Source organism: Indicator indicator, chromosome 9 (genome assembly GCF_027791375.1).
Source record: "Indicator indicator isolate 239-I01 chromosome 9, UM_Iind_1.1, whole genome shotgun sequence".
In the NCBI taxonomy this organism is placed as follows: Eukaryota; Metazoa; Chordata; class Aves; order Piciformes; family Indicatoridae; genus Indicator; species Indicator indicator.
Window position 1 is genome coordinate 25643154 of NC_072018.1, and position 72089 is coordinate 25715242.

Sequence of the window (72089 nt, forward strand, 5' to 3'; positions counted from 1 at the left end):
GGGTTTTTGTTGTGTTGTAGGTTTTTCTTTGTTTTTTTTGGAAGAAGTGATAGTGACTTTTCTGGTTAATTGGGGTGATGGTCTGTAGTTGAATGCTCATGTCAGTGTTGGTGTAGATGTGTCATTTTTTCATCTTTATGAAAGACAGAAATTGTACCTGTACTTCAGGGCATTACAATTAAGGTATTCCCAGGTAAATCAAAGTGTGAGAGTTCATCTTGTGGGAGCACGTGGTTATTAGGTGAACTATTAGGTAGACTCACTGGACCAGATTGACAACCAGTATTTCAACAGCTATAAATGGTTCAGCAAGGTTTTACATAATAATATGCAGTTTTGTCAATACTGTGGTAGGTTGACCTTGGCTGGACACCAGATGCTCACCAAAGCCACTTTATCATTTCCCACCCCCCCACCCAAAGTGCACAACGGAGAGAAAATAAAAGGCTTATGGGTTGAGATGTGGACAGAGACATTATTCAGCAATTACCATCAGGGGCAAAACATACTAACTGCTCCAGTGTGGGTCCCTTCTGTGGTGTTTAGACCTTCAGGAATAGACTGCTGCAGCATGGGCCACACATGGGGTCACAAGTTCTGCCAGGAAACCGGCTCTAGCATGGGCTCCTCTCTCCATGAGTCTACAGGTTCTTTTGGGATGCAGCTCTAGATGGGCTTCCCACAGGGTCACAGCCTTCTTTGAGGTCCTCCACAGGCTGCAGGTGGATAAGTGCTCCACTGTTAACTTCTGTGGGCTGCAGGGGTACAGCCTGCCTCATCTCATGGGCTACAGAGAAACCTCTGCTCTGGCTCCCCTCCCTCTGCTCCTCCCTCTCCTTCACTGACTTCCATGTCTGCAGAGTTGTTTCTCTCACATATTTTCACTCCTTTCTCTGATTCCAATTGCATGTGGTTTTTTTCCCCCTCTTAAATATGTTATCCTAGAGGCACTACCACCATTGCTGATGGGCTCAGCCTTGTCCAGCAGTAGGTCCATCTTGTGGCCGACTGGCATTGGCTGTATTGGACATGGGGGGAAGCTTCTAGCAGCTTCTCACAGAAGCTGACCCTGCTACCAAAACCTTGACTTGCAAACCCAATACACAATAGCATTACACTTTTAACAGTACTTCAGTGTAAGCAGAGTAGGGAAAGGAGAAGGTTTAATTTTGTGAATTATTGGAGGGGGGGAGGGGAAGATTTGTTGCTGAAATGTTGGTCTTGTAAAGTTAATTTCTTCCTTGATCACTACCCCAATGCGGGTAAAGTTTGGAGAAGCAGAGTCTCAGCTGCTGTGCATTGGGATGCTGTTGGTAGAGCTATGCCTGCTTTATACCAGCTGACAGTCAGGACCAGTGTTCTACTGGTGGAAGTCCAGTCTTGCTGAAATTAAGAAGTCAGCTACTCATCTTCAGTCTGTCTGAACACACTGAAAAAGTCCAAAACTGGGAGAGTGCAGATTTTCATGTGTGCTGTACATAATGCATGTGGAAACACAAATGCTCAACTGTCACATTTATCTGGTTCTGTTCTCTTGATTTGAAAACACCACCACCGAGGTGAGGATGTGTCATTGAAGCTAGAAGCTATAATGCCTGGAGAAAGTGAGCTGTTAATTCTGACTGCTTATGGAATTAACTTCTAAAAATTATGTTCTTCAGAAGCAACTGGTTACTATAATCATGATGCATGTCCGTAGTAGGAACTTTATGTGGCATGCGAATATACTGTTACATCTTTAGTATTGTTCGTGACACAGTTTTGTCCTGTGCCAACTAACAGTCTTCCAGGTAATGCCCAAGAATACTTCTGGGGTTAGGAGAGATGATGGATCATTTCCAAACAGCTGTTTGGATTTGGCCAGGCTGCTTTGAAAGGATAGAATTTTAGTTGTACAGTCATGAGTTGTACCATTCTTGCTGGTTTCAAGCCCAATGCATGGCTCTGTGCCCTGATGTGCTTTATTTACTGACATATATGTGGCCACACATCCTGCTTTCCGGGAAGCTGGGATTCAGCAGCTTCTTTGGGAAGGAAACAGCAGAATTGGTTTTGTCTGCTTAGAAAGGTAGGAGAAAATTTATGAAGAATTACAGTTTTGCATTTTAAATAAAAATGAATAAATTAAATGTAAGCAGATGGCATCCACAGTGTCCTCAACCAGAGAATGTATATCCTGGCAGTGGTGTAAAATTGATCCCTGCCCTAAGCTTTGCCTTCTGTTACCTAAAGGAACGGTAGCAACCTGCTAGCACAAACCTGTAGGTTTTCCCCAGGGAAATCCCTGTCTCAGGAAGATGTTTTAACTCTTTTTAATTGTTGAATGCTTCCTATCAAGGTGGTGCAAGTCTAATTTTCTATTTAGCAAAAAATATAGGGCATGAGTGAGAGTTTTGGGTGCTGGTTTGGTGTGTTTCTTTTTTTTTTTCCTAAGCAATGTTAATACTATTAGCATCCTAATGACCTAGCATAGTCTGATCCAACAGACAATTTACAGGTTGACTCTACTCCTGGAGTGCTTCCCTCTGTCGTACCAGTTCTCCTCTATAGGAAATAGGGAGTTGCTGTTGGGATGGCGTAGTCTGCCTGGTGAACTGGCCATATACCACTCCACTTGCATGTGGTCAACTGATCAGAAACTGAGCTGCTGGTCCCCATGCAGACAGTGACAGGAGAAGTGTCATTCCTGGTGTGGTCTGAGGGTTGCATGAAGAGAGAATCAAAGCTTGGGTCAGGATGCTCTAAGGATGTATTGCCGTGAATTACCTGTATTACCATCAACATTTCTTGTATCTTTCTGTGTAGTTTTAAATAGTACCAGCATAGGTAGAAGACTATAATGAGCCTGAGTTTTTTTCAGTACATACAGTGATGTGTGTTATGCTGCTGCTCATTTTTTATTTTTTGTATCTTAAGTCAAAATAGAGATTTGTCATTTCATTTTGGAATGTGTGCTTTTCTTTGAGTAAAGGTCTTCTAAACAGCGAAATAATGTTATGATTGCATAATTAAGATTCAGAGTCTGTCCTCTGACTCACTTCATCTTATTTAACTCTTCTGTTTCACTTGCGAATGACATTATGTAGTCCATTTTGTAATGCAACTTCACTTAACTCTTTATTTGCAAGTAGAATTAATTTAGCATCTTTGCTATTTATGCTTTGTTGAATACTGATCATACAGTCTTAATTATTTATTACACAGTAGGAAACTTTAAAAGTAGCAGCTGTGTTTTGCCTTAAGTCAAATTGGTTGTGGACTATGAGTGCTCAAATCCCTGGGCAGATAATAAGCTTTACTCCCAGCAGGTCCTCCAGCCTACTATAGTGAAGGTACTGAACTGACTTCTGTGTTTCATTGTATAAATGCATTGTAACTAGCAATGAATTGACTTATTGGATCCTACTAAAAGAGTAAAAGAGAATTTTCTATTCTTCATGTGATGGTTTGCCTCCTTGGTGACATGCTTCCTTTAAAGCAGCATTAAGAATTTTGCTAAGGTTACCAGTGTCTATAATCATGCTGGTGTTTACTTTCTTCCTGACTTTCAAATTCTCCTGAGGAAAAGAGGACTTGCTTATAAACATGTTTCTTGACCTCATGTTTAGGTCAGTGTTGTGAGGAGTATTCTGATATTTAATTATTTTATAAATATGTTAAAGTGCTTTCCCTCTTCATTCCTCCTGTTTTTCCTGTGGAAGACTCTGATATTAATTTTGGACTGTTTATCTCCACTTTTAAAGGAATATTGCTTTTTAAGGGTCCAAAACTGTAAATTTGAAGCTCTTTCAGTCAGAGTAGTTTATCTTCTTTCTCTCCTGTGGCACTTTGCTTCCCACTCAACAGTCTCAGGACTGAGAGAAATGCTTCTTACCTCAGTGAAATTGCTGTGTGGCCCGAACCACACAGTTATTACTTGCAGAACAAGAAGTGGCTTCTGGCATCTGTTCATAATCTTTTTTTTTTTTAATACCCATTTCATACCTGTTCATATTAAAAAGATGAATTGAACTGATACTGTTTTTATATCCCATTTGAGATGGGCTTATTTTGAGTTTAGTTTAGACTAAAAAATATTTGGTTATCTGGCATAAATTTTATAAAAAGGTTAAAAAGCAAACTTCTAGAATGTAATGTGTGTTTTGTTAAAAATTTAATCCAGGCAAGCTGCTACTTAAGTTGTGCTTACAATAGCTATTCTGTGTAAGTTGCAAAGTTTTTGGAATGTCATGATTCAGTTGAACAGAAGATGCTCCTTGATAGTTGTAGGGTTTTGTTTCCAAAATGTACTTTTTCTATATAAAAATGTCGCTCAGCTGTTGAAGTAACTGTACTACAGTCTACTTGCCAGCCATCGTTTGTAAGATGTTTGTGAGTATATTTTGCATCTGCTACATGAGAGCTTATTGTTGCCAGCACTGTTAATTTTCTCCAGATAAGCCAAGTTATGTAACACAACAAACTAGTCTAACATAAAAATTTGAAAATGACTAATATAATTGAAGAAAGTTCTCATTTACCTTTCTTTTGCTCGATGTTAGAGCTCAATATTTTTAATTAACTCTCTAGATTATGTGCTCTGATGAGCATACAGTTTCTTAAAATAATCCAGGTGTCTTGTTTTGCAATTAAAAAAAAATTATAAAGCTTCCACCAACTGTATTTTATCTTCTTTTCTTGCATCTAATTCACAACTTCTGTGCTATTTCATATCTTGTAGCAATCTTTTAATTTTTATTCCATAGAGTTTTAGCCTGAAAATTTTTTTCTGCCCCACTTGCAATAAATTTAAATTAGTTTTCTGGTAATTTTTTATCACAATTAAACTTGTGAGTCTTTTTAATAATTAATTTTCTAAAAATATTTCTGCTCAAATACTTCTGTAGAACTTGATATGTCCTGTGTATTTGAAAGGAATGAAGTAGCTGTTCACTCTCAAATTATGTTCTTTGTAGTCATATTTAATTTATTATTTAATACTTACCTAAAGAAGCAGAAATTTAGTACCTTTTTTTCTCTTACTGAGCTCTTTTTATTTCTGTTTCCTTTCACATGGTAATGGGTAATGAATTCAATTAAACTGCATTTTCTGTTGCTTGAATGACTGAAAACTGATCTTTTCACCTTGAACTTCTGGAATGGATCAAATAAGTGGATCAGGTCATAGCTCAGATAAATGTGGTTCTGCAGGTGTCTGCTTTGGTGTGAGAGATTTAATTCGAGAATTGATGTGTTTAAGGTATTTAGCTAAGGAATACTTTGTTCCCCTTTCTTAAACTGCCTCAGGGTCTTTTTTCGTGTTGTGACATTCCTCCAAAGCCAGTTGATGTTATGTCAGCAGTCTGTGCTAGACTTGCCCTTTCAAAGCTAAATTTCATCTTTTTATTTCTGATGATCATCTAAATGTCATGGTCCTCTTTATATAGTGTTCCCCTTTCTGTTCTTTCCAGCCTGCTCTTTCCACCTGTAGTCCTTTCCCATAATTTTCAGTCATTCTGTTATACCACCCTCACTTTTTCTTATTCCTGGTCGTAAATTTTCTTTGATTTCTGTTTAACATGAATCTTACTGTGTTGTTGCTTAACCACTCTTTGTATTTAACCTTAATTATATGAAGCTTGGAAAATACCTAAATGGTTATTAGCTAGGGAGTTAACATGGTCTGAGATAAGGGGGATACCCTCATAGAAACTTTCTCATGGATGCTCATTTAATCAGACTTGTCAGTTTTGTTGTTGTTGGGTCAAGAGTGAAGGGGTCATGTTTTCATATATCTTTAACCAGCAAGTGCTGTAGAAATCTGTAATATCTAGAGGTGATTTTTGCAACTCAGTGGGGCTGGAGGGTCAAAAGTTGTCTCTTCCTACATCACCATTCTGTTGGAAATAGTTTTTAGGACTTTGTGATGTGCTTCTAGTACTTTCCCAGTCCTGAGGTGCTCCAGCTTTGCTTGTTTTCTGATGCTTCCTTCCCAGCTTCTGTCCCATTTAGGCTGCATCACTCTCTGGAGCTAACCAAGTGTCCTATATGTGATCATGGTAGCCCACTATCCTGATGCACTGTTCTATGAGATTAATTGACCTATTACTCTGGGTGTAATGCACAACAAAAGATATCTTGGCAGCAGCATGCATTGCTTTAAAAAAAAAAAAAAAAGGGAGGGCGTTACTATATTTTAAAGGCATTTAAGAAAGTTTTCTGATTTTTATGTAGTAACTAAAGCAGTTTAGTTAATAACATGTTTTTAAAACAAATTTTAAAATCCACAGATTGCAGCTTCAATCTAATTATTGGGAAGGCTTTGGATCATCCTTTACAAGGTAAGAGTCAATTCTGCTACTTCCTGTCTTGCACAGAACAGCTTTCTAGCAGATTTGAACATCATAAATGATAAATGAAGACTCAGCCTCCCTTGAATGGCTTCCTGTTACGTAGTTTTACTGTTGCACCTAACTGACGCTTTCGAATGCTATCTGGGCATAATATTCTCATCTCGAGGTTTTTATTTGTTTGCCTTTCTTATTATAGAACATTAACTGAGAATTGTTTTTCCCACGTACTATTTTCATTTACTCCACTGTGTTTTGAATCATTTCACTGTTATTGTTCTGGTCTGTGGAAAGGAAACCCTTGGGACAGAACTGTCTTAGCCAGAGAATGGGATTTGTTTCTCATCCCTTATGGAGATGTAATTTTGTGATTTTTTTTTTTTAAGGATTTCTACCATAATTTTTAATGTCTTTATAAATCTTGACCAGATTCTAAACTCCTTCTGTTTGTACAGAACTGGGGGGAATTTGCAGCCAGCAGCAAAATAAAGCAATGATGAAAATAGACTTCTTTTCCTCTAGAGAAAGGGAGTTCCCTGACCAGTTACTAATTGGTACAAAGGTTTGTTTACACAGAGGAGCTATTCCTAATTAGTTCCCTATGTGGGTGCTCTACTTGGGAAATTAGTGTTAGATTCTGATTTAATTTAATATGCTTTTATAATGAATTGTTATAATTTGCAGTAAGGAATGTGTTTTCAGGAAAAAAATAAAATAGTTGTACCACACCATCCCTGAGGTTCAAAAGATAATTCCTCTTTAGGGCAGCAATGAAGCACTATTACTTTTTTTAAATGAAATCAATAAAAGTCCATCATTATACCAGAACCAGTCATTTCTTTATAGATATAGATGCAGAAACACAACCACATGCTTTTCGAAGCCAAAACGTACTTCAGCTGATTTATAGATCTGATGACTCAACCTCCTTGTTTCCATAGTCATGAGGGTAGTAAACTAGCACATTTGGGAAGAGTGTAGAGTTACATTAGCGTTGTTGAGGCTATGGATAAAATAGAAGTTCACTTCCAAGGTTTTCTATAGCATGTTTTATTTTCTTAGGTTGGCTTTATTCTGGGAACTTTCTTTTCTATAAAAGTCCTAAGAATAGCTATCCCTGTAGATCCTTATGAAAGACCCGGTCCCTGCTGTCAGATGGCCCCCACCAACATCTGCCACTTACCACTGTTAAGTATTGAAATTACACTCTTTATTTCAATAGTTTGAAAGGATTGGAAATTAATTTCTGAAGTTAGAACCTCTTTTAACAAGCTTTTCATTGTAAATATTGTTTGAAATGAATCTTTTGTAATACATTGCTAAATGCTTTAGAACTGTACTTGCATTTTCATTGTTTCATTATTATTTCTTAATATAATGCATACCAGTACTGTTGAATATTACTTTTCTCTCATTGTACCAGTCTTGGCAACAGCTCATTATAAAATCCAAATTAAATTGGATCTGTTCTGCAGAATTATGTAGGATAAAATTCAGTTTAAGTACCTGAGCACTTCAACCCAGCAGCATTTTTGAGGGATATTACTTAAATTTTTAGATATTACAATCCACTTGAAAAGAATAATTGGCATTGTCCATGGGTATTTCCTTTTTAAGCTAGAAAGTTTCATCTGACAATTGGGAGAGAGAAAAGCACAGCGATCCTCAAGTGTAATCTTGAATGTTTTTTCCTGACAGGCAGACATTGGATGTTTAGCATCACATCTTTGGTTTTTTGAATGTGAATTGGAACTACTTTATTTCTAGGTAAGACATAACCAAGTTTTTGTGTTAAGTACCTTGTTTCTTTTATACATGAATTGATTGCAATATCCTGGACTTTACGTTGTACGTCTTTGCTGAACGAGTCCAATATTATTTGAGATTTTAAATAATAACAGTTCAGTTGTCCTAATTTTTTACATTGCCTGAGAGAAACGACAGCAGCAACTCTGCATGACCTATCTACAGAGAAGAATTAATTTTATGGTCAGGTGCATATTTCATTTACTAGCTTGTTTCCATTGAGAGTCATAGTTCAGTTCTATCTGCCCCATCTCTTGCATTAGCACCTGTATGCATTCAGGATGTGGTGGTTTACTGATAAAAATCTACAGGATTGAAAAGACTTCTTGGAGGATTAATTTTCTGTCAGCTTAGACCTCTGTATCAGCTCACTGTGGACAAGTACTGGTGTCAATACAAGGAAACCATTGCCAGTGCTTGCCACAACAAATTGTTTCATTGGCTTCAAGCTTCTCACTTTTTTTCTGCTCCAGAAGGTTTGATACATGAGGAAGACTACAAAGGACGTGTGAACAGCTGCAAACTTCAGTATCTGAGGGGGAAGCACAGAGTAATAGAGAAAAGCTAGAAGGTTTTGATCTGTAGATGTAATGACAAGAGAATTTGTCACTGAAGACTACCACCTTCTTCTTAAATATTAGAGGTTGGGCCTCTACTATTTGGCTGCTCATACTTACTGTGTAGATTATAGGGAACAGACGGGAGATCTCAGTATTGCACTTCACATGTGACCAAGTTGTGGTCAGCACTGTGCCAAGGCTCCAGGACTAGAAGTTACAAACAATGCTTCAGGTGGTTCTGTCCTGAACACATGCTGTTTGCCAGCCCTCTCTGGACTGCTGGGAAATACAAAGCAGACAGGAGATTTAAGCTAGGCCATTGTAGCATGTAATACTTACAATCTGCAAAGGAAGAGTGTCTTAGTTTATTGTGAGAAGTAAGGCCACCTAAGATGCTAGTGTTCATCAGCTGGTTTCTTGGAGAGATGGAAACCATAGAGGATGGAGAATACTCTTTAAGCTAGCCCTACTTTAGTAACAATGAATGCTGTCCTTAATTCAGCTGCCCTGAGAAACATCCAACAAGTATTTGTGTAAATGACCACAAATGCTTCAATTTGTTGCAGGTGAAAACAAGCCCAAGGTGGCAGCAGGCTGACTGGTTTTCTATCAAAGCAGGTCTGCAGTACTGTAGTAAACCCAGGGATTTCAGTGGCAGTCTATCAAAGTAGAGGTGTTTGCTAATTATGTGCATGTTTGTTCAAAAGAAATAAAGCTGGCTGCTGCAGAGTTTGGAAGGTACAGAGATTCATTAAAGGCTACAAAGGATTCTGGTGCATGTGGAACCAGTGTAGTTGAAAGACAGCAGTATTCCTGTTTAATTTCACTGGATGGGCAAACTGGGTGTGAAGAGTGGAAGGAAACTTACTTAGATTAAAGGCAAGAATCATAGCTTTGACAGTTTCTGCAGTGCAGGAAATAATTCTTCTCTGTGTTGCAAACTAATGATGTCATACTTGTAAGGACTGTATACTTCAACAGTAAAGCTGCTTTTGTGTTTTTTTATCTTTACGCTTTATTTTCTCCTGTAAAAGGCCTCAAAGCCTTCTGTTCTATTACAGTCATACGGAATTTGAAATAGGGAATATGTGTATGATAAACATTAGATTTTTCAAAGATAGCATTTAAACTAAAATTTAAGGGCCATATTAACTCTCAATGAAGGATGATCTGTCTGAGCTGGAGAGTCTCAAAAATGAGTGCAGTGCATGGACTTATCCACCCTAGTTGCGAGGCACTGAGATGAGCTGAAAGGGAGGTCTTAGAGACAGGACAAGTGGAGTGAAAAGGAAGAATAAAAGGAAAACTGGTAGGAATGAAGACAAACACTCTAACATGTCAGGAAAAGTAGGAAATTATGAAAAACAAGTTGTGTGAAATAGAAATCGGTTAAATTATGGATTCTTTTAAATTTATTCCACAGGAAGTTAATAATCCTACAGCGTAGTTCACTGCTTTAATTCTATTGACAGGAAAGAAATAAACTAGGAGGTAAACCAGGAGAAATTACAACTGGTAGGAAATGTTTGTAGTATTTTTTTCTACCTAATATATTTTTGAAGTCCTAACTGCTCGCTATTGGTGACCTGTTACAGATAGTAAGAAAAACTTTTTCCAAAATGAAAAATTAAATATGCCTTTAATAACCCTAAAGACTGTAGAAGCATCCAAACAATTGTTTTCTAAAATAAAATGTTCTGAAAATCAAATCGTAATATGACAGTGACATGGTTATAGTAATTTCTAAATAATGCAGCAGAAGCAATTCTTTGTGTTTAAAGCTGTGAGCTGTTTGAGCTGAAAATCTTAGGTGGTAAGGTTTTTCATTTCTCTTACTGTAAAGAGAAAGATTGAATCTTGTAGACTGTTTTTTAAAATGACCAGTATCCCCTACAACTGTTCTGAAAATTATGATGTGAAATATTATTTGTAAAACTGCAGAAATGCTTTTGTGTGTACATATGCATATGTATAGTGATATATTCATGTTTTTTAAATGACCTTAGAGAGCAGGAGAACATGGGAGGGAGTAAACTAATCTCCATTTTCAATTTCCTGTTTTCTGAGAAGCAGTTTTTTAATTAAGTAATATGATAGTAAGCATAAGTTGGAAGGTAAACTGTGATATTATTAAAGTCTTTGGATGGTAAGTTTATTCTTAAAATAGTAGGCATTTTCTACCAAAACGAGTGTGAGGTGTTAGGAAGTTAGCAATGCAGGGAGAGAGCGCAACATCAAACATTTAACTTCATTCAGACCAATTATGCTGGATGCCTAGGGTAAATTTAGAAGCTTCACTAACTGCATAGGAGTCTGGACTGACGTTTCATGCCAGAATTAATATCTAAAGCTCTGGAATGAATTTGTGCTTCACATGCAGATGTATCCTTAGGTATCACCTCAAACCTTGATAACTTCTACTAACTTCTTAGCTACCTTGATAAAATGAGGAGCAGTGTTGTCACAGAACTTCAGAATGCATTTTAGACTTTTTTTTTTGTTAGGGAATGATCCAAAGTTCAGAAACAAGATACTGTTTCACATCTGATACTGTGCAGTATTTGGGAGATTGGGATTTTTTTATGCTCATAGAATAACTTGCGTGTTCTGTACTGTTACAAGGAGTTCCATGTAATGAAGTTTTCAACACAGATTACTAGTTAATTCACTGACAGGTGTTGTACAGATATAATGCATAAATGTGCTTCTGGGAGAAATGTGAAGAAAGGTACTGTGGCAACTGTAGCTGGTTGCCTTGTGGTGTCGGCCAGATGTACTTTCCAAAGAAGCAGGCACACTGACAATCTGGAATTCAGCTGATTTTGGTCTATAGTGATAGACTGTGACGCAGTCAGAGCCTAAAATTAAAATGTTTTTCCTGAATTTTACATTCTTAAAGGAGGATGGTTTCCCAGCAGGTGTTAATGATATTTGCTAATTTACAGCAGCAAACCTTCATGAAGTTCTTGAAATTAAGGGTAGAATTTTTGAACAGTAGTGAAAGACATACTTTATTGGCTTCTCCTGAATCAAAGGCTTTAACTTTTCACATACAGCAAAAGGTAATGCTTAGTATTACTATTTTTTCACATTTAGCAAAAAATAATGCTTTGTATTATTACTTTTTTATACAAAACTCCTTCAAAAATATTTGTTTCCTGAAAAAAAACCCAGCATGCCTTTTTTTTTTCCCCTCAATGTTCACCTTCATTAACACAATTTGCTGACTGCTTCCTCAGCTGCAGTTCTTCCTACACTCAGAGGTCAGAAAAGAGCAAGATCAACAAGCCACACATCTGACTCTCTCTCTTTCCAACTGGAACAAAGAAACAATATTTTTAAATGACTTTCTGAGTTAATTGTAAACAATTTGGTTTTGGAGTCACTGACTTGCAGCAAATGTTTGTCGTAGGCGGATACAGTGAAAAAGGACTGTGTCCTAATGCAATTCCTCTGTGACCAGCAAGGAAAAAGAATCACTTAAAAAAACCCAGAAATATCCAATCCTTATAACATTGAAGCATGCTCTGAATTTTGAGTGCATGTACAGGACATTTCACAAGCTTAAAATACATGCTTTGGTGAGGCAGAGAGACAGAAGTAGTTGCTCATTTTATTTTTCTATGCTCTTGTGTACAGTAAGAGTGACTTTTTTTTTTTTTAACACCCCCCCACTTAATTTTCAGTAGTTGTTTGTGTATGAACAAACTGACAGTGATAAAAGACCAGAAATAGGGGTGGTGGTGTTATTTTTAGATGAGAGCTCTGTTCTGATACATTTTCCTGTATTTATACTGTTTTTAAATGCCTTTTTCCAGTAAATATTTATCAATAAACATATTTACAGTCATTAATCCTTAAGGAATATTTTGAAAACTAATACTTCACTAATAATTAGTGAAATGTCATATTTTTCCAATTATTGGAATTCTTTGTAATACATTCTAATATCAGCTAGCATAAGTTTATCTAATCTATTATATTTACTTTTTTGGAAGTGTTTTATCTTAAGTCAAGTAAACACCTGGTGTGACGTTTGGTAATTTCACACTGCACAACAGCATACTAGAATTGTTGGTCTGCAGCACTTCTGAAACCCCAGCTCTTTTAAAATGCCTTGTTATATATTTATGTGCCTGATCTGAGTTGATATTACTCACATATTTTGGTTGTTCATTTAATGTGTATATCATAATATTTTTATTTTTAATCTGACCATCCTGCTAATTCAAATGTCTTGATGTGAAAAATAAATTGGTAATACTGGTTTACTACTACAGTTGACTGTTTGGAATTATGCCTAAACTTACAATAAACTTGACTAATCATCCAAAGAAAATGTTCTCCATCAGTTAGTTTGTAGGAGGTAAAGTGCACTGTACTATGATTCTTTATGTCAAATTTTGATGTTTGAGTTGATAATGCCACTTAGTGGATAACAGCCTTAACTGCAGCCTCTTTTCAAAACAGAGTCAGATGGCAGACCAGCTATTTCATCATGTTCATAGCATGTTTCATCATGATCATCACATGTTTTCAAAGAATCCTTCATTATCAACCCCATTTTAGGAAGATGTTAGCCAATTCCTGTTAGAATCATTTATTACAGAATTTCAAACTTCTTATAGAAAAAAATTAGGATCTTCCTATTTGAATATTTCATTTGACTGAAAAGATTAAACAGTGGTCTTGGTATTCTTGCACTGGTTCTTTAGGTTAGTGAAATGTATGCTGATGATTTTGGTGATTTGGGCAATACTTTGTTTTGGTCCTTGTGGTTGGAAGATTGGTGGCTGGGCAAACTCTGAACTAGAACAAGCCAATTCTTTTACGAACTCAATGAGGAGGGCCTGGTTGAAAGTAGTTAGTGTCTGGGTTTGAATGACAGTGTGGAAGGAGTACACAAAAGCAGAGTGTAGGACTGGGTTGGGCTCTACTTTAGTTGAACTTTTGTATACTTCAAATAATTCTATTTTAGAAGGTCAGAAAGGTGAGATAGATTCCACCACTGTCATGTACAATTATTACTTCTTGAGTATATTCTTTTTGTAAAGACTCTTCTTTGCTAAGTAGTTTGGATGGTAGTATTCATAACTTGGTGTCATTTGATATAAAATTTAAATATCTAAAAGTGCAAATGTTTTATCTTTGACCAATATATATGCATGTGTATGGTTTAGATTGTGTATGTATATATGTTCTAGTATCAGTGTATCAAAACAGAATATCCATTCTATAATAAAGCAGTAGTACCCTTGGGAATTTAATGGCTTTTTCTTTTTCTTTTTTTTTTTAATGGAAAAGGTTTTTCTGCTCTTGAAACATACAGTTATTTAGGTCTTGCCATTCCTTTTCATTTCCACCCTCCTCCCCTTAAGAAATTTCCATTACTTCCTATCAGTGCTGATAATTTTCAATTACTGAGCATTTTTTCCATAATCTCTCAGGCTTTTCTGAAGTTATCACTTACGCTACTTTTATTAGTAAGTCAGTTCAATAAATTGCAACTAAAGCAATGATTGGCTCAGAGGGGAAGGAAGAAAACATAGTTCAATTTCCAGGTATGTTTCAGTGGTGGAAGGCTGAAAGACAATACAAATACTTCTGTTGGTTTATGTAGTAATATTTTTCAGCAAATTGTTTAAATTACATTTATAGTGAAATTGGAATAAATCAAGAGTTGTTCTGCCTCATCCCATCCTCCAAAGAACTGACATTATCTAATCCATGAATTAAGAGGAGCCCAAATTTTATGACTCCATCAGTGCTGAAATCACCCTAGTATGCTTCTTTCCTGTACCTCTGAATGCTGTGCTGTTGTACAACTGCTGGATATCTAGAGTAGGTGGCTTTGAGTCAGCAAATGGAAAGCTGTGGTTAAGGAAAATACTTTAGTCTTGGTTTTGTTGCAATTCTAATCTTTTTCCCCTAGCAAGCAACTTGAATCAGTTCTTGGTTAAAGGTGCTTGTTTCCACATCTGTGTTCACATGGGTATATGTGCAGCATATTTGTGTGCATTCATCTGCGGTTTTTACACAATTTAAGTTTTCAACCAAGATTCTAAAATACTTGTAAATTAACTGTTGTTTATTACTTGAAATTTTCCTAGAAACTAGTGAAACATAGCCTTTATGATTGTGTATTTTACATGTGAATGGAGAGTCAGTTACAATTTAAAATGAAACAAGCTTCTTAGGTCCTTTTTATGCAAAAATGAAATTTAGTAAATTTTGCTCTAAACCTGGATGTGTAGTGCCTTTCTATAGTTTCTAGCTCTAAAAGATGCGATTTGCCTTCGGAACAGGAGCATTCAACACAGGTAGTAAGAATCTCTTGGATGTGACTCTCTCCGTGTCAGCTTTTCAGATGAGTTAGCCAGTTTTTACGTAGAGCGTGGACTGGTGCCCCTGTGCTTTGTGTCACAACCTGTGCCATGTCCTGTAGGTCTGCAGCTCGGCGCCGGGCCAAGGCTCAGCAGGGGGTGCCATAGGTGGCGGGAGCGGCCCCATGGCAGCAGAGGGCGCCCGCGCACGGCCTTGCGAGGAGAGTGCTGCGCTGCGGGGCTGCGCTGCGGGCTTCGCGAGGCTGCTTCGCAGGAAATCCACCCCGCAGCACAGTGGGGTTGTCAAAACAACCGTATAATGTCCGCTTTTGTGTCTGTGTTTGACTTAGCTCACATGGTCGAACAATGCTCTTGTTTTCTTTGTATAATGGGCCTCTGTAGGCTTCTGCATCTCGTAATGGGGAAGGGAGAAAACTGGATCATAACTGCACTTGTGATTAATCTTAACCCAAATTTGTCCATTGGCTAAAAATAGATTTTATAGCAAAGTAGAAGTGGGATGTGAAGTCACTACTGTCATCAAATTTATTGTCTTCGTAAAAAGTTGCCGTGCAAATTTCACTGCTAAATTATGAATTGCTTCCAGTAGTGATTGGAGTTAATCACTGGAGCCTGTCAGGGTCAGTATGTTATTTTCATTTTAATTTACAAAAAAATCTAGCTTTTAATTAAAAGGATGGATTTAATTCAGCACCATTCACAGTGCTTCTTCCTTATTTGTCATCATAGGCGAATACCAGACATGTTAATATACCCAAAAAAATGTTGAGAGTTTTTACCAGCTCAGTGTTGGGACAAAGAAGCTCTTTTTTTTTTTTTTTTTTATTTTTGCCATTCTGTGTAAGCAAAACACATTATTTGAAAATAAATTTACTAAGAATGCAATGCAAAATAAGGAATATAGTTGCATCATTAAGAGGGTTAGTATGCTTGCCTAATAACTAAATGCAATTTTCAAGATAGGCCATCCGCCCCTGTATGTTTTAATGAATTGAGTATAACATAAAAGGAAGTAATAAAATATTATCAGAAGGAATTAAAAGATGACACAAGAAAAAAAGTAGCCTTTACTGAAATTTATAGTTTTCTTTAACTCCTGCATGATTACAGGTTAGACTAGTGTTTTGAAGATCTGTTCTAGTTCAATAGTCAGTACCCTTGACTATGAGAGCAATCCTTGAAAAATTCTCAAGTTCAGCAATTCCCTTACCTGCTTTATGTTTGATTTGTAGTCCAGTATAATGACTAATTTTTTTTTTCTCAGTCTTTCTGCATACCAATCCATCTGCATTTATGGCATTGATTTGTTTTTTAACTGAGTGTAGTATTTTACTTTTGTATTTACTGAATTTCTTCTGGGTAGTACCTCTAGTTGATCAGAGTGCTTTTAAATTCTGGTCCTGTTTTCCAGAATAGGGTAATTCCCTTCTAGTTTAGTGCATATTTTAAAAGAGTATTCTCTTTTTCTCTTTAATTAAGAAGCTGAAGCTTCTTGCCCAATTCTGTTGCTCAGGTGCCTATATAGCTCAGCAAAATCTTCATTAACACCTTCTTAGGACTAGGCAATCTCTCTAATTTCTTTCTTGGAGTGATACCTGCACTAAGGAACTTTTTATCTTTTTAAATTTCAGATTTAAAAAAAAAGTATTCCAGTCTATTTACAGTATATTTTTTTAATATTTTTTCCCCTAGTGGAACTCTCTCTCCATGAACAGCATCATCAAACAAGACTGGTCAGCAAGTCATCTTATTTTGCATAACGAGATATTAAATAAGCCCAAGCCCACTATCACACAAATTGAAGTATTTTAAACTTAATAGCAACTAATCCCTACAAAGATCCACATTTCATCTTCTAATTCCTGTAATCTTTAGCTATTGATACATATAACTATCTTAATGACCATATTTTACTTTGATCAGAATTAATTATCTGCTTAGTATTTTAAGACATTGTTTGACTTCCCTTTTCTGGAAAAGACTACTTGTATTGAAGCTACTTCAGAGTTCTGTCTTCTAAATTACTACCATTCAAACCAGAAGTACAAATTTACCTGGCAAAATGAATTATGTCTTGCATCCTGACATATTCATAGTAGATCACTAGCAAATATGCAATAAGAAATCCAGTCACTGGCAGATTTGTGTCTGGTTTGACTGAGATTAGAAGTGCTCTTTGGGCATTTATGTATTAAAAAGAGGAGTAAAGTAGATGAATAACAAAGTTAACAAGGAAAGACATTCCCATTATCAGCTGGCACAAGCAATACCTTGAAAATAAAATATCTTTGAGGAAAGTCTTTACTAGCGTTGCATGAAGAACTAGAATATGAAGATCTTCATGTTGTTTTTTCAGACACTTGCAGTGGATTTTCTGTGAGCATAGTACAGAATACTCTGTGACATAGTCAGAAGTCTGAATAATTGGCAGTCATTAAAAGGCAGTAAGGAGCAGCAGTGTGTTTCTTCTGTTTTTTCCTGCTTCTGATTCTGTGTCTAAGAATGTATATAACCAGTAATAGATTTTGCACTTATATCCAAAACCATTGAAACCAGATACCTTTTCAGATGCCCAAATCCTTAGAATATTTTTTTTTTTTGTGAGACAAGACAAGGTTAAGGAAATTTTAAGCAGAAGAGGATGATGTGGCTACACTTCTCTTACAAGGGTTTGGGAGAACTAAGTGAAACTCCACCTTGGGAAAAAAATGATGTGGTTTTTGTTTTGAAGGAAGAAACACTTGAAGTCATCAAACCTGTTCTGGTTTGTTAAAGGCAGCTCTCTCCTGTGTATCAATTTGGTAAACATTAGTATTCTGCTTTGCTTACCTAACACTGTTAATTGATAGAGGCTCCATTTATTGTGTACAGGGAAGTTATGTCCCTGTTTTGTTTGCAAGCATTTATGCCTGTGATGCCAAATTCAAGCTAGGTTACTGTAATTACTACACACTCAGGTAAAAGGATCAAAGTGCAGCAGTGTTTTCTTAATTTCAGATAGAATTTCATTCTAATAACTGGCTTCCATTCTGCATTTTTTGTTAGGGTTTGGGTTTGTTTGGGGTTTTTTATTAGAACTTACGAATTGGAATCCAGATATTCTGATTGCCTCATTATCATCCTTTTAATGATGGCTCTTCTGATGTTATACACTTGGAAAATATATAGCAGTTCTGTTCAAAGTAGCTTCAGGTGTGAGGGTTGGCGTATAGAAAAATGCCCCCCTTAAACCCCCTTAAGTTACAAGTTCATCTGAGGTAACTTTTTTTTTTAACCTTTTGATTTTAGTGGAACCGTGAGCCAAGCGCTCTAATCCTTGGGGCTACAGGCACTAATTTATTGGCCAGCTCTTTTAACATTTTATGATCAGTGAAATGCATTTGTCATTACAGACCATTTATTATTGCCTTTTACTTGCCTCGCCTTTTCTAATGGGGTTTTGTGTCCTGCAATCTGTATCAGTTAACAGCAAAAGCTTCTTGGATTGAATTGTTGCTTATCTAGGAACTATAATAAAATAATTGCTCAAAGCAGGACTAATTATTTTATCTTGGGTTACTTTAACCTTGAGCAACTTTATTCTCTTTACTCCTCATTTCTTTACATGTTTTTTGGGTTTGATTTTTTGTTAGGCTTTGTTTGTGTGGTTATGTTTGTTTTGTCTGTTTATGCTTCACCTGCTTAAGGAATGTGTGGCACTGCTTTTTTTACCAGTTGTGTGTGTAAGTTGATTCTTGTGACTATGTTACTTAAGTTATAGAAATCTTATAAATGCAGTATATAGAGACCAACGTTAGGAATAATTAGGTTTTTTTTTTGTTTGTTTCTGGAAAATGAATATCGTTTGCCCTCTGAAAAGAACTCAAGAAATGTGCTTTTCCCCTCATCTATGCCTTGCTACAGAATACTCTAGGTACTTCACTGTGAAATATGTTTGAGATTTTTTTTTTTCAATTAGTATCTCACAAACACAAATGTCTGACTATTTTTGACATTTTTTTTCTTAATATAATAGCACAGTCTTATGCTTATGCAAAAAAAAAAAGTCTGTAGAGGGATAATTCTTTTCAAAATTAACATGTATGTACATAATTGAGTCTACTAAACTACTGTGGAGTTTGGTGGGGACAAGTAGCATGTGCTGTATATAGAAGCAGGATTGTGGAATTGCCAAAATACAGAGAGGAAAATGATGGGTAATATAAAACTATGCAAATAATATTTGAAGGATGTGTAAAACAGTTCTGCAAGATGAAATTCCTTCATTGCATTTGACACCATACTTAGATGCATGTGGAGCGCTGTATGTATAACAGTTGCATAACCCACTGAAATTTGGACCACGTGGAGAGATTTCCAAGAAGGGCAGTCAGACTGGTCAGGTATAATAGAACATGAGCTATCATGATTAAGCTTGAAGAGCTGTAGGAATAGATTAGACAAACATCTGTGCAGAGTGACAAAGCTGCTGCCATTCATGGTTTGGTATCTAGATAACCCCACCCCTAACTCCAATGATTTTACAACATTCCTGTGAACATAAATTGTGATGTCCTTGGCTGTTCCTGACATCAGCTCTCTACTTTTTACAGCAATGATATTCCCATGTTCTTGCCTATAATAAGCCTGCTCTGTTGCCTGAGCCTTGCAGAACTCCCTTGAGGTGCAGACAGTGGAAGGGAGAAGTAGGGGCTGTGTGTGTGGGACACCCATATCAAAGTGATGTTGTCTCTGCCTGTACCTTCACTCTGTGTAAGACTTTTGAGCACTGCAGCATTCCAGCTTTCTTGTAGCTAGTCTTACACAAATATTTTAACAGATTAGATGGGTTAGTAGAGTTGGCAAATGCAATTTTAGAATATTTTTATATCTTCCTTTTTCTTCCAACAACAACAAAAAATCCCAAAGAAACAAAAAACAAACAACCCAGTGTGTGATACAGGGTTTCATTCAGAAGACACAGTGGATTATAATTCTTAAGAAACTTCTGTTAAGGAATTAATTAAAAATGCAGAACAACCCTGTTTCCTGAGTCTTGCACTTCTGCTATTTCCTTTCATGCACCCCAGCAAACTCTTTAGGTGAATATCACAACAATATGGAATTGTGCTTTTGACATGCAGGATCTTTGAGTTCAGATGCTGGTGGTTTTTTTTTGAAACCACTGTTAATTAGTCATGCAGTAAGGTCATTTACACTGCATTAATGACACTAATATGCTTAGTAGAGTACACACTGCAAAATGGATTCCTGTCTCCACCCATGTAGATGTGTCATTAAATGTTACCATTCCTGATCATTTATTGCAACTCCTGAACTTGGGAGCCTCTGCTTCTCCTGAACCTCCCAATGGAGCTGCTTCTGAGAAGCTTCCAGCCCCGCTTTGTTGGAGTGATCTAAATGAGTTTAAGCAGTAGGTATTTGCTGATCCAGCTCATTTTGACAAAAGCCTTTTAGACTATGTTTATGTAAGCTGTCCGATTTAGGAAACAGGATCTGGCAAAGGAGCACTGATGAGCAGCAAAGGGTTGAGTTGGTGAACTTGTGCTTTTTCACTAACACAGTGTTTAACAGAGGATTTAACATAGCATTTCACACAGGTTTAAATATTTATTGGTGCTAATGGGTTTGTGTTGATACTAACACCTGTAAAGGAAGAAGGAATAAATGTGTACTTCTCTAGCAGCTTATATAGTAATGTAGTTATCATTTTAAAATAAATGTTAAAATTATATCATTCCTTAAAACAGTGTTTAAACAAAGATTTTAAGGAAGAGTTAAAGAATGTAATACTTAGCATTGGTCATGCAGTATTTAGTTGATAATACTCAGCTTGTGAACATTTAATAAATTTTCAAAATTCCATTTCAGTAGGTAATAAATAGGTATTTCAAGATATTTTCAGGATATGTGTATAAAATCCATGGCAGGTTTGATGGGGTGCATTTTGATTTCTTTTGGGAAGGGTAGTATTTTACTTATAAACTGACTTGTTTGATGACAGAGAAGGAATTTATTTTCCTATCTTGGATAATGCCTCTAGAATGTCAAATTTTTGAGACAGAGTGATGTGTTTATGTGTGATTTTGTTCAAAGCTCAACAGTTTTAAATATACTCATGGCTAATGGTATATACAATGCAAAATGCTAAGTGTGCCTTCTTGTTCATTTTTACAGTTTATTTATGTCTGTGTGCCACTCATTAAATGTTGACCATCAAAAATCAAGTAATGTGCTTTAAACTGTCAGCAATAACTTAGAAAGTATTTTCTATATACTTAGATAGTATCTTGGGATAAGCTGTAATGATTTAGAAAACACTTAAATGCAAACATAATTGTGTTAGTATGTCATCATTTTTAAAGCATACTGCTAAAAGTTGGAATTTTAAGGGATTTGAACACTAAAGAGAAGCTGCTATCATGTAGGAATGCTTCAACAGCAACATTTTTGTATATGGATTGAATCTCATCTGAACTCTTAAACTGATTTTACAGTAAATAAATGCCTTGCAGTGTAATTAAATGGTATTTTAGGCTCTTAATTAAAGCTTTCTGATTTGATTCTGTGCATCAGCTGTTATTTGTATTTCTGTTGCAATCAGAGCATATATACTGACCTACTCAGAATTTATGTCATTAGTTACTTGGAAATCTCATTAAAAATTATCCTGGAAGTCACTTGCAGTTCCTGAGGTTTGGAATACATTATTAGAGTTTTAAGGGAAAGACAGTTTGGAAGATCTAAGTACTGTGAAGCAGCAAGCTATATAGAAAAAAAATGGTTCAGTCTAGGGCAAGGAATTATGTTTATTAGCACTTCCATTAAGGGAAGAGGTGGCCTTTTAATACAGAGTTAAAAGCTTAGTGTTAAATGATGAACTGTAGTTTAAGGTGACAGTTTCTTGGAACTAGATCTTGCGTTTAGTTTAGTTATGAAAACAAAGAAATTACTTCAAATCATAAAGAGGTAAAGCATTTCTGCAGCTGTCTTCTGAACCATATCTTCTAGATGTTGTTGAACACTACTATTTTTAAGCTGATTTTCATTGGAACTAGATTGTGTCAAATCAGTGCTTTCAAGATCATTAGAAAATGCAGGCTGACCATGAAAATGGGTATAAGGTTTATGGCAGGGTTCTTGTTTCATATGTAGAAATCTCCAGAGCTGTTGTGTACTGTTCTTCTGTAAGAAGGATCAGAAACCAGAGCTTGGGCACATGACCTCAAGCTAATCAATGCAAATGAAGGAGCATATCCTCAGGTTCTTGGCATAAAGGCTTCCTTGCTGTTCAAATCATGCTAACAACTAAACCAGTTCTGGATGCAGTGCTAACTTTGGCAGTAGAAGAAATGGTTGGATACTCTGTGAAGATTGAAGGCAATGAGGTAAGATATGTCTCAGAAAGTTGAAAGTGAAGAATCCAAACTAAGTCAGTAATTTAGATTGTGATAGTATTTCATATGAATAAACATTATTTTTGTCAAGGTATGAAAATAAAAATAAGTGTATGCACATTATCTAATTCCTTTTATCTGATGCTGTTAAAATGTTTTATACCAGTGTGATAAAAGTGTGAAATTATTGAAGATACAAGTTTTAATGCTGTATAAAATCCATTTTGTGTTGTTTACATGTTTTTTCCCCTTGTAGGCTAATCAGAAAGTCAGACTCAGTTCATAGAGTGCAGGTCTTGTCCTGAAAGTAAAGCCATAAGTTTTTTTTTCCTGCATATAAATGGATGTGACTTGATGAATAATGGAGGATGTTTCTTCATGTTTTGATATTGTATATGCAAGATGTTGCTAACTGTAAAGGGCTTGACAGTCGGCTCACTGGATTTGTTCTGGAGAGAAAATTTTGAGGAAATACTTAATGCAAAACAAAACCATTTGTCTAACAAAACCCTGATCCGTACGAAACTGCATGCTCGGAACGGATTGCTGATAAAATATGTATCATTTTATGGATTGACTATGTCTATTTTGAAATCTCCAAGCCTTATGTTACCTTCCTGATTTTTCTTGGTATAGAAATAAATCCTTTATATCCATATGGAAATTAGGGTTGATGATACTTTTTCTTCTATAATGCCTGAGAGAAAATTTGAAAAAAAAACCTTGTCTCCTCATACGGAGTATCAGCCATGCACATGCTTAGAATATTTCTTTGTGGTCTGCTTTCTTGAGTGGGAAAAGAGTTAAACTAAAAAAAATCTCTCAGAAGAGAGCCACGAAGCCATGAAAAACACATACAAGGATAAATAGGTCTGCCTTGAGGGATGTAGAAAAAGGTAATTTTAGATTTAAAACTCTGATTGAAAACTGATTTTTGATTCAAAGATAAATACTCTGAGTACCCTAAACCATGGCTGTTGGAGCTCGCATCTGATGTTCATCTGAGGAAAAGTTTTAGGTTTGCCCAAGAAAGCTATACTTTGGCATAGTTTTAGAATAATGTATCTTGCTAAGAACTGTACTGGCAAAAAGCCTTCTTTCTTGTCTTCCATAGAGAATTGTTTTTTTGAAAATTGGTCACTTTTGGGAGTCTTTCATAACTTGAAATGTAAAGGCTCTTCCAAGATCAGAAATAACAGATAAAAAATTAGACTTTGAAACTTTTTTCCCAAAGTACACATATATACATACATTTTTAAAGGTTAAAAAGAGCAGGCTTTTTAGATTTGCTTTCTGATAGATGTTTATAGTAATATTTTATAAAATCTTACTGATTACAAACAATTAGGTTATTTTTCCTTAAGTTATTTTCATTAAATAACATGGATTTGCACTAAAGAATCAAAAACAAGGATTAAGGCCTCATTTTTTCTCTAGAACGGTATTCAGTAATCTTACAAATACAGAGTTCTAACTTTATTTCTCTTGCTAAGTAAACAAACTCATCTGTTTGCACTCCGTGATGTAATACTGATGTTTAAATTCATATTTATTGAATAGAACTGTTTCTGTATTTATAGGAGGTCTTACACTGTTCCTATGCATAAATTTCACAGAATTGACCATCAAAATGTTTCTCATTGTCCAGAACTTGCCAAAATGTTTGGTAAATGATGCAGACTGTGTCAAGCCCTTAGTTGTAGTATTTTAAGTTTATGTATATAACTGTTTACGATTTTGTTGCATTTACTAGGTTTGCTGGGATGGGTAATCTTCTTAAGGTCCTTACCAGGGAAATTGAAAACTATCCACATTTTTTCCTGGATTTTGAAAGTAAGTTCAAACAATTACAGAACAATGAGAGAATCTTTTCCCTGACTTAACAGTGAACTGAGGAAAAAAACTCCTAAAATCTGGTTGCTTGCAGTGTGTGTTTTCCAGTGAAAAACAATCTGTCCAAGTCCTTGTCTCTAAAGAAATTTGTTCACTCAGGACTCCTTGTCTTCTCTTCCTTTTCTATTTTTCAGGAACCAAATGGGAAATCTTTTAAAAGTTCTCACTTGCACAGAGCTTGATCAGGGGCCAAATTTTTTCCTTGACTTTGAAAGTGAGCAAAGCTTCTTGCCTGGCTTGCCTTCTTTGCTTATGATTTCCTAATAATCTGCATGCGCTTACACATCCTAAAGCAATTCAAAAGGGATTTGCAAACAAATCAAATTACACTTCAGTTGAATATAGCGTTTTGATATTTATAAAATCATATAAAATTACTTACTTTCATTCTGAGTAGAGAAGGGGGCAGAAGGATAGATATGCAATTAAAAGTTTGTCTTGAACTAGTTTCAGAACATATATGAGCCATTGTTAAAATTATATGTGAATGAACTTGACCTCACCTTTCTTTAACAAATGAAGATTAAAAAAAAAAATCTTGCTTCCTTGAATGGAAATGATTTCATACACACACACACACACACACATATATATATATATGAAAAAATATAAGTAGTGGAGGTGACACTAGTTTGCCTGGTTCAGTGATGATTTCACTGGGATTATTATAGTTTCTAAAAGTAGTGGTCAAAGTGTATGTGCTTGATTGCATCTCTCTTAATTGCATGGTTATCAGTTTGCAAAACAATGTTTCACATTCTAATTTCCTTATCACTTCTATATCTGATTCAAAGTTACTTCACTTTGCTGGTTATGGTTTCCTGCATGTACTTCTAGGCATCATTGTCTTGAAAACTGGTCATCAGGTCCTTAAATATGGGTATAATCTTACTTCTCTACTTACATGAGATGTTTTTTATTTAACATGCTAACAGCGTGTGATGTTTTGTCTCTTAATACCTTTATTCTAAAAAAAAAAAAAAAAAAGCCAACAAAAAAGTTCTGAGAGAAGCCAGTCTTTTAAAATAGCTTTGTTTTGAAGCATGGTTTAAGAAGGAATTTCATGTGATCAGACACATAGATTATCACCTTGAAGTACATCTCTTGAACTATGTATTTCTGAATTGTTTTTCTGAAAAAAAAGTTACTGATGTGATGTGAGACTGTAAATGTGTAAATACGCTGTAAAGCACTGGTCCAGTGAGTCGTTTGAACACATACTTCCATTTCATGAAATTGTTCAAACATGCTTTCTTGGATGACAGCTAGAATATATGACTATCTTTGAACATACCTTAATCTTCTTATCTAGATTTTTTTTTTTTAATCTCATTATGAAGAATCAGTTTTAAATGATGAAAAAAGTGGTGGTAGGTTAGTTTGAGCTTAGAGACGGTACTGTATCCTTTTTTTCTCTTCTGTCTATATAATTTCAGAATTTTATGCTGAGTGTCAAGACACTGTGTAACTTCTTTTCTATCAAACTTTTGAAGGCTTGGTAGTGCTTTGTGGCTTTGCCAAGCTATTATGAAGGTTCTCAGCTGCTCTGACCTTCCAGGTTTAATCAGCCCTATCAAGTGCAGGATGATAAGTGCTCCTGACCCAAGCTGCAGACATGGCAGAAACAGTTGATCTGGCAGTGGGAAAACTTGGCAGAGCAGAATGATGGTGAAAGGGGAAAGTTCCTGGTTTATTACCTTCACCATGAAGCTTGTTTTTTGGTTTGGTTTGTTTGTTTTTTCTTTTTTCTTTTTTTTTTTCCCCCAAAACTATGGCCCAGAACTGAAGCACATTCTCCCACAGCAGGTCACCAGTGGTTAGTGCAAGTATATGAGCACACTAGACAGACACATCTACCGACAGAGGAACAAAACTGTCATCTCCAAATTTCAGTGAGTTTGATGCTGCTGAGAAAAAAGGTTAAAAATCACCATAGAATGGTTTGGCTTGAAAGGGACCTTAAAGATCATCTAATTCCAACCTCGTTGTCATGGGCAAGGACACCTCCTACTAGATCAGGTTGCTGCTCAAGGCCGCATTCAGCCTATCCTTGAACACTTCCATGGTTGGAGCCTCCACTTCTCTGGGCAACTTATTCTACTTCCTTACCATCTTCATAGTAAAGAATTTCTCCTAATGTCTAATCTGAATCTAGGTTCTTCCTGGTTGATGCTGTTACCTCTTATTCAGTCACTACTGGCCTTCGTAAAGTCCCTCCTCAGCTATCCTGTAGGCCCCCTTCAAATACCAGAAGACTGCTATGTGGTTTCCCCAGAGCCTTCTTGTCTCCAGGCGAAACAGCACCAACTCTGTCAGCCTGTCTTCACAGGAGAGGTGCTCCAGCCCTCTGATCACCTTTGTGGCTCTCCTGGGCCTGCTCTAACAGTTGCATATCTGTCTTGTTTTGGAGGCTCCAGAGCTGGACACAATGCTTTAGGTAGAGTCTCATGAGAGTAAAGGGGGAGAATCACCTCCCTCGGCCTTCTGGCCACGCTTCTTTTGATGTAGCCAAGTATATGGTTTGCTTTCTGGGCTGCAAGCACATGAGAGCTTCTCCAGCACCCCTGAGTTCTTGTCCTCAGGACTGCTCTCTATCCATTCTTACCCAGCCTGTATTTGTGCTTGAGATTGTCCCAACCCAGGTGCAGGACCTTGCATTTGGCTTTGTTGAACTTGATGAAGTTGGCACCAGCATACTTCCTAAGCCAATCAAGGTCCCTCTGAATGGCATCTCTTCCATCCAGTATGTTGACCACACCACACAGCTTGGTGTCACTGTCACACTTGCTGAGGGTGCACTCAATCCCACTGTTCACGTCACTGACAAAGATTAAATAGCACGGGTCCCAGTACCAAGCCCTGAGAAGCACCACTTGTCACTTGTGTTCACTTAGACATCAAGCCATTGACTATCACACTTTGAGTGTGATCATCAAGCCAATTTCTTAGCTACAGAGTGGTCCACCCATCAAGTCCATGTATTTCCAATTTAGAGACCAAGATGTCATGTTGGGACAGTGTCAGATGCTTTGCAAAAATCCAGTTAGGCAACAATAGTTGCTCTTCCCTTGTCCATCAATGCTGTTACCTTGTCATTGAAGGCCCCCAAATTTGTCAGGCACAATTTGCCCTTGATGTTGGCTTCCACCTTTCACCTCCTCATTTTTCATGTGCATTAGCAGTTTCCAGGAGGATCAGCTTCATGACCTTTCTGGGCGCAGAGGTGAGACTGACTGGCCTGTAGTTCCCCAAGTCTTCCTTTTTTTTTTTTTTTTTTGAAAAAAAGGGGTTTCTCCTTTTATGGTCAGTGGGGAACTTCAGTGGATTGTCTTGATTTACCAAATATGATGGAAAGCAGCCTGGCAGCTTCATCTGCTGGTTCCTTCAGCACCTGCATATGGATTTCATCAGGTCCCATGGACTTGAGTACCTTAAGATCCTTTAGCTGATCCTGAACCTTGTCTTCACTTGCAGTAAAATATTTTCCTTGTGACATAAACTCCTATAAGTTTTTATGGCACTCTGCTGTGTCAAAGGGATGCTTGTAGTTGCTTGCTTTGATCTCCTTTAATTAGCCATCATACAGTGTAAAATGACTCTATTAGTTAGTGGACATATAGGTAACAGTCTGTGTGCTTTAGGGATACCTGACTTTCTGTGCTCTTAAGATTTCACTTTGAGTTCATGGATGAAAATGATCACTACAGTTGGTCATTCAAGGCTTATATTGAGGTGATGTGTTTGTTTTATCCTATTATTTGCATCAGCAAATTGCTTTCTAGTTTTTGTGGACTTTTCCATTAGCCATAAGCTGAAATCTCAAATCTGTCAGCTCTACTTCTGAAATGTTTGCAGAGTATTGAATACTCCTGCCATGATGTGGGTTTTTTGCCACTCTTCATTTGGTATGTATTGTACCTGAAAGGAGGGTGTGTGACGTACTTCCTCCTGCTATGTGTACAGTATGCTACACAAATACTGCTTGAAAAAACAGAAGCAACCTTTTTCCTCCTATGCAGGAGTAGAGCACATACCATTTCTCTCTGTGCCTCAAAACTCAGAGGCTTTATGCACTGATGTTGGTCAAAAGTAATACAAGTGTTTATATGAAGAAAGTGAGAAAATAAGGTGTTAGCTTGAGAGTCAGTCTAATCTGTTCTGCTCCAAAGCAGTCATCCCATGAGTGATGCTTTGTTACATAATCTCATAGTCTCATATCCTTATGCTAGAATTGAAGTGTACAAATGAATGATAGCTATGTGGAAAAAGAACTTGCAAAGAACTCCCCCACCTGTTAAGTACTCTTTCAGGCTAGTCAGGGTGATGGAGATGCTGGCAGGGTTGGAAGAGCCCTAGCAGCAGCGCCTGAATGGGAATAGAAATGCACGAGAGGCTAGCAAGCGGTTGCACAGTTTGGATGTCTTGGGTTAGTCATAAAGCTACGCAGCAACATCATTGTAGTAGGGTTTTATGTTACTATTTTCCTTTATTATCCTTAATTAATACATATCCTTAATTAATACACGTGGCAAGGATGACTCGTTCTGTGCAACAAAATTTCATTTATCTTCTTGTGAATTATTGTTCTCCAGAGCAAAATTCTGGTTTGATTGGAAAAAATGAGGAGGACAGTCTTGTCTTGGATCTTTTGAAAAATTCCATTATGGATTTTTTTTGTTGTTGTTGTAGAATATACTTAATTGCAAGTTAATTTTCTTCAAAGACTTTTCTCTTACATATTTTTTACCAGCCTAATTTTTTCATATTTAGACTGTCTCTCCAATACCTCTCTCCTATGCAGTACTTGAGGTCTTGAAAAATGGAAAGGTAGAAGCAGGAACACAGAAACAAATTTTTCTCACCTGTGAGTTTGCTTGTTTCAAATTCTGCCTTGTGCTGTACTTAAACATGGGAAAGAATCATGAAAGTAAAAGAGGCAAGATTCAAAATGTCACCTTCCAGTTGTTGGTTTGAGTTTTTAATAGCTTATAGGCTGCAAAAATAAAAATTGTTTCAGATAATCTCTGTTTCCCCCCCCTCTTGTAGCTATTTATATCATCAATTGCAATTCTTTTACTGACATTATTCTCATTCCAGAATGGGAGCCAAGCTTAGTAACTCTGTGGTCATACTTGAAAAAGCTTGAATCCAGCATTAATTTCAATTAATGTTGTATACAAAAGCAGTTCTGTATGCTCTCCAGCATACAGCAGTTAGGCAGTTACACTGGATCTGTTCAAGAAAAGGCAATTTGTAGATCGATAAACTGAGCCTTGAGTCAGCTGTGAACTGTGGTAGCTTAAGCTAGTGATATGGAGAACGTTGTTCTTCTATGCAGGTTAAAAAGCCTTTTCGCTGAAGTGAAATTCAAAATATAGACATTTAGCCAAATTACTCTTTTTTTTTTTGTTTTTTTTTCCTTTAAGGTCCCCTAAAAGGTTTATGAAAAGAAAAGTGTCTTCATTTCTGGAAAATGAACCGTATTGGTGTTTTACTCTTGTATCTGGGTTTGGGTATTATTAATCAAACTGCTATTCATTGGATTTGATTATATATCACTTACTGTACCTTAATTCCTTTTTGTCTCTGATCTGGAAAATAGTGTTAGGAAGAGTGAGTGCATGGGCCAAGTTTTGAGAAGTTTGAATTTCAGAATTTCATAAGCCTATAGGATGAATTCTCTTTAAATGGATTTTGTCAGTTCAAAAAACCTATGGACATTATTTAAAGTAGTTACAGGTAAATGAATTCTGGATACTTGAGGTTGTTTCCATAGCAGCTTATGAGTACCTTTTTTTTTTTTTTTTCCCCAGAAAATCTGTTGTCCAATTACTGTTGTCCATAGAGGACCTTGTTCAGGCAAAATAAATAATTCCATGTGAATTCTTGGAAATAATTTGCAGGTTGAAGTAACAAAACTTTGGTTTAAACCTAAACCACTAAATCTCACATATTATTGCAGTGATACCTTAAACCCTATCTTCTCCCCACATACAAATGCCTTTTGTAAGCCCTAACTCTCTAAAGCTTAACCTGAGCAGGTTCCTTTTTTTAGCTAGGTGGGCTTGTTACCTGATCCTAATTTAAAATCCCAGTTCCCCTAAGAAGGAAGGACACTTATTTTCTAGGATTCCTCTGCTTCATCTCCATAATGATTCATGAATTTTTCAATTATCTTTGTTCTTGTATGATTAAAAGTGCCTATTATTAGAACATGTCTGGCAGCCAACCAACTGCCCACTTTTTTGTGTAATGGGATATTAATTAATCCGTTGCTCCATGGGTGGCAAGACTGGAGATGTAATCTGTATGTAGCCTGCAGGAGCTTCAGCTCTTGTCTCCAACACTGCAGAGTGCCCCAAGCAAGAAGTTACAGCTCAGTAAGAGAGAGGCTGTCCACTCCCATGTGCACCATGGAAGTGAAGCCTGGCATTGATATCCCTGGCACAGCACCATGCCTGTAGCAAGAACTAACAATTTAGGGAGCTTCACTTTGTTCTAGCCCTTTCAGAGAGGATGAAATTTTAAAAATCCCTTGTAGGGTACTATTTCTACCTAATACTATACTTTTTATCTTACGGAATAAAGCAGGTTGTGATACCCTCTAAAATGATTCACTGTAATTGTGATGCCTTTTGTTCTCTCTGAGGTCATAAACTAGTTTTAATCTAATTCTGTCACAGATTGGAATGGGAAAAATCATCATAGTGACAAACCTGAAATAGGACTTAAATTTTTACAGTAAAATACATGTAATGCTCTCTAACTTGCTGTCAGTGGCTGACATTGCCCGGCTGTGTAGGGATGAGGTAAGCAAGGCAAAGGCACAGCTGGAACTGAACTTGGCAAGGGATGTAAAGAAAAACAAAAAAGGCTTCTACAGGTACATTAACCAGAAAAGGAGGGTTAAAGAAAGCATCCCCCCAGTGAGCAACAGTGGGGAACTTGTACCAACAAACAAGGAGAAGACTGAGATTCTTTTTTGCCTCAGTCTTCACTGGCAACCCCTCTCCTCATTTCTCTTGTGTTGATGGACCACAAATTGAAGATAGGGTGACATGGTCCCTCCCACTGTAAGTAAAGACAAAGGTGCATGATCAGCTGAGGAACCTGAAGATATACAAGTCCATAGGACCTGATGAAATGCATCTCAGAGTCCTGAGGGAACTGGCTGATGTTGTTGCCAGACCACTCTCAATGATATGTGAAAAGTCCTGGCAGTCAGGTGAAGTCCCTGGGGACTGGAAGAAAGGAAACATCACATCCATTTTTAAAAAGACTAGAAAGGAGGACCCTAGGAACTATCAACTTCTCAGCCTCACCTCTGTGCCTGGGAAGATCATGGAATAGATCCTCCTAGACGCTGTGCTCAGGCACATGGAGGACAGGCAGGTGATTCAAGACAGCCAGCTTGGCTTTACTAGAGGCAGGTCCTGCCTGACTAACCCTGTGGCTTACTATGACAAAGTGACTCTGTCAGTAGATAAGGGATGCCCTATGGATGTGATCTGTCTGGACTTCTGCAAGGCCTTTGACGTGGTCCCCCACAACGTCCTGCTTGCCAAGTTGGAGAGATATGGATTTCATGGGTGGAGTGTTCAGTGGATAAGGATGGATGGTTGCATCCAGAGGGTGGTGCTCAATGGTTTGAAGTCCAGATGGAGAGCAGTGACAAGTGGTGTCCCTCAGGGGTCTGTACTGGGACCTGTACTGTTTAACGTTTTTATCAGTGACATAGACAGTGGGATTGAGTGCTCCATCAGCAAATTTGCAGATAACACCAAGCTCTGTGATAGTGTTAATACACCAGGGGGACAGAATGGCATCCAGAGGGATCTGGACAAGCTGGAGAGGTGGACTCAGGTGAACCTCATGAAGTTCAACAAGAGCAAGTGCAAAGTTCTGCACCTGGGCCGGAACAGTTCTCACTGTCAAGGCAGACTGGGGGATGAGGTGTTAGAAAGCAGCCCTGTGGAAAAGGACTTGGGGGTGCTGATGGATAAGAAGCTGGACATGAGCAGGCAGTGTGTGCTTGCAGCCCAGAAGGCAAATCACATCCTGGGCTGCATTCAAAGATACACTGCCAGCAGATCCAGAGAGATGATTGTACCAGTTTGCTCTGATGAGCCCTCACCTGGAGTACTGTGTACAGATCTGGAGCCCTCAATATCGGAACGACACGGACCTGATGGAACGGGTCCAGAGGAGGGCCATGAAAATGATCAGGGGGTTGGAGCACCTCTGCTACGAGGACAGGCTGAGGGAGCTGAGGTTATTCAGCCTGGAGAAGAGGAGGCTCCAGGGAGACCTAATAGCAGCCTTCCAGTACCTGAAGGGGGCCTACAGGAAGGAAGGAGAGAGACTGTTCATAAGGGTGACAGGATGAGGAGCAGTGGCTTCAAACTAGAGAAAGGCAGATTTAGACTGGATATCAGGAACAAGTTCTTCACTATGAGGGTGATGGAACACTGGAACAAGTTGCCCAGAGTGTTGGTTGAGGCCCTTTCCCTGGAGATATTCAAGGTGAGGCTTGATGAGGCCCTGGGCAGGCTGGTGTAGTTGGGGATGTCCCTGCTGACTGTGGGGAAGTTGGACTAGGTGACCTTTGGAGGTCCCTTCTGGCCCAGACCATTCTATGATTCTATGAATTACTGGCCACCTTCCACAGTGGACAGAACAAGAAAAGCTGAAAGCAGAGCCTGTAAGACATACAGTTTTACTTGTTAGGCTGTCCAGGCCAGGTGGGGTTTAGGTTTCTGGGAGGCTTTTGGGGTTTTTTTGGACTTTTTCTATGGATTTTTTTTTTTTTTTTTTGCAAGATGGAATTCCACATTCACTGAAATGCAAACACTGACCAGCTTCAATAGAAATCCTCTTCAGCTGTTACAGTTTGACTGAGGGTGGAATACAATTCTGTGCCGTTTGGTCTGTATTTCGGATAAAGAAAAGCGTGGGTTAGAAGTGCATCTTTTGGTACTGTTTTAACTCTTCATAAAAATTAATTACTGAGATACTGTTTTATTTGTTTTTGTATTGATATTGTTGTATTTAATCTTGTCTTATGAGTACTAACATCTTACCAACATAGCAGTTTCTGTAGGTTTTCTAGTGCATACTTGGTGAAGAATGAGATAGGTACCTTGTGCTGTTAGGGGGTGTTTTGAAATGGACAACAGATATTTTTATAAGAAAAGAAGGATTCCAGCTTGGCACCCCACCATGCACCTGAAATACTAATATGTCCACAAATGGATTATAGTGGGTCCAGCTTCCCTTCCCCCCCTCCCCCTTTTTTTTTAAGGAAGTCTGTAGCCCCATCCAAAGCATTGAAATATACCAAGTATAAAGGTGAAAGCATTAGTTCATGGAATGGATGAATTATCATATTCTGTTGTTTTTTGGTTTTTTTTCTGGTGGAGTCAATGGAATTACATTTCTCTCCATAGCTAAAATTTTTGCTTTCTAGATGGATGTTTCCTTGTAGATGCTGTACATAGAAGTATTAACCTTCATCTGACTCTTGAATTAATTTGGTAGAGGATTCATTTAGTTGTCAAGCTTAGGGTTCACATTAGAAACATTTGGGCAAAGAGAGGTGAAAGGGTTTCCTATTTTGTCTTACTAAAGACAGCGTACTCTGAATGCTCATTACAAATGCTCTAAAAACTCACACTTGAAATGCAGTTAAGTCCAGTGATTACAGTAACTAATTATTGAGAGGGATTGCATTCAGTATGGATTAGATAGTGTTTATAAATGATCTCTTATTGCTTAAGGTTGTGTTGGTTCTCTGGTGGTGTGGGATAAGGAATGAGCAAGTGATTCTACATTGTGATTCAGGAACGGCTTCTTTTTTTCTTTTTTCTTTTTTTTTTTTTTTTCTTTTTTATTTTTCCTTTTTTTCTTTTTTCTTTTTTTCTTTTTTTTCCTTTTTTTTTTTTCTTTTTTTTTGTCAAAACAGAGAAATGAGCTTTGGTATTGTTGGAATAGAAAAACGAAACTTCAAAAATTAAAAGCCAGTATCTGTCGTGAAGAAATTACATTATTTTTAGGTGATATTTATTATTGTTGTTGTCAACAGCAAGATACAAAGTTTTTTTTTCAAACTGTTTGCAGCATTTTAGATGACCACTTTGGCAAGATCTTCATGTAAAATTCCTTTTGAAACAAGGCCATGTTCTTACCAGGACATCTCTTTGCATAACATTTCATAAATAAGATGCATGTGGGTTTTTTTAAATGCCTGAAATCATCCTCCCTACTTTTATTTTTAAGCTAAACACTTTGAGCATAAATCTAAACTGCTTCTGCAAATGCAAGCTAAGCTTGTTGCTCTGTAGCCGCTGCAGCCCTCTTCCTCTCCCCTCCCTTTCTTTCCCTCTTCTACCAACCTGTTTTCCTCTTACTCCTTAATTCCCTAAGTGCTGGGATTGTACAGAAAGCTGATGGATTTCAAATTTTCAACCTCACCCTATCTTTCAAAAGAATTAATTTGGAATGTTTGAGAGACTAACAATACAAGTGTGTTACAAAAGGCCATTTTTAAGACGAAAAGTGCTGACCAGTTTATAGTGTACACATTTCTATTAGTGGCTAATACTTATTAAAGCAAATAAATTATAAAACCACCTTTTTACCCACCCATGCTTCAGGTGGCCCAAACATGCACATTTTACATTCATGAACTGTACTAATAAATTATTTTCTTTTGTGTCTTGATACTCACTGAAAAAGTTATTTCAATTAACTTTTTTTCAACTATTACAATACAGATTTTGATTTATAGGTGACTTCTGTCTTATCCCTACTCTATTCTATGGTGTGTAAGTGTTTAGCAAGATTACCACTATCTTCATTAAACTCAGAAGCCTGGCAGACCACTTAACATCATATACCTGAGATTTCTTGCAGCTTGGGGAAAGAACCACTCAGTAAACACTGTAAACTTAAAGTGACTACTGGATTGGTTCAGTGACCACTGTGGCCTACCTGGGATTTTCTTCTTTAGGATAGTTTTTCTCTTTGGTGCTACTTTATCTCGTTTTTTGAAAGGTAACTTTTTTTTTTTAGTAATGCCCAGCTTATTTTTACTTTGACTTGTTCCATCTTTTAAACGAGATAGGGAAAACTTCTAGAATGAAAGGAATCCCATAATAATAAAATGGTAAGGTCCCTTCTGGTGACTGAGGTCCAGCCTTAGCAGTAAAGACTGAAGTAAAGAAAGCATTCTGTAACTCCACCTTCTGTGTATCCTCTGTCACCCACCTGATTCAGCAGCAGACTCATATTTTGTTGCATTTTCCCAGTCTCATGGGACTCAGAGTGCCATGGGATTATAAGAAGGATTTTAATATCAGTTTCTCCAGAGGTACAGACATGCAAATCTCCGCCATTTAAGATCTCATTTGTACATGGTCCATAGGTAACTTGAGACACTTAAATTATCCTAATCTGAAATGTGGAGAGTATGCCTGCTCTTTGCATACTCTCCAAGGTGAACCAGTTTATTTCACAGGATGTTAGGGGTTGGAAGGGACCTCCGAAGATTGAGTCCAACCCCCCTGCCAGATCAGGACCATAGAATCTAGCACATGTCACACAGGAACACATCCAGATGCGTCTTGAGTCTCCAGAGAAGGACACTCCACAACCCCTCTGGGGAGCCTGTTCCAGTGCTCTGTGACAGTGAAGTTGTGCCTCCTCATGTTGAGGTGGAACCTCCTGTGTTGTAGCTTATATGCATTATCCCTTGTCCTATCACAGAGCACAACTGAGAAGAGCCTGTCCCCTCCCTCTTGACATCCAGCCTTCAGATATTTATAGACATTTATTGAATCCCCCCCCTTAGTCTTCTCTAGACTAAACAGCCTCAGGTCTCTCAGCCTCTCCTCATAGGGTGTGTGCTCCAGTCCCTTAATCATCCTGGTAGCTCTCCATTGGACTCTCAAGCAGATCCCTGTCCCTCTTGAACTGGGGAGCCCAGAATTGGATGCAATACTCCAGGTGTGGCCTCACCAGGGTAGAGCAGAGGGGGAGGAGGACCTCCCTCGATCTGCTGGACATACTCCTCTTAATGCACCCCAGGATCCCATTGGCCTTGGCCACAAGGGCACATTGCTGACCCATGGATAACTTGTTATTCACCAGGACTCACAGGTCCTTCTCCATGGGGCTTCTCTAAAGCAGATCACCTCCTAACCTGTACTGGTGCAGTTTATTATTCCTTCCTAGATGAAGGACTCTGCACTTACCCTGTTGAACCTCATTAGGTTCCTCTTTGCCCAGCTCTCCAATGTGTCCAGGTCTCCCTGAATGGCTGCACAGCCTTCAGCTGTATCAGCCAAGCCTCCCAGTTTGGTATTGTCAGCAAACTTGCTGAGCAGACACTCTGTCCCCTCATCAATGTCATTGATGAAGATGTTGAACGAGACCAGATGCACCACTGGTCCCTGAGGGACTCCACTAGTTACAGCTCTCCAGCTGGACTTGGCACCATTGATCACCACTCTTTGGACTCTATTGTGTAACCAGTTCCTAATCCATCTCACTGTCAGTTCTTCTATCCCACATTTCCTGAGGTTACTCACAAGGATGTTATGGGAAATAGTGTCAAAAGCCTTACTAAGGTCAAGGTAGACTACATCCACATTCCTTCTAATGGGTGGGTAAATGAATCCCATACTGATATATTGGTGGAAAACTGTGTTTCATTTCTTAGAGTGAGGAGAATAAATAGAAAAACAATTTTTAATGTTTCTTGACTATTAATACAAAGATGTGTACAGTAGCTCTTCTAATCAGCAAGTTTTGAGCTGAAGGTATCTCATTGCTTTTAATTCAAACAAGTAGTCCCTAAGTCCTAAGATTCACCTTCAAAGTATTTTTTCTCTTCCACAAAAATTAAAATGCTATATTTACAGGCTAATACAAATTTAAGGGGGGTGGGGGGGAAAAGTCATGCCTGTAGAAATCTACTGGAATTGTGTCTACAAATACTGACTAGAATTCTATGTATAAGTCATTCAGTCTTTTGTCAGTGCCAGTCATCTTTATGCTTTAAAAAGAAGTCAGAAGATCTCTACCTTGTCTAACATGTCAATGTTCTAGGGATATGTGTCAAACCATCACAGGATAGCATCAATCCCTTATGTCACACTACTGTGAAAATCCCATTGGATGAGATTTGAATGGGACAATTGATCTTCTTCCAAATGTCATGTCTCTGAATAATAAAGGTCACTCCTACCCTGAAAACTGGTCATTGACAGAGATGGATTTTTTTTAGTAGCGAGAATGATCTCTTTGCATGCATAAGAGAAGTGTTTCTTTTATTTTTAACAGTACTGTATCTATGTTAGGGCAGTATGGAGGAAAGCCAAAGTAGTGTAATCTCCCACTGCTCCATCCATTGAAAGGCCTGATTTTATCCCCAAGCTGCAAGAAAAGTGAGCTTTCCAACCCAATGCAATCTATGAATCTCTGTATTCTTTGTAATTGAGCTGTGGAGCTCATGAGAGGGACTTTTTTACTAAAGGACTGATGCATTATCCTATTTTCTATTACCATTACTTTATGATACTGCTTCACTTTAAAAAGCTGCATTTTGAGAAAAGTCAAGAGTGTACAAAACCACTGGTTTTCCTTCCTTGCTATACAAAGCAGAAACTTGGATGGTAGCAGAAAGGCAGTGCTGTGTAATTGTGTAATTGTAAAAAAAAACACTTCAGAATGGAGTTGCACATAGTCAAAATGGATATAATGTTGTTAAGTAGAATTTGAGTAGTCTTGACATTTGTATTTCAGCTATCTTTTGACTTTGTGCATTTTGCTTTTCTGTTTCTTAGATGCACAGCCCACAGATGGAGAAAGGGAGGTATGGAATCAGATCAGTGCAGTTTTACAGGACTCTGAAAGTATGCTTACAGACCTTCAGGCTTACAAAGGAGCTGGACAAGAAATTAGAGATGTATGTTAAAAGTTAATTACAGTTCTTTGGAAGCAAAAATCAAACAAAACTTAGTGTGTTCTTCCTTCTGTTCTGTGTCCAGGCACATTCTATGAACTTATATGAAAATCTTTGTTAAAATTCTATTTAGAAAATATATTGCAGATTATGTGTAATGCTGAATATAAAGCCATAATGTGAAATCATTAAATGATGGCTGTTGAAACTTCTTTCAGGTTTACTCTTAGTATTGGTAATTATTTTTCACTTTAAGAAACACCATTTCATATATATCATAGTAGAATTCAAAGTTGAGGACCTGAAAGAAATACAACACTTACGTATCAGAAATACACTAATTAAAAGTTGAAAATATTTGTTCTTCTGTGTAAGTGAAATAATGAGCCACAATAAATTATAACCTTACATCCACTTTACAGGCATCTTATTCTGTGAAACGGGTCACAAAGTACAATTCTGAATTGGAACTTACTGTTTTTCTCAGCTGACCAAACCTTTTCCTGCATCAGCTTCACAGTTATTCTTAGTGTAACCTGTTGGTTACTTAAGAACCTGAATATATTGAAAATTTTGAAAGCATCAAAACCTTTAAAAAATAAGACCTTTTGGATGACTACTTGTCACAGATATGTGACAAGAGGTCTTATCTGGTGCTTCTACAATAGTTTTTCTCCCCAGAGAATATGTTAAAACATTTCTGTATGCATTAGAATGAGTGATTTTAAGTCACCTGTGCTACATGAGGTGAAGAATATGGTAGCTTTGGATTTACTGATTTCTTGTTCCCATGCAATGTAATTTCTCGTAATTGGTCTGTGCTTTGCAGTATGTACTTTCTGAAATAATGTAGTAAAAAAATTTCAAACTACCTTTTGCTTCGTTATTCATGTATCACAGTTCTTTACAGTAATATTTTCATTTCAGGCAATACAAAATCCCAATGATATCCAGTTGCAAGAAAAAGCATGGAATTCAGTATGTCCTCTGGTTGTAAGACTGAAACGCTTTTATGAGTTTTCACTCAGATTAGGTGAGCCCTGTTCTAGTATTGCTGTTTATTAGGCTACTTTATATATAAAGAAATAGGCAGTTTCTTTTTCTACAAACTTTACTCTTTTTTCTATTTGATAGCAACAGAATTACCTGCAGTTACGTTTTTCAAGGCATGTTTTTAATCTTAATTAAAAAACAATTCACTGAAATAAAATACATCTGTATTATCTAAATAGAGTACCAGCCAAGAGTGTGGCAAAACTGTATAAAGTTTTTCTCAGGTGCCTGCCTCTTCTCTACACTTCACTGGTCCATATTGTACTAACGCAATTTATTTTTTTGTAGTTCTAGTCCTTCAGAGTTTTAAAAGGAATGGTAAACCAATAATATTTTGAGACTTTTTAAAACCAGAGATAACAGGGGGAGAAAGGTATCAATGAACTCTCACAGGGGGAAAATCTAAAGTTGGACATCCTTTACACTGGAATTTGTCGTCCTTACAAACGCTAAAAATGATGTAATTACTCCTTGACTAGGACTCTGGAAGAGAACCAATGTGCAGAAATACATGTATTAGGTGGGAGAGCTCCCAATGCAAGGGTATTCTTCTACAAGATGGTGCTTACTATGTCTTTTCACTTTTTGAGTTATGCTAGGAATTGCAGCCACAGGAACTGAATTACATTGTTATCAGTGCCTAAGATTACACTTTTAGTAACAGAGATGCCAGATTAATTACTAGACTGAACTGATGGCTAATTGGGGAAGATGAAAGAATTTAATATCTGAATGCAAGAAAAATACTTTATCTAGAATGTTTGATGAAGAACCCAGATAAAGGGTGATAAAAAGAGAAAAGTGCTCAGTGATACAAAATTGAGAGAAGATGGCAGAGAGTCTGAAGAGGCAATTGTCTTTGATTAATGTTTCTCAACTTAGAATGGTAAGAAAAACCATTTTGGAGGGTTCCTTCACTTCAAACAAAGTAAAACTTCATCATAACATGGACTGAATAGGATTTCTGCTTCTGATTTTTGTCCAGAGAAAGCCCTGCAAAGCTTATTGGAGTCCTTGACATGCCCACCTTATACTCCAACTCAGCACCTGGAACGGGAACAGGCTCTGGCAAAAGAGTTTGCAGAAATCTTACATTTTACTCTTCGTTTTGATGAACTTAAGGTTAGTAAAGCCTTCTAATACAAGCTGATTTTTTTTCCATGTATTTTTAACCAAAACTGATTATTTCCTACTTGTCTTCCTCAAAGATGAGAAACCCAGCCATTCAGAATGACTTCAGTTATTACAGGCGAACAATAAGTCGCAACAGAATAAACAACATGCATGTAAGTGAATAAACTCTGATCTGCTGTTACAATGAGGTGTTTGTCAGTGTGAATTTATACCATTTGTGGTAATGTTTTTTCTTTTGATTTGGTAGCTGTGAAGTTCTCTCCTTCACACAGAGAGTTAATCAGCAGTCCAGATGAACTGATTAGAGTGGAACTGTTCATGCAGCAATCTACTTGCTGACATGAGCATAGCATGCACTGTATCTTTTTCTTGTTGCTGGGAAGATTTTAAAGAGTTTAACTGGCTGTTTTTTTCTCATGTTTTCCTCAGCTAGACATAGAAAATGAAGTAAACAATGAAATGGCCAATAGGATGTCCCTCTTCTATGCAGAAGCCACACCAATGCTGAAAACACTCAGTAATGCAACTACACATTTTGTATCAGAAGTAGGTAATGGGGGAGGGGGAGGAAAGATCTAACACAGACATTCTTGATTTTAATTTTACAAGACAATTTACTGAACATTGGCTGTTTTTAACCCTTCTAGAACAAAACATTACCAATTGAAAATACAACGGACTGTCTAAGTACTATGGCTAGTGTATGTAAAGTCATGTTGGAAACACCGTAAGTTTTACCTTAAGTCTTGTTTTTGAAGAATTTTTGTTGTTATGCAAGAATTCCATCTTGTTATGGAAGAATTTTTATTGTAATTTAAGTAGCCACCTGGGGTAAACATTCTTTTCCAGTTGAATTCCTGTGTGTTTGCCTCCATCATACTTCATGAACTGTCAGTCTTCTGTGAAGCCATCATCATAGACATTTTGCTGAAGTGAGGATTTGAACTGTAAAGGGGTATTGAGAAGAGTTTAGATCTCTCTGTGTGCTTTCTAACTGTTTTTCTAAATTAACCTTTAAACATCAATCTTACTAAGATGCATCTTCAACCTTAAAATACAATCTTAGTTCAGTTTTCCTGTGCTCATAGTCTAATTTGCAAAATTGTCAAGTAAAAAGACCAGTTTGGGGTTTTTTTGTTGTGTTTTCCAGAGAGTATAGAAGTAGATTCACCAGTGAGGAGACACTTATGTTCTGCATGCGCGTAATGGTGGGAGTTATTATTCTGTATGATCACGTTCATCCTGTGGGAGCTTTCTCAAAGACATCAAAGATCGACGTAAGGCTGACTTTACTTTAATACGCTGTAGGTTTTAGAATATTAGTCTGCAGCTTTTCTTTTCAGCACAAGCTTATGACTTTGTATAAATAATTGTGATTATAGCAGAATTTAGAATCAACCTTTACCTGTGTACTTGCTCAAAATTCAAATAAGGATATGTCTTTTTTATTTTGTATTTTCTTCCAGACACAGACACTAATTTGTCTCTGCTCTGCTTTCCTGCCAACTGTTAGATTCATATTATATATACCCTGGTCATAATGTTTTAGTAACCATGTATATGCTAACATGTTTGTCCTTACCAGTAGTTCTGTTGTAAATAAGCAGATATTCAACATTGTCTCTGCTTTGTTTGAAATCTGAAGTAGCTGAACAGAAGTGTTATTTTTGTAATGTTGATAATGAGCATTCTCTTTTAGCACTGGCATGAGTAATCACAGGGAAATCAACATTATTATTTTCATCTGAGATAGTGCCAGGATGCACAAAAAAGTACTCTTATTTTTGCTACGTTTTATAAACCTGAATACTGTAAGCCATCTCTTTCAGCAGAAATAAGCTGTAATTCATGAAAAAAGATGCTAAGTCATCCCCTTAACAAGAGAGCCTACTTCAAAAGGAAAGTTAAAAATAGTTTAAAAAATTATTTGGCTCCATGACATCGAGTCTTCATTAGCATTTTTCATCTGTAGATAGCAGTATTTTATACATCTTCTCTTTGACAAAGGGAAAGATATGTCACAAAGAAGTGAATTGATTTGCTCAAGGTCATGCAGCACATAGAGGCTGGGAATTGAATGCAGGCTTCCTGACTGCTAATTCAGTCTTCTGCATACAGAGACAGCACAAGTAAAATTTTGATAAGGACCAAGTATACAATGTGTGTACTTTGTTCCTCACATTTATCCTAAGGCCTTGTAATTCTGCAGGAAATTTAGCTAGATGTAAATGGGAGGGAGTAGATGTATTGACTCAGTTTTTAAAAATGAGTACATGATCCCAAATCTTAATTTGCTTAACTAGTGATTCTTCTCTAATAATAACAAAAAAATCTTCTCACATTTCAGATGATGAGTTTGTTGTACTGTGAAAGTCAATTATTTTTTGCCAAGCTAGTCACTTCTTGGGAGCCATTTCAAGAGAATTTCAGGGACAGTGCAGCATATTGAACTTTCCTTTGTCTATGATGACTCTATCTTTGTATCTCTTATTTTGATTGGCTTAGGGACTGATTCTAACAAAAATAGAAAAGAATGGTTTGAGTTTGTCTAATCTGATGGGGCATGTAAAGTTGTAATGAGTGATATGAACGTAGTCTTGTTTCTCTTGTTCAGGAAAAGTAGCTGTGCCGCTTCAAAATGTACGCTGCTACCCTGAGAATTTCATCTGATCTGCTATTTGCAAAGCTAGTTTTATCTTCCAGGTAGAAATGAGCCAGATGAACAGTGATTAGTGGCTGTTAGACTGGTGGTTGTGCAGGAGGCCAAGCTACATTTTTGTAATATTTTTTCTTGGCAAATACACAGACCATGGCTTCAGTTTAAGTGTTTCATCATCCACTTCCATGATAAAGCAGACATGCACTTTCAGCTGCAAAGAAGATACTGGCATGTAGATTTAGCACTGTAATTGGACTTGGAAAATTAGAAGGTTGAAATCTTGACAGTACTATGTCTCTATCTGTCATTTTAAATAAGATGCAATTAATCTGTACTAATTTCTGGATAGCTATTAGATGTCTTCATAGCAGTGAGACTAAATAGGTCCTTCTGGAGCACAATTTATTACATATGAAATTATTCTGAATAGGTTAGAGGAATTCTTATTTCTCTCTGTTGTCTATATAGGAAGTCTATGTAGTAGGGTTGGATGAGTTCTACCTCTGCTTTCTCTGCAATTCATATATTATTGTTCAGTAGTAGCATGCTTCTGTTCCCAGATGAAGGGATGCATAAAAGTTCTAAAGGAGCAACCACCTGACACTGTGGAAGGTCTTCTGAATGCTCTCAGGTATGTGTGGAATAAAAGTTTAATGCAGCCTTAACAAATTCCTCTTTATTTTATTACCAATCTTTTTATATTTAATACTTTTCATCTTAAAAAGTGGATTTATTAAGAAGATTGTCCTTTAAGGTTTGCCTTTATCACCTGAGGTTTTCTTAAGTAATATACATTTTTTTTAAAATTCAACTTCACTTTGGTAAGCAATGACTAGAAAAAATGGAAGTTACAATCTTCTTCAGAGACACTTAAGGTTCATTTGATCACCCAAAACTTAGCCATCTAAAAGGTAAACAGTGCATCAAAGGTAAACTATGTATCTTACCTAAGATGTGTTACATAAAATACCTCAGCAACCAGGTTATTTTAAAATAGATATATTTTCTGTTTCTCAAATCTTTGTTACTTTCCTTCTTTCTTTCCCTTTTAATAAGACTTGGATTTTTTTATATTTTAATGAATGGCTTCAAGAGAGCAGCAGCCTAAATTGTGATCCTGTAGCTAAGCGCTTATGTTGCTGTCTTGGGAAGCGAGACACTATGGTCTGATGCTTCTCCAAAGCTGGGAAAGAAGTGTTAGTTTTTTTTCAGATCTGTGTGATATTCTCTAGCTGTTGAACACTTGGATAGAGTGAGAACTGCAGCCATAATCACCTCTATATTTGTTTACCATGTCTTTTGAATTAAAATTTAAGTGGCGTTAGATCCTACAGGTATCAGGTGTGTTTTGAGCTTTGTCTAACTACAAACATAAACAGTGGAGAATGGGTTTAAATGGAAAGAGACATAGTAAGAAACACAATTATCTCAGCACACTTAAGAAAGCTGCTTAAAGTTATGAGTTACAAAAAATTCAGTATGGATTTCCTAAGTCCTTTCAGTAGTTACCTTATTTCTTACGTCTTTCCATGATACTACTTCTTTTGAGGCTTTTAACTGTGAAAGAAAGAGATCATTTCCTCCCAAAACTATGACACTGTCATAGACAGATGGTAAACAGGATTTAGCCAGGATCCAGCCACAATTATCCACTTATTAACAGGGAATAATTTATTGCAAGAGTTATTTAGAAGATAAAGAGCACCAGACTATTAACAGTTGAAGTCCTGTCCATTTAACAAAATATTGTCTTAACTTGTAATTTCTAGGTTCACTACAAAACATCTGAATGATGAATCTACTTCAAAACAAATTCGAGCTATGCTGCAGTAGTATCCTGAGACAAGTAGGTGTTTGTATTGATCACAGAAGATGTGTATGTTTACATAATTTAATACAGTTTGATGTTAATACTTGTGTGTATTTACATAACCATTTTCTTCATATTGCTACAATATATGAATCTGTTCATAACCTGATTGACTTTATATAGTGCAGCCTAAGTTTTTATGCTAGCCTTTATCTTCTGACTTTTAAAATACTTTTTTACTTTCAACTACTACAGTTTATCTGTGCATTGTAATCCTTAAACACCTTCTCTGTCAGAGAAGTAAGCAGTAGTGAAGACAAAATGGAAATTAAATGGAAAACTCAAAGATACCACAGAAAAGGAACTTTAAAGAAGAAGTCAGTATAGGAGAAAGTATAATTAATTGGATATGTTTATTAAAGAGCATGTGCACAAATTTTCAGTCAGTTAGTTATAGCATCTCCTCAAACTTGTATGAGCAGGAAAGTACCTGTATGTTCATCACTGTGATAAAATACTTTGTCTTTCCTGTAATAAGCAGAGATACACTTAATTAAGTGGCTGACATCCAAAAGCATATTGCAGAGAGGTCATTTTACCTTTTCAATTAGGTACAACCTGTACTTCTCAACAATTGGGGAAACTGATATTCTTTTTCAGATTCAGTATAAATAAAAAGGAAATGTGTTTTAAGACCATTGCTCAATTTTGAAAATCCTGTATAATTTTATTAGGTTTAGAAAGGAAAGGGAAAATACAAAATGCCTCAACTTAACTAGAAAGGGTTTGTAAGTGTGAATATATCGTGATGAACAGTCTTTCTCAGACAGCTCCACTCAGTAATTTTTTTTTCTGGTATAAACTGGTATAAAGTAGAACATTATCCTGTAACAGCAAAGTTCCCTGGTGTCAAATTGGCCTCATCAAACTAGGGATGATACAAATAAATTTTAGGAGCTGAGCTGTTCTTAGGCCCTCAATTAAGTTCCTTGGTAATATTATTCATCAGATGATTCAGAGTCAACACAGAAAAATATATCAAATGGCTGCTCTTCCTTGGTTTTTGAGATGTGATTGATGTTTCAAGGAGCTGAGTTCCTTACTGAGTTGTTTGTTCTTTCTTTCCAGTAATTTTTTCCAGTAAATGGAATAGAAATATTTTGCCAAAAGCAGCAAAGTACTCATGCTTTGTTAAGTGTGTCTTCTGGGTGGTCCACAGTTGCTGTACATATTCTTGCAGAGGTCATGTTCTGAAAATGTGTTCGATTTCATGTACTTTGCTTGCGTGTATGTGTGAAAACTCCAGTGCTTGTGCACAGATTCAGATTTGTAGTTGCTTATTCCTGTGTACATAAACCAGGGTTTGTGTGCTCTCACTGGAATTTTCATGCATATCACTTCTAAAAACATTACCTTAAGATGCATTTGGTCTGCTGAAACTCAGCTGTGCTTGACAAATCGAGTCACTGAACTCATTCCTTAAACAGTATTAATATAATAATTTCTTCAGAGTAGGGATTGCCTTAGAGATTATGAAGTTTCTCAAGCCTAATTAGAATCCATAGGCACCAGTGTTCTATTTGTTGTGATACTGGACAGCAGCGCAGCTCCAGCGTTCTTGTCACACATCCACAGCTGTAGCAGCGAATCACTTTGTTGTTGTCAGGGGCAGAATTAGAAATCACACTGGGGTTTTTTTATCTTTTTTTTTTTTTTCCTGGAAGCAGTGATTGCACTGCTTTTTCACAGCAGTAAATCCACTGCTTAGAACCTCCATTTTTAATGGGGTGGGGGGACACTTAAAGATGTATACTAGGGAAAATCCTGCTTTGTCCATAGTCACTTCCAGTTAGGTAAATCCATGTGGATGACAGGTCATTCTGTTGAGCTTTGGGAACTGAAGTTAATACATGCTTACCTGCAATTATCTGTCAAACAGTGAAGTCTTTAAGTAGCCCAGAGGAAACCTATTTGTCACTTGTATAATAAAAATGTAAACCATAAAACATCCGTGAGTTGTCATGTGCTGTTGGCCAGAGTCACTGAATTTCTTTGCCTGCTTTGATGTTTTTATACACAAGTTTGTTTCAAATAATAAAAAGTTTGGTACAGCAAGCTTTTAGAGACAATGTAAACAGGTTGAAAAATGCTTCATTTCAAGTTTTGGATCTGAGATAGTAGGTTTACTTTTATGTATCCAGTTTATAGTTGATATAAAATGTTTTGCTTTTATGATGATATAACATCACATATCACTTAAACAATTCCTGACCTTTTTTGACCATTCTTGGCACTTGTCTGTCATCATGACCAGAGGAATTTATCCTTTATATATGCTTTTCAGAGTAGAGAGCATGAATCCCTTCCATGACTATTATGACTTCACATTAGTCATCCTAGGCTATGGTGGCCACCTTAGGTTGCATTTATAATCAGTAAGGTCACCAGAGGATGACTGATTTAGTCTTAAGTTAAGTGCAGATGAATTGCTCTTGGAAGAAGAGCTATATAGACTAATGGTCAAAGTTGCTGACCTGCATGTTGTCAGTGGCTCATCAGTATGTGAGAGTGCATGTTTGTAGTATGATGAATATTTAAGCCTCATAATGGCAGCATTTCAGAATGTGCACGAATAAGCGTGACTACTTTTCGTCAGAATGGCCCTAAAAATCTGCTTATTTTGTGCTGTAAGAAAATACTATTTTAGGCTAGTATGAATTTGAAAGACTAGAATTTGCTGCTGCAAAGGAATGTATTTGAAACGTAATTTATGACTAATAAGCTTTCTGCTGCTACTAAGTGGCTGTCACAAAGGATAGTTACTAAGATTATATTTACTGTTATGTGATTGACCACATTACTCAGATAAATTATCTGTTTTCCATGTCTACTAAAATTTAAAAAGCAACAAAAAGTCTTCTCTAAGTTGTTTTCTGTGTTGTATTTCAGCTAATTTTTAACTGGAAGTAACATGTAAGTAGTACATAAGATGACTTGTGTTCTGGTATTTACTCTGAATTAAACAAAGTAGGACATGTGAAATGATCTGCCTTTCTCCTCCCCCATTTACTCTTGAGAACTTTAATAGAACCAGTATATTCCTAAAATAAATACGGTGCCAATTAGGTGGATACACATTTGGGAAATATTGCATCTATTTTTTTTAATAACACATCTGGGGTTGGCAAAAACCAGTACAGATTCTTGTCTGTCTAATTCTCAGTCTGTCAAGATCCCTCTGAACAGCAGCACAGCCATCTGGTGTATCAACAACGACTCACAGTTTTGTATCTTCTGCAAAATTCCTGAGGGTGCATTCTGTCCCACCCTGTGAGTCACTAATGAAGATGGTTAAATGGTATTGGTCCCTGTATCAACCACAGGGGTGGTGAATGACTGATAGATGAATTTTGTGTTGCTAATTACAACCCCTTTGAGTCTGGCAGTTCAGACAGTTCTCAGTATACCTCACTGTCTATCTCATGTAGTTTGTCTGTAAGGATGTTATGGGAGGCAGTGGCAAAAGCCTTGCTAATGCCAAGATAAACAAGCCTTCAGTGACGTCGGCCTGCTCTCTCAGCATTTGTGGTGCATCCCATCAGGTCCATTCCTTCGGCCCAGCCATCCAGCCAGTGCTTTTGCCAGCCAAGCATCCAACCACCCAAACCATGAGCAGCCACCTCTCCTGAGCTCCTCTTCTCTCCAGGGCTGCAGTGCAGTTACTGCAACCAGATTCCTGAGCAAGACAAATTAAAAATCCCAAATTAAATCTTAACCTGGTTGTATAGCCAGGAGTATGCTTTCAAAAGTACATGTTCTAGAACTATTAGAAGTGCATGATTCTGTGAATATCAAAAGTCAAGAAATATAAAAGCTTGCAAATAGATGGAAGAGGAGGGGGAGTTTGTTAGTTTGAGTTTTTCTCTTCTGTAAAAAGTAGGACACTTAATTGCTGTTCTCATACCTCAGATGAATTCTCTAATACAAAATTACAGACTAGAATTACATTGGAAGCCAGTGAGCTGAAACAGTAACACATTTGATTTAGCAATAAGAGAATAAAACTCAATGTAGTTAAAAAGCCAATATAACAGAGCTAGTATTTGAACTTTGTAATGCTTCCTGACAGAAGCATGCAGACTTCCTGATGCAGACTAATAAAGGTGAATTCCTGACTACCACATAGTCCAAATTCTGCAAACACTGAATTTTCTTTCACACTGATTTAAGACAAATGTAACTCAATTGATTTTAATAGAGCTGTTTCTGACTGACACAGGTGTAAATGATGCCATCTGTCTTTTCTCAGTCATGGCCTTTGACCTAAATTGCTCATTACTGAGCAAACTGAGTCTTCTGCTAGTGCAGATCAATGACATAACATGATAATCTTGCAGAGATCTCTTGTGCCTGACCACTTTGAAATTAAACCTAAAATGAACAGTGCAGTATGTGTTACAGAAAATCAATAAGTATATAGTTAAAAAGTAAACCAACCAAATGCTAATCCCTAGGTTAAGAGAAAGATATATTATGACTTTTCAATAGATCTTACTTTGAGGTCCAGCTGGAATTAATATAGCTCTTGTCCTGAATATTTGGGCTGTTGGCAATTAAATACTAGAACCTGAAATACCTCTTGACATTCTCGTGTTGTTAACAGAACTTAAAGGTTAGTATATGTGTATGTGGCTTGGATCAAAATCAATATTGCAGCTCCTCATCGTTCTATTTTGGCTCTGCACCCACTTCAGTGAAATCCTAGGGTTTAATGAAATTTTCCATGGATGTTAGTGATGTGTCAAACAGCTACTCTTTAACTGCCTTGAAAACAGTGGAAGAGTTTGTCTTCAATAACCACGCAAAAGAAGCTGGAAGAAGACAGTGAAATATGATCACCCTCAACTGATTTAGCTCTTCTATAATGAAAAGAGGACCAAGCATGAAACTTGATATGGATGCAATCTCTGTGCTGTTCAGAAACTATCCTGTCCTGTGTGACATGCCAGCATCTGAGACTCAGGTATAATCTGGACAGGGAGCTTCTGAAGTGCTTTCACCAGGAAAGGATTCTAGACAAAATGAAGAAACTCGTCTCTTTACAGACACAATTTTAGGATGCCATGGTATGAGGGAGCTTAAGGGCTCTTACTAACCTTACCTCCCTTTCTGTGGCAGCAGCGCAGCACTGTGCAGATCCTGTTTCCACTCCATTTCCTGCCTAAGGCCCACGTCAGGCTGCAACCTCTGCTTTTCGATGCTTGGCTTTACCAAGTAATGTAGCACAGTGTGTGAGCAAACATGATGTCCCTCACCTTAGCTCACCTGTATGCAGCCTCCATCTGCCTTCTCCTCTTGTAAACACTCTCTTCTCAGTGAATTCAGAGACATGGGAAACGAAGCTCGTTTTGTTAATGTTTCGGAGAAGTGTCCTGAAAAAAGTGATCTTATACTGGTTTTTCAATAGTATTTGACAATTTCAGATTATTTTTGTAAACTAAATGCTGTGGTTTTACATGATTTTTTTTTCTGCTAGAATTGTTTGTGTAGTTCCTATTTGTGTCTTCATCAACTCTTAATAAAGAAATGTCTGACAGTGAAATACATTAGTTCCGTGATCTTTTTTGTGCTTGATTTCATTTCAGGTAGCTGAAAAAAGAGAATGTTAAAATCCATTTTATGTCTTTTTATCTTCTTGGAAATTGATGCATAGGAAATTCCATGTAAACATGAGGAAAAATTTTTTCACTTTGAGGGTGACAGAACACTGGAACAGGCTGCCCAGGGGTGTTGTGGAGTCACCCTCTCTGGAGATACGCAAGAACCACCTGGATGTGTTCCTGTGTGATCTGGTATAGGTGATCCTCCTCTGGCAGGGGGGGTTTGGACTAGATGATCTCTCAAGGTCCCTTCCAGACCCTAACATTTTGTGATTCTTCTCTTTCTTGTTCTCCCTCTTTCTTTCTTGTTCTCCCTCTTTCTTTCTTGTTCTCCCTCTTTCTTTCTCATTCTCCCTCTTTCTTTCCCGTTCTCCCTCTTTCTTTCTCCCTCCTTTCTTTCACCCTTCCTTGCTCATTCTTTTTTTTTTCTTGTATTGCAAACAAGCCTGTGATTCATTATTGCCAGTTTAGCTATTAAATTTAGACTTAAATAACATCCATCATCAAAACTCAAGGGCTTATTTATAGAAACCTTCCCAAACAAGATTTCTTAGAGTGGAGTTGAATTAGGTATCTTGGTGAACTTAACCATACAGATATTCATTGTCCTAATTATGAAGGTAGTGAGTTCATCAATATAAAACTGAACCTGGTTTTACATTTTTATTTTTTAATTTGGAGAAAGAAAATTGTGTTATCTAGCCAACTTGATCAAAGAATTTGGAGATTTCTGGCAGGTATCAAAGGAAATGTACATATTTGTTCTGATTACTTTTGGATTTTGCATACTCAGGTATACATTCATAATATCTATTATAGTTATACAGCAAAATATCACTTTTGATATTTTGATATTTTGATATATAACTATTGGTTTAGCCAATTCATTGCAGCTGTGTTTTAAAACTACAGGGTGAATACCACATTTATTGTACACAGCCTGTCAAAGTGACATTTGCTTTATTAAATTTGGAAGCTTAGAAAGCTAATGAGGATTCCTTTTGCTCAGTGGTTTCACATTCACATTGAGACCTACTATTCTGATTACATGTACAACTGTAATTACTTTAATTGAGATATGCAAATAAGACCAATGCTTTTATTATTATTTTTGTCCTTCATTATGTAATTGGCCAGATTTTTAAATAATACAAAATAGTGTGGTTTAAATAAAGTCATCAAAAGTACTCAAATGCATGCTATCTGAAAATTAGTTAAAATTATTTTGTTGAACAGTAGTACTTCTGAGACAAGATTATTTTGCAACAAGTATAAGTAGTCCTCCTTATTATATATGTTTTCTAAATAGAAACTGGGGTTTTACTATGCTAGGTATTGCCTGATTGTGCAAGCCCTGTGAACCATGAGTAGCAGTGCAGCTAAGCTGAGAAAAGACAGAACAATTCTGCCAGAGTTTGACACATGTCCAAGCTCCTGATCGCTGTTCATGTTGGAAAGTTTGCGATTCCTCAGTTCTTTCATTCTTTAGAAATTAAAAAAAAAAAAAAATAAAGTCCTTGCTGACCCCAAGAACAATTTGAAATGCTATCTTTAATAAAAATCAGCCAATAAAGACTAACAAGCAAACATTTGTGGTTTTTAGCTTGGAGAAGAACAGGCTTCAATTTAATTCAGATCATTTTCATCTTTTCATGCCAGGTACTAGTGAGGCCATTTGTGTGTAAAACAGAAGGCTGGTGAAATTGCAAGGGTTGGCTTCATGTGGAAAGTCACTCTGGGATTTTCTGTGTATTTGGAAAGTTCATCTCTCCTGGGGTGTTCACTCAATTGCATTACAAGTGTATTAGAAAATTCAGCTGGAAGAATTCTCTGAGACATCTTTTATTGATTTCATGGGTCAAAAAGCATTAGAATAAAAAATAGCATTGTAGACTTCACAGTGATGGGTCATTTACATCCCTGATTTTGAAAGCAGGAAGTAATTCATGGTGAGAACACTGGCCTCAAAGCTGCTGAAAGGACATTCTCTCACCTTTGTTTTAATGGCATTATTTAATATTTTTTTGTCATCTCTTCAAAATTAGAAAATGAATTTTTCCTCCATTTGAAGCAGATGAATTCTTCCACAGTTTTGTTTGTCTTAACCTGACATTCTGTTTGAAGCACAGATTTTGGGTCTTCCCTGCCACAGGCATTTTGAAAATACAGGTGGCAGGTATTATAACCTTACTTTTCATTTGGCATTGCAAGGGGCACCACTTAGAACAGGCATGGGCTTTGCCAGAGGTAGCAGATAGGGACCTCTGAAGAGTGTGGAGAAACAGACAGCTAAAGATACTGATTCTTTCTTCAGCTCAAATGTTAGGGTGAACTGAATCACCCCTAGAAATGCCTCTTACCTCTCCACTGTGAACTATGCAGATCCTGGATTACCTTGGATGAAATGCCAGCTCTTACACTGATCCTCAGGAGAGACAAGTAAGCATTTGAGTGTTCCCAGTATCTGAAAGTTTTTGCTTTGAGCAGGGTTTTCTGCTAACCTGTGCTGAATTTCTGCAAAAGAGAGGCAACACAAGCAGGAAGAGAAAATGCATGACTTTATTTTCATTCTCATTTAGTTTATATTTGCCTTCAAATTGCCAAGCTGAAAGCAAACAAAACCATACAAAAACTAACCACCAAATAAAACTTCTTCATTCTTAGAAGTTGTAACTTTTTCTTCATGTGCATTAACGAATCAACTGTGTAGTGGTAGCATTGAGCTGCCTGACAGCATCACCAGCAATGCTAATTTCCACAACAGGGTTCAGCAGTTCAGCCTTACTGGGTTACTAGGAACTCCTTTTGACTTGCTCTCTCTGGTCTCTTCCATCTGCATTCACTTTTAATAAATGTCTCCTGAATTCCATGTTTTATGACTTGTTGCCTTGCCTTTGACAAAACTTAAAAGCTTTCTGCTCTGCCACAGTAGTGGAGAGTTACCCAATTTTCCTTAGTAGTATCTGTGTGTGAAACTACACACTCGCTGTACAATGTAATTACAAGAACCATCATAGTCATCTTTATTGCTATAATTACTCCACTGGAAATAATCAGCAGGTACTCAAAGAAAGCATCACCAACAGCTGTTCTAGCACATGTTCTAAAAAAGTCCTATACTTAACAAGAATGGAATACTTAATTTAAAAAAAAAAAAACGAAGAAATAAACACTAAATAATATGTATTTACATTATTATATTCTGGGTGTGTTGCTGGCATCTTAAAATAAACATCTTCACCATTTCATGCCCATTGTTATGTTTGTATTCGTTGAGATATAAGGAGTGTTTGCTGATAGGATGGGGTCTAAGTGTGGATTCTAGAGTGCACAGAGGAAAGATCTGCTCATCCAAGTAAAGAATAATAAACATTTGACTCAGAGACTGCAGCACTAGAACAAACCAATGCTCACTAACAGCTTCCAAAGACATTGATATTTTGCATTTGGATCCATTGAAGAAAATTGCAAACTCCTGACGGGCAAACAACTAACATAAAAGAATTCAAATTTAAATTGAGTGTCAACTTGAGCTGCATTCAGTGGAACGATGGCATGAATCTTGGCTGACTTTGGACCAGGTTTAAACTGACTTTCAATGGTTACCTTGCTTTCAAAAACAGAACAAAACTGAAGTCATAGCTTACTCTCATTTAAAGATTATGGTGTTGATATGAGTGAGAATTTGAATAAAGTTGAGGGACTGGATCATTTACCAATACTGAATTCACTGGTTTTTGTATTTTTTTTCCTGAGTTGGACTTGGTCCCTACAAACTGTTTTGATCTGCAAACATTCTGACAACCATAGACAAAAAAGTTTCTGCTGGCATAACCCTATTCATATAGGTGTCCTAGACATTAAAAAAATAGGGGGTTTATTACAGATATGGCTTTTTGCATGAGACAGAAGTCTTTAATGTGCTAATTATGCATGAAATGCAAGACAGTGTAGGAAAGGATAGAATTTGTCCCTTAGTTAAATCTTTTTAAGCAATTTAATTTTTCTTGGTTTTCATTGTGAGAGATTTTTTCTTTATTACCAGTGCCACTCTGACAACATTTTTTTTAATGTACTTATATTTCATAGATTTTGGAGATTTTTTTACTTGTGGTCAGATCTGCTTTTGTCTTACAGGGAAGGAAAATTAAAAGACTGGTCTGTTATCTCATATTTCACTTAAGTCTAACATATATTTGCTCAGGGGTAAAAAAAGGTTGAAGAAAAAAGGGAAATGTCAAAAATCAATAATAAATGGCATATAAACAGAAGCAGATTTTCTGTGATATGTTACCTCTGATAAACTTGATAATGTTTCCCAAATGTGTTGCCTTGGTTCAGATCCAAATCTAGTGGTCAGGTTTTATGTGCTATTTTTAAAAAGCTTTACATCATCTTGTAGGAATTCCCTCCTACCGCATAGCTGTATCTAGTTATTTGTAGGTTGAAATTAATCTTAATACAGATTCATATAAACCATGTGTTACCACAGAGACAGCAAAAAGACAGGTTTGGGTGGGTAAAACAAGCTGGATTTGCAAGGAAACTTTTTTCTTTTTAATGAAATATGTTCTCCTTCAAGGTCACTGCTGTTTGATATTGTAGACTTCCAAGGCCTTTCCATTCAGTAAAGTTTCCTTGCCTTTTAAACAGTGAAATCAGAATGTGAGAGGTGAATACAAACAACTGTGGACAGGAGGACCTGGAAATGTTTAGGCTCCACGAAAGACTCTGGAACTAGGCACTGAAATCAAGAGGGTACTGCAAAGTAATTCAGCTCTTGGGAATACTTAAAAAGAGAAATTGTCTCCTATAGGTACTGCTGCACTGACTTAGTTGAGTTACCCTAGACTGATATTACTGGAGAGTTTTACAGAAAGCATCTTTCTTAACATAAAATATTAAAGATGTGGAAGCATTAAAATGGACTGAGAGAGGAATAATACTGACACATAGCACTGACAGAACTGATATGAGAACAACAACCCTAGAAACAGAAAAGTTACCTCCTGATCAGTCCATTAACTAGCATTTCTTAACTGTTATCCCATAGCAACGAGGAGAGAGCTGCTGCAGTTATCCTTAAATACTGAGTTCATGCTTCAGTGCCCAGCCCTAGGTAAATTCACTATTTTGCAGTAGGTTGGGTGTGATGAGCTTCACCATCAGGTATTTGATGAATTGGCTTAGCACAAACTGATTGTACAGGGTTACTTCTGGAAGGCAAGTGTCATTAGAAATCAGGAAGGGGTATGAAAATAAGAGCCCAGTTAGGTAACAGGCCATTTCAGACCGTGTCAGAGCAGTGCAGTTCCCTTAATAGAGAGGAAGAAGCAGCACAGAATAGGCAGCAATATCAAGTAATTTGTTTCCATGAGACCTGATACTACCCCACAGTGCCTGTAAGAAGCTAAAGAAGTATAGTCCAGCTAAATCTATTGCAGTATGAATAAAGACCCTTTCTTGAACACAGGCACTCCAGCTGTAGAACTGTATGGGGCAAGGTTATGGATGTGAATGCTCAGTGTCTCTTGGTGCCTGGCATGTTTCAGTCCCACCCCATGTCCCTGGAAGGTGCATCCACAGCTCAGGCCTTTGCTCTGTCAGTTGTGGCAATGTTGTTAAGGCAGAGAAATACTAAGGATATGGTTGTAGCCAGAATGTGCCAGTCTGCCCACTGGCCAGGGGCTAGACCTGTTCAAGTGAGATTGACCTTGAATCTTACTCCAGATAACTGTGGTTCAAGAAGACAGAGATGCTGAGTAGGTAAAAAATGAAACAAAACAAAAAAACCCCAAATGCTCATCAGACATTTATTTTGTATTACATTATACTTTTTGTGTAGTTATTCCTTTAAACAAACACCAAAATACTTTCATTTGTATTAAGGAAAGCGTTAAATTTAATTAATTGGTGTTATATAAAAACGTAGCCAGCTGATGAATTACAAACTCTGCCATGCAGTCTAAATTATCAGCAACTTACATGTCATCCCTCATTCCCTGCTGAAACACCATAAAAATTTACCCTGATTGAAGTTTGTGAACATTAAGGCAAAATGCTAACATTCTGACAATATTTTTAAAGCTTAAATGGAAATTAATAGATAAAAATAGCCTTGTGTTGGCTCTCACTAGGAAAGCACTTTTTTTGCCTTTGTTTACCAGTTCATATAACAGGGATAATTCTGCAGGGCTGGATCATTTAATCACTCGGTTAACAGGGCTAGTATGAGTACACTGGAGTCAGAGATTACATTTGTTTTTCTTCCTTATTTGAGTGCCCTTTGACTACAAAAATGGTTTGCTAAATCCATGAATTAATACAACTGGAGAAAGGTGAAGTATAGCATATTTGAATATGGGTAAAGTGTTATTCTCCCTTTCCTGCTATATCTTTGTAATAGATAGCCAAGAAAAGAGCAACAACAAAACCAAACATTACAATGATGGGTTGAACATCCACGTGTGTCAAACAACAGCTAAATTTTGTGGACCATTCTTTATCTCGTTCCATTTCACCTTGATGTTACCTGGGGAAGAAAAGTCCTTTCTCTTTTCAGCATAAGCTGTTGAACACAATGTTTTGGAAGCAAACTCAAATCCAGTATTACACCTTTTGTGTTCTCTTTGGGTGTTTTTTATACACCTGTAGAGTAAAACCAGGAGTGGGTGAGTTGCTGCTGACAAAAGCTAAATGCTGAGCAATTGACTTTCCCAGTCTGCAGTTCACTTTGTTGCCAGGAGCCAAGAGTCTCAGGATGTGTTTAGTGAAGCTCCCGGTCCCTGGCTGAGGCTAATACAATGGAGAATTCCTGGAGACTGGTTTAAGGGACTGTGTACTGAGAAGTGGAAGTCCAAGCTCTTCTGCATCCTGAAAAGGCCAAAGAAGGAGGCAGGACACAGCAGCAATAAGAATAAAAAGAGAAAAATAGGGTGGGGAGGGGGGGAAAATGCAGCAAAACCTCAAAAAGCCTCTGAGTGAGTTGGAAGAGGGAACAATACAGCTGTATTCAAACCATACGCCATGGCGAATGATGTGTGTGTAGCTCAGAAAAGTTTCCTCATGCAGGCACATGTGTAAACATGGTTCAGGAGCTTGAATCTCTTCTGTTACATGTTATTTATACTCTAGTGTAGTTCCACTACATCAATTACATAAGAAGAAAATTATTAAAAAAAAAAAAAAGCACAACCAAACAAAAACTACCACTTATCTTTAACATAAATGCTACAGAAAAAAATATTATCCCTATAGTAAAAGCCTCAGACAAGAAATTTCATGTTCACTGTATATAATATTGCTTCGCGCATAGTGGGAAGGTAATAAGAGCAATATAGGAAACTATGTAGGCCTTGTACTCTGTTGAGGACAGGCACAAATACAACTTTAGGATGCCTGTCTATAAAAGCAAATTAATACAAAGCCTAAATATAAGAGAGAGTATCTAGAGAAGACAGATGAATTCTCTGGTGAGCTGAACCTTTCCATGAGTCTTCTGCCTGAGTAAGGACTACTTGAAAACTGGGAAAGACCTCATTGTTTGGTTTAACTGTGGATATACAGCATGAGAAAAATGAAATCTCCTAAACATATTATTTAGATTATGGTTTTTGCTTTTGAGAGCTGATTTTTTTTGTTTGTTTGTTTTGTCTCCTGCCTTGTTTGAAAAGGCAGAAACTGGAGGCTATACGTGAAACAAATCTAAGACACAAGGGTTACTACAGATGGTATCTGCAGTAACCATTGGCAGCAGGTTGAGTATCAGCTCACTGATACTGACTTGTATAACAGCCTTCTCTCTGGTTTGCCCTAGTACTTAATCATAACCAAATTGGAAAGACAACCCAAAATTCACATAGGTAGGACAGAGGCAAAGGATCAGAATTGGAAATATACTTCAAAGAGGGAACTGTGATTTTATAATCCACCTACAATGACTACATACATTACTTGAGTAGAGTACTTTATTACTTTGCTCCTATTTTAAGTGAATCTCCTATTTGTCAAGATTAGTTTGAACTCTATTTCTGGCATTCACTGTATTATTGGGGTGCAACTGCAGGGTCCCTTTACAATGTCTGTAGATTTAAAGGGCATCTTGTCTACCTGCCCCCAGCTCTGTTCATGTATTCCCACCTTATTTCTTGTTCTCAGCCAGGTGTCATGTCACTTTGCACTCTACAATATGCAGTTGAAAACTAATTCTTTCAAGGATTTTCAGGTCATATTAGTTGCAGCTGCTACAGGAATGGTTGTCTGTGAGAAAGAATGGCCAGGGGAAAATAGGACCATTTTTCAGTAGCAAGCTGTACCTGAGTCCTCTTTTATTTATTTATTTGTTTGTTTGTTTATTCGTAGTGCTTCCCACATTGGTGTTATCTACAAAGGAATGAAAATATTCTGCAGCCCATAGTCCAGGACTTTTATAAATATATTTATAAATACATTGAAGGCATTAGGACAGGCCTTTTCAGTCTTTTCATACATACCTTCTTCCGACAATGAACTACTGATGACTCTTAAGTATGATTTTCCTTTACAAGATAAATTTAAGTGAATTCTTTCAAATACAGATTTCTAGGTTTGGAGGGTTTGCAGGTTTGTCTGTACAACCATGTTCATACAAAATTCATGGTCTGTAAGATCTATCTAGACAAATAAATTTAAAATAAATACTTCCTCCCTGAACATCCAGACATTAGACTAAAGAGGTAGTTCTTAAATCTTCACTCCTCTCTGAAATTAATGCTCCTTATATGGATAAGTATTGGATGTGCAATTTTAGAGTGTCCACAGACAGAAATTCTATAGATGCAGAGATTTTAAATCAAGAAATCGTCTATAGCAAATGCAAGGAATATATTTCTTCATTAATCTTCAAGGACACGGTGTCTAATTTTTAGGAATTTTTCTTGACATTACATCCAACCATATCCTCAATTGGCACAAATTAGAATAGCTCTTAATAAACAGCACTGATTTATCCAAGTAGGAGATATCCAAGTGACCTTACCAAGCACTGCATTCTGAGGCAAAATACTGGCAGTTTACACCTGAGCCCCGTTTAACTATGATGTCTATAAAGAAACACAGGCTCTTAGAAATGCCAGAAGGAGCAGAAGGTAGAGAAGATTTTGGTGTGAGCTGAGGATAAAACACAATTTTTATGATAGCACTTGTGGAACTGCCAATACTACAACTAACGAGGACTGGAATCCCTGGGCAGCAGCAGCAGCATCTTCATCAGTGTGAGGATGAAGTTGAGTTGTATTAATTCTGTGCACAGCTGGAGGATTTTTCAGATGCTTTGGTCTCTGAGGTCAAGTGTTAGGTCCTGCAGACTTGCACACTCCATGGTCTGATCCTCAAAGTAAGAATAAGGCGTGGGTACACCACACTGAGTTTGCAAACAGAAATATCATTTCATCACCCTGTCCTATTCCACACTCTTTGCCAGGGTTTGCAAGGCTCTTCTTCTAGAACTTTTGTCATTATGATTGCAAAGAGCTGTACTAGTGCTGTAGTGTTACTTCCCCCCCCCCCTTTTTTTTTAAGAGAAAAGGATGAGAAAAGTTTCATCTGGCTGTGATATATTTTTTATTATTACTCAATTCTCAAATTAGAAATTAGAGTAAGAAAAAAAAAGGGCAAGAAGTGGATAAGAGAGATGTGCAGCTCTGCTACTAGAAAGCAAGGCTTTTACCTGAGGAGACCCTGGTTTTGAATAGAAGAGAGCCTACGTGTATGGATGTGAGCCAAGCTATGATCTTTGGCATGTTTTATTTTCAAGCATAGATACAGCCTGAGGTCATCAGACACGTTTCCCACTTCTTTCATATCCAATCTGCAGATTAAATTGAGGAAATGTGAGTTGCATTTACCACCTCTTTTCTTGCAAATGAGACGTGTGTGGTGGGGGCAAGAACAGTTGTGGCTATTTTTGTTTTGCAAACAAAATAGCCTACAGCTGGATCTAAGATGAGGGTGAGTGGCAGAGCAGAGTTTGTATCCATATACATAAGGCCCCATGGTAATAATTGAACTATATAATTTGGGGTGTCTGCATTAATTTCCTAATTTAGATCAGGGGAATAGAGTTTTTGAAGCAACTCCATTGTCCAAATGGTAAAGCTGTCTTGGAGCACAGGAAGCAACTCCTTTCCCCTGATATTAAACTAGGAGATGTGCTCCAGAAGTTCACTTCACAACTCTAGATGCTAATGAGTGTTAAGTCCATGGCACCAGAATAGATCTGGCCTTAAATAAAACTTCCCCAATAAATATAGAGGGGGCATCACATCCTCATCACCAACAATTCTGCTTTACAGATCCACTTCCTCTTGGGCCACATTTCTTAAACCCAAGGATGATGGGTTAATGTTTCTATTTCATACTTTGACACTATTTAGTATAGACATCATGACTAGGAAAGGGCCAAATTGTTATTTAATGCTAGTCACAGCGTTAATATATCCTTTTTGTTGTTGTTGTTGTTGCAATGCTATTTACCACAGTGAGCAAGACATGGTGGTAAAAGGTTCAGCGTCTTCCCTGATTTCCCATCAATCACAAGATGTAACATGGATCCATATTCACCTTAAGAAAACATTTGTATCAAACTGACCAAAGCTGTAGCAAGTCAAACAGGAACTAGGGAAAACAAAAGAAAACAAAACAAAAAACAAACAAAACCTAAAACCAACCAACCAACCAACCAAAACCCCACAGATCCCAAACACCTACCAGAAGCCCATTTTCCCTCCAGCCAGTTGAACACCAGCCTGCAAACATCACTTACTAAAGCACACTGGTGTGCAGCATCTTACTTAAAAAGTAATCTGAGAAAAAATAATCTTCCTTCTTAAAATCCTGCTGTTCCAATGCTGCATAATAACCCATAATTCAGAAGTCCTGTAAAAATCAGAATTCATAGAAAACCAAACTGAATATGTGTGTTGAGGGGTGCTCCACTGAAGGCAGTTCAGCTGGGATCCACTTCAGGATGATCATCGCCATGTACAAAGAGTAATTGGAGGAAGGAAAATTTTCTCCACTTTTTCCCATGTTGACTTTCTTGTTCCTTGCAGTTTTAATAATTTCAAAGTGTGAGAGCCATTGAGAAATGGTTTGAGCCATTGAGCCATAGGTGAAACCACTGAGAAAGTTTCTGCTATCAGAAAGAACCTGAACTAATTCTGCTTTATTAGTATGATGCAGGACAATTTCTTACAGAACTGTGAAAGCTTTCTTGGGAATATTTCTGACAAAACCTGCTGGAAGCCAGTTTCATCATGAGATAAAGATGTTTTCCAAATTTTGTACTGTGTACTCTGTCAGAAATATTTAATAGAGAATTATAATTGCATTAGGAAATCTCAGTAATCCAAAATTAGTATATGTGTAGAAAATTGCTCATAGCAATATTTTTCATTAGTAAGAACAATAGAGAACAAGCTGAAGTTTCAACACATGGACAGGGACCATGTGTAGAAAGATCAGGCACTGTGTTTTATGGAAATGTACTATCAGGGCAATTTAAAATAAATATTGTGGCACAGCTAACTGTTCTCAATGCAGGTTGCTGAACATTTAATGGCACAATGTTAGATAATACGGTAGTGTTCCTCAGAAAATGAGATAAATGTTGCACTGTTCCCCTATGTGAATAGTCTCACTACAATAATCAGAAACAGATGTATGACAAAGCAAGCAGCTTTTTAATTTAAGTTTTCAACCTTGCCCAGCAGTGCCTCTCTGAGTCACAGTGATGAGGTATTCCTCTAATTTCTGTTCAGTGTTATTCACTCATCCAAGTCAAATCTTCTGGTCTGAATCTAGCAGCTTTATACAAGTGGAAGTTCTGTCTCCTAGAACCTGTCAAGATCACCTGTGATTTGAAAGCAAAACTTACGTGCTTGCAAATAAATGTGCTCCACCACCCCTTACAGCCTTATTAAAGCTGCTCTCAGGAATGCAGAAATCACAGCCCCAGGAAGTGAGCAAGTTAAAGGGGGTGCAGGACAGAACTTGTAACAATTAGAGAACTTCACCTGGGTCTCAAAACTATTCACTAATCACAGTAATACACAAGATGTTTAAACCATTTATGAATTAGATTAGAACCACTCCCACTTTTTACAAAGTATAACAAAAAAAAAAAATCTTAAATACCACCAGTTCGTGCCTTAAACTGAGTAGAAGAGAGTGCTCACAGCAACCAAATGCATCAAGCAGCACAGTGGAAATTAGAGCAGCTATTTGAGGATGGCCACAAACTTTACCGTCAGTCTGAAGTAACCTATTGCAAATTACAGAATAAAGGAATTGGAGGGGGTTTAGTTCTGTTTTGTTCTGTTTTGCTTTGTTTTAGATAAATCCATATGGCTTGCAGCTGGATTATTCAATGAGAAGAGTCACATTTGGTATTCAATACCAACCAGAGCTTGAACTTTTCTGAAGATCAAGCATTGTATCAAATCCAAATTCCTGTAATTTAAAATAGCACCATCACTGCATAAAATGGCTTCACTGCTTTTTAAATGACCTGTTTATGTGCTGACAAAATCTAAATCTATTCACCAGCGATACGAAGTGCTTCGTGAAATTAGTAAGAACAGGTCTGTGTTTTGTGAGGTCAGGAAATTTTCAGTCTTAAGACGCAAAGCAGTCCAAAAGCTGATAATCAGGCTCACCATTTACCCTTCAACCTCAACCTTCTATCTTGTTGCTTTTCCAGTCCATCCAGTTGTCATTTATATTAACACTTGCTCGTTCAGCATCGTAATATTATTATTCAGCTTAATGGTATGCATTCTGCATTGCTCACCTGAAGTCTGAATGTATCAAACTGTCTGCTGTGGCCTCAAAAGCCTCTGTATTAATCAGTTTTGCTGAAGCAGTAACTGTGTATTAACTAGTAACATAGGGAATACTGGGCACATCAGTCAAGGTGTATCAAGATCAAGCTCAGACAATTTCTCTTTACTTGCCGAAGCCTCTTCTTAGGTCTCTGAATCATCACCCACAGGTGTAACTACTGCACCATGTGTACACATGAAGATAAATATTAGTCCTCTCTCCATGATTTATCTCTGAAGCACACACAAAACCCCACTTCCAAAATTAGCTATGCTCAATAACTGCACTTGCACGGAAAGCACAGCTTTCTGCTGATGCATAAAAAGGGCCACTGATGTGATATTTCTATGCTTGTGTTAAATATCAATATTCCAAATCCTGTGCACATAACCCTCTGTTAAATTCATCTCTTTTTAAAGATCACTCATTGTTCATTCAGTCACTATGCCCTCCCAAGCCAAATTAATTAATTATTATCTCTTTTATAATATTTGTACTTAATCCTTCATGATTTTTCTTGTCTCATTATCTGAAATATAACAGAAAGTGAGTGGAAAAAATCCAAGCTGAACTGCAGGGGATTTCCTACTTTGTAATCAGAGATCTTTTTTTTTAGCTCACAAAGTAGCACTACTGCTGTGCTTCCAGAAGTTTTGAAGCTTTTTTTTTTTTCCTTAGTTAGTACATATGAGTTTGAAGCACATATTTAGGAGAACTTTGGATACCTTGGGACATCTTCAACTTTAAATAGTTTTGAGGGAATGACTGAATCACAGAGTTAAATGTTAGTGCCACTGGAGAGCTAAACAAGCAGTTGTAAAGATGCTTAATTGATATTTTCTCATATAGAAGCAACGAGACCAAAAAGTCTAGAACTGCCAAGCAGGTGAGACAGCTTTTATCTTTTTTGGACAAACACCATGTGCACAGACTAAAATCCTTTTGATCTTAGACTTGTGAAGGGCTGACTTAATTTGTCCAATGAAGAATGGAGCACGAAGAATCCACCTCTGGTGCTCCTTTTCCTCTTTAAAGGTCTCCCTCCAGAAGCCTTGTGTGATATATTCCGTAACACTTCCATAAGGGTCACATCTGGTGGTAATTACAACCACAAAGCATGAAGTACCTAAAGTGATAGAGGACTGAGTAGGGCCTTCAGTGCCTTAGGTGGCTGAAAATGTGATGGAAGGTGACCCAGGAACACGGATACCCTGCTGGTCTGGATACTGTCCTGATGTGAGCTAGAACAGAATTAATTCTGTTCAGTAATTTTATGTTTTAGCTAGAACAGAATTAATTCTGTTCAGTAATTTTATGTTTTAGCTCAACCTCTTCTAACTAACATCACTGCTAGCAATTAATGGCATGCTTTTGCAGACAGTGTCTGCTTCTAGCAGGGATAACACTGCATGTTTCTAGCTAGTACTAAGGACAGGTGTGCAGAACAAGGTCACTGCTAAATCTTGTGTACCACATTGAGGTGCAGAGTAAAAGGTTGCATCTCTAGGGAGAAGTGGACAGTTCAGGTGACCCTAAACTGACCAACTAGGTGTTTCTTCCATATACATCATAATTGGTATAAATCAGGGAATATGAGGGATCAAGCTCTCTTCTTCAATGGCCTGCATCCATGGAGGGCCCTGACCATTCTGCCTTCAATCCCAATCCATGTGTTCCTGATTCCAGTTCCAAAATCCAACTCCTGAATCTGGTTCCCATATGCTGCTGAGTCCAGTCTGGGACTTTTGCCACAGCATCAGTGGTGACAGTGATGTAATTGTCACCAGCGGAGTTAGGTTCAATATTGGTTTTGCATATATTTGCATGTACTTTATTTTGTCATTATTTTCATTAAAGGTGATTTAGTTTTCTTTCCCAGTGCAAGTCCCTCTCCCTTATTCCTTTTCTTTTCCTCTTTAGGAAGGGAAAGGGGTTAACAGGGAGCGTCTGCCACTCCGACTCACAGCCGAAGTCGTGGCACCGGGTACGTCTCTATCTGTCCCCTCCGTGCGGTGCAGCGGGCGCTCTGCTCGGCCCCCGCCCCGCTCTCAGTGGTTCCGCAGCAGCAGTGGCCCCGCGGGCGCCTCCCGCCGCCGACTCCGTCACCGGCAGAGGCCAGGGACTGGTGAGGGGCCGGTGGGGGCCAGTGGGGTGGCAGGAGGGCGCAGCGGACCCGGGTGAGAGGAGGCCCCGGGAGAGCTGAGGGCAAGGGGCGGGATAATGGGCGCAGTGTGTCGGGCCATAAACCGCGTAGTGCTGGGGAGGACATGGGGAAGTCGTGTCGGTTTCTGCTCATCCATCACCTGTCAGGACGCTGCCCCAGCAGCCCCGAGATGAAAGAGCCCAGCTTTGTCTATTGTCTCTCTCGCCGGTCAGTCTGGAACCGTTCCCGCGCCAGAGCCTTGATGTTAATCCCAGAGAACCGGGGGGCTGTCAGGCCAACACGCCGGCAGTTCAGTAAAAAATCATTCTGGGGTAGACGCTCCGCTGAGTTATCTTCCCTATCATGTTGCTCCGTGTCTTTGCAAGCCGCGCTAATCTTTTTCCCATCAGCGGCAGGGCTCCGGGGACTGGCTCACATGCGCCCGCAGCCCTCCTCCCCCGGCCCCCGGCGGCATCAGTGAAATGATGGGCTGCGAGGAGCTGCACATCGCTTCCTGCAGGGCGAGGAGAGGGCAGCTTTTCCCTTTCTGAACAAGCAAAGCTAAAAAATGAATGACGTGTCCACACTACATGACCCAAGTAGTTTCCCTCTTTATGTTTTTTATTTTCCACTTTACATTTATTACTTTTACTAAACACTTTCATCATGTGTATTTAGAAAAATAAAACCCCCCTCTGCCTCACAGCATTTTTTTTCCCCTAGGGCATGCATTTTCCCTCCTTACCTGATGTTTAACACTAAAAGCCTGGCAACTTTACCACTATCTTGGGAATCTTAAATAAAAAGTATAAATAATCTCTCAGCCTTGGCGAATCAGAGCTCAGTGTTATGGAGAAGCTGTAGTGGCACAAATGCTAACCTCTGTCGTGGTAACCAGTTGAGGGTTTTTTCTTCTCTCTTCGTAGCAGATGAAAACATTTGCTATATCTGCATTACAAGTAAATACTAATGTGCTATTTTTTTGCTATCTGTCTAGCAGATGATCAAATTGAAAAAGATCAATTAGGCATATCCCGGTGAAGTGTCAGGAGCTCTATCTGAGCACTGAAGTTCAGTTAGACCTGAACATGTCTGAGACATCTTCAATTCTCTAGGGGCATCTTGTTTTCGAAGCATCAAGTGGTGATGAGTGCTGTCCCTCATGGGCCTGTCCTAGGACCGGGACTGTTTAATACCTTCATTGGTGACATCGGTGCTGGAACTGAGTGCACAATTAGCAAATTTGCAGACAACACCAAGTTGAGTGCTGCAACTGACATGCCTAAGGGACCAGACACCATCCAGAGGTACCTGGACTAATTCAAGAACTGGACCTGCATGAATCTCATGAGGAGTAGATGACCTTTAAGGGTCCCTTCCAACACAAACTGATGTGTTATTCTGTGATTTTAAGAGCTTAGTAGAATCATAGAATCAGTCAGGGTTGGAAGGGACCACAAGGATCATCTAGTTCCAACCCTCCAACCTGGGAACTACAGGCCTGTCAGCCTGACCTCAGTGCCAGGGAAAATCATGGAGCAGATTGTCTTGGGGTCAATCACTGCATACCTGAAGGATAGCCAAGGAATCAGGCCCAGCCAACATGGATTTAGGAAGGGCAGGTCCTGCCTCACCAACCTGATCTCCTTCTATGATCAGGTGACCCGCCTGGTGGACGTGGGAAAGGCTGTGGATGTAGTCTACCTGGACTTCAGCAAGGCCTTTGACACTGTCCCCCACAGCAAACTCCTGGCCAAGCTGGCAGCCTGTGGCTTGGACAGCAGCACTCTGCGCTGGGTTAGGAACTGGCTGGAGGGCCGAGCCCAGAGAGTGGTGGTGAATGGTGCCACGTCCAGCTGGCAGCCTGTCACTAGTGGTGTCCCCCAGGGATCAGTGCTGGGCCCCATCCTGTTCAATATCTTTATTGATGATCTGGATGAGGGGATTGAGTCCATCATCAGTAAATTTGCAGATGACACCAAGCTGGGAGCAGGTGTTGATCTGTTAGAAGGTAGAAGGGCTCTGCAGAGGGACCTTGACAGGCTGGACAGATGGGCAGAGTCCAACAGGATGGCATTCAACAAGTCCAAGTGCCGGGTGCTGCACTTCGGCCACAACAACCCCATGCAGAGCTACAGGCTGGGGTCAGAGTGGCTGGAGAGCAGCCAGGTGGAAAGGGACCTGGGGGTACTGGTTGAGAGCCACCTGAACATGAGCCAGCAGTGTACCCAGGTGGCCAAGAGAGCCAATGGCATCCTGGCCTGCATCAGGCATAGTGTGGCCAGCAGGAGCAGGGAGGTCATTGTACCCCTGTACACAGCACTGGTTAGGCCACACCTTGAGTACTGTGTCCAGTTCTGGGCCCCTCAGTTTAGGAAAGATGTTGAATTGCTGGAGCATGTCCAGAGAAGGGCAACAAGGCTGGTGAGAGGCCTTGAGCACAAGCCCTATGAGGAGAGGCTGAGGGAGCTGGGACTGTTTAGCCTGGAGAAGAGAGAAGAGAAGGCTCAGGGGAGACCTCATTGCTGTCTACAACTACCTGAAGGGAGGTTGTAGCCAGAAGGGGTTTGGTCTCTTCTCCCAGGCAACCAGCACCAGAACAAGAGGACACAGTCTCAAGCTGCGCCAGGGGAGGTTTAGGCTGGAGGTGAGGAGAAAGTTCTTCACAGAGAGAGTGGTTGGCCATTGGAATGTGCTGCCCAGGGAGGTGGTGGAGTCGCCATCCCTGGAGGTGTTCAAGAGGGGATTGGATGTGGCACTTGGTGCCATGGTTTAGATAGGCATGAGGTGTAGGGTGACAGGTTGGACTCGATGATCCTTGAGGTCTCTTCCAACCTTCTTGATTCTTGATTCTATTCTATTCTATTCTATTCTCCTGCCATGGGCAGGGACACCTCACACTAGATCAGGCTGGCCAGAGCCTCATCCAGCCTGCTTTAAACACCTTCAGGGATGGGGCCCCAACCACCTCCCTGCACAACCCATTCCAGGCTCTCACCACTCTCATGGTGAAGAACTTCTTCCTCATGTCCAGCCTGCATCTCCCCACTTCCAGCTTTATTCCATTCCCCCTAGTCCTATCACTACCTGATATCCTAAAAAGTCCCTCCCCAGCTTTCTTGTAGGCCCCCTTCAGATATTGAAAGGCCACAATAAGGTCACCTCGGAGCCTTCTCTTCTCCAGACTGAACAGCCCCAACTCTTTCAGTCTGTCCTCATAGGAGAGGTGCTCCAGCCCTCTGATCATCCTGGTGGCCCCTCTCTGGACACGTTCCAGCATGTCCATATCTCTCTTGTAATAGGGGCTCCAGAACTGGATGCAGTACTCCAGGTGGGGTCTCACCAGAGCTGAGTAGAGGGGGAGAATCACCTCCCTTGACCTGCTGGCCACACTTCTCTTGATGCAGCCCAGGATCTGGATGGCTTTCTGGGCTGCAATACTATGTACTATGAACATGATCAGCTCCTGCTGGTTGACTTTGGAGACCAAGGAATAGGCTTGGACATAGTTTAATTTGTATGTATAGAGAGCATCTATTGCAAAAGAAAGAAGGAAAATAAATGCAAAAAAAAAAAGCACACACAAGATTTTAGGCCCTGTGGACTTAGGAAAACCATACATTTCTATTCCATTTGTAGTTCACAAAGGGAGCTAGACATCCCTGATGAGATGTAAGGGTAATGGGCATGACATCATGTTCTGTGGGCATAGTCCATGTTTCTGCCTTGAAGCAGCTACTACAGACAGGTCCTCAAAACTGCCTGTTGGGCCTGGATATCATGCAATCAATCATTGCAGGGTCCTTTGTACTTTGTACTCCTGAAATCCACAGTTCCAAACCCACACATGAGTGGGGGACAGAAAGTGAGGCTTCAAAATGTCCTTTGATACAAAATGTACAAAAAGGAAAAGCTATCTGTAAAAATCATTCTTTCCTAGAAGGTCTTAAATATTGTAACCAGAAAGACGTAAAGTTCTCAGAAATTTGCAGGTTCTGGAAATAAAATCATGTTTGCAATAGATATTGCTGCTACATATCACCAGGGTGGTATGGTAACAGAACTGGAATTTAGATGATATGAAAATAAGCAAACGTATTTTTTGCAATGACATTAGCCTGTCTGTTATTTCTTCACCAGTCAAAACAGAGTGATCCTGTCTCACTTAGTGAAGCCATGTCACAGTAACAATGACAATGGAGTTCTTGGTGAGTGATTCTTTGGATTGAATTTTCTTTGTTGTGGTGGTGTTGTAAAACTCTACTAGCTTTGCTGAAACTCTACTCTTTCTTGAGTTTTCCAGAGACCATTTTGTGCAAAACTTGGTTAATGACACTCCTTTTGAAATCCCATCTTATAATATCCATTTAGAAGCTACTGGAAAATTCAGGTTATAATTCGTAGGCATCAATACGGTTGACAAGAATGATAGCAATGCATATGTAATAGAGAAATAAGATCTTTTCAAATCAGTTTTTAAAAGAAGTAGGGAAGAATGGACTTACAAAGAGAATTCTGCATTCTGAGTCATCTCACTGTAAACTAACTTTGCCAAGGGAAATTGTGGGCATTAATGCATAGAAGTCAAGATGCACGGTTGTCACAGACACACATGCACTGTACTGCTGCATTTGCGTGCTTCTAGGTTGAATTAAGCTCAAGATCACAGAATCAACCAGGTTGGAAGAGGCCTCCAAGATCATCAAGTCTGAGATAAGAGCAGGATGGAGACCTGTAAGAATGCTCAGTTACATAGGAATATTGAGACTGAATTGCATTAAATAAGATTCAAAATATCAATACAGAAATAAACATACATAACTCTAAGTCATGTTGAATAGCCACACTTTAAGTGTTTGTGTCAGGGGAGGAATTTTGAAAGCAATGATCCGGTGTGTCCTACAGTGCAACACCTGGTGGCCTGTAGAAACTTCCTCTTCATAGCATTTGTGTTCATCAACTTTTGATGACCACTGCAGGATAGCATATTTACCTGATTTCCATAGCAATGCCATTTTAAGAGCACTCAGTATCTTCTGCTCCCTGAGATCAGCCAAAATACCAATTACCTACTAGTGTTCTTACACACACACCCCCAACACCTCCCTGCCCCCTAGCTGGCTGGCATTATCTACTCTTATTCTTGTGGGTAGACCCCATGCACTATTTTCCAAAGTAGGGGAAAGAAAGAAAAAAAAGCAAAACCCACCCAACCAACCAAACCCCAACAACAACAAATCTCCAAAATCCAGAACAGCCACTCTTCTCAATAAGCTGCAAGGCTTGTTTGTGTGCATAAACTTGAAAAACAAATAGCTAAACTGTGCTGCATACTGAATAGGAGAAGACCAGAGAAACCTTACTGAAATGAGGCTGCACTGGTCTGCAAACCATCCCTTTGTCCTCTCAGCAAGAGTATGGTGGCCACTGAAAAAGGAGTTCTGGTGAGAAACAAGATCTTTTGGGATGAGGTGGAAGCTCCTAAGGTAGAGGGAGAGTTTAAGAAAAGATGCCCTGTATAGGCAGAGTTAAAATAAACTCTCAGCATGTCACTGAGGCTGTTCTCCTGACAGTTGAAGGATGCCTTTTTTTCAAGTCAAGAGACATTTTCTAGTGCTTTTTCTACAGTGCTGACATTTGACATGGCATTTCAGAAGTGCCTGAGAAACTTTGATGAACCTGACTACTGATTTCCCTATATACCCTGTGACTGTAGTTTCATGACTTGCCTCATGTCATCTGAGTGACAGAAGATGGTTCTGTGTATATGGCTTTCAGTTTGTAGTAAATGTAGGTAAAATGAGTCACAGCAGACCTGAGTGAGAAAGGCAGTACTTTTATGTTACCCTTGGCAGTAGCAATGGGCCATGATTAACTATGTTGGGAGTACTGTGGTTCAGCTGTTGAATGGCAACTCATTAATATTCAATAACTTGATCATGTGTCAGAATTCTTTAGCTCATTTAAAATGTCTTAGCAGGGATTGTGCCTTGAGAAGGACCTTCTATTTTGGAGAGGTATGATTTTCCCAGAGTTTAAGCCTGTGGCACCTAGGGGCTGTTGTGCCTTTGAGACTCCTGTGAATCACATCTAAATAAGAAAAAAATTCATGTCCTACCCTGGACTCTGGCTGGTACAGTAAATCTGCAAAAATCACTCCTGCTGAGAGGTATGGATCCACATAGATCTAGGCAGAATGTAAATCACATAATCCTGAGAGAACTGCCTGGGCTGCATGGAAGAGAAACTGTAACATGCATGGCATACATTAAGAGGGACAGGTGCAAAAGCAGACTCTCCCCCCCCAGGTGATTTGTGAGAGCTAACATTTGGTTTGCAAGAGAGTTAGCTGCTGCCTTGTTCCCTCTTAGACTGTTTGGAGTCCAGCTGATGGAGTGGAAGTTGCAAGCTCCTTCTTGCATGACAGAACGACAGAGCTGGGTAGCCCAGGGAAAAATAAGTTTTAAAACCAGGATA

The 72089-nt window shown here is 38.2% G+C and overlaps 1 protein-coding gene across 2 annotated transcripts; it reads left to right on the forward strand.

Annotated features, from left to right (window-relative positions):
* The first annotated feature begins 8066 nt into the window (after positions 1 to 8066).
* CYRIA (CYFIP related Rac1 interactor A) lies at positions 8067 to 45009 on the forward strand. 2 transcript variants are annotated; one of them, XM_054383497.1, is made up of 11 exons: positions 8067 to 8096; positions 24190 to 24269; positions 38174 to 38295; positions 39220 to 39325; positions 40331 to 40467; positions 40554 to 40631; positions 40909 to 41025; positions 41127 to 41206; positions 41630 to 41756; positions 43699 to 43769; positions 44908 to 45009. In XM_054383497.1, the coding sequence occupies exons 2-11, from the start codon at positions 24200 to 24202 to the stop codon at positions 44969 to 44971; spliced, it is 972 nt and encodes a 323-aa protein (XP_054239472.1). In that variant the 5' UTR covers positions 8067 to 8096; positions 24190 to 24199; the 3' UTR covers positions 44972 to 45009. The 2 variants fall into 2 exon arrangements, with proteins under 2 accessions (XP_054239472.1, XP_054239473.1); XM_054383498.1 differs by lacking the exons at positions 8067 to 8096; positions 24190 to 24269 and adding an exon at positions 24471 to 24543.
* The last annotated feature ends 27080 nt before the right edge of the window (positions 45010 to 72089 follow it).

Excerpts from the sequence above, each read along its gene's own strand:
- CYRIA (XM_054383498.1), top strand. The coding sequence starts at position 24,471 with ATGGGAAATCTTTTAAAAGTTCTCACTTGCACAGAGCTTGATCAGGGG. Across the intron at positions 38,296-39,219 it reads CTGGACAAGAAATTAGAGAT|GCAATACAAAATCCCAATGA; the intron begins GTATGTTAAAAG and ends TTTTCATTTCAG. Across the intron at positions 41,026-41,126 it reads CTACACATTTTGTATCAGAA|AACAAAACATTACCAATTGA; the intron begins GTAGGTAATGGG and ends TAACCCTTCTAG.